Here is a 54,035-nt window from a genome sequence, read left to right on the forward strand (position 1 = left end):
CAGTTTTTTTCAACTATAATCCTCTGTTATTGTGCAGGGGTCCTATTGCTGTGGTGGTGAAGTGTTGGTAAAAGGGAACATTCTATCACATTCTATGGTACTATGATGAGGTCTCAGTCTCTTTTTGGGCCTGGGCCCCTGGGATATGAACATCACAGGTGCTTCTAGCACCCCACTCCGCACCCCATGTATATAACTGGGAGGCTTGAGGGGTCTGGAGTTGGCTAACTGCCCTTCCCCAGTCAGTAGTCCCCCTTGAATGCTGGCCTTTCTTCCAGAGAACTGGAGGAAGAACCGAGTACTCTGGCATATTTCACAGTGGTTACATTTCCTCAGCCCCTGCTGGAAAGCCTGAGGGGATTTTCCTCCAAATTCACCGTGAGAACATGGTAGGGCTCTTAGAGGTAAAGCTCAAGAAAATGTGGGGACTAAAACTGGTCCCTCTGCAGTTTTGCATTCTCAAGCTGGTCCACACACTGCCTCCGGCAGCTGGTCAATTCCAGTGTAAGTGTTCCTACCGACTGGCTCCACCACCATCATCTCCTCTTGGTCTTCTGCTCTTGGTAAACTGACTCTCTGTATCCACCTCTCTCTCCAGTTTTCAGGACAACAGTTGTGACCCAAATTCTCTGGTGGATCTAAGAAGAGTCATTGTTTTTTAGTTTGTCCAGTTGTTTTCTTTTGCTAAGGACGGGAGTGATGCTTCCAAGCTCTTTACATTGCAGAGCGGAAACCAGAGGAGTCAGCTTCCTTTTTACTGTGTCTCAGGTTCCCTCCCATGACTGCCGACAGAGGGACCTAATTCCACTTAAATAACCCATTTCCTTGCATTGACCTTGCTTAGTTTAATGCTATTGGCTCCTCCTCTTGCTTCTCTGAACTACTAATAGCAACTTGTTCAGCAAGAAGGTGACAGTTTTAAACTGTGGCCAGTACCTGGTTCTACAACGACATTGTGAGCTCCCAAATCAGTAGAAGGCAGATGAGAGCTGGGCCTGGTTTGCTTGGGTCACCCTTCTAAATCTAGACTCAGGAGGGACGAAGACTCGGGCCAGCCCCACCCCCACCCATGCTGCTGAGCTCACCTGCTGCTTCTGTTCCAGTCCTAGGGCTCTGTCAGGTCTCTCACTGAGCAGCTCTTCTTCAGGGGCAGTTTGGAGACTATCCCAGGGAGGCAGCAGCAGTGAGAGATACAGTGATGTGGTTCTGGACCTTGGTCTACAAAATCTCCAAATTGTGGCTGGGAAAGAGGAAAACAGTGAGAGTTCTTTGGCCTGGTGTGAATTGTGGCAGCCAGCACACAGCGGTCTGCTGGCTGGAGGAGGAGCCCCCCCAGTCTCATCAGTATGGGGAGGTTTCTGAGCCTTGGCCCCTGTGGGACAGAGTTCCGAGCCAGCACTTTGGAAGCAGGTGCTCACACCAGACAAAATGCTGCCTGGAGCCAGGGTGGAGCTGTCAATGGAGCTTGGGCAGGAAGAAAACAGAGTGGTGGGCGTGGTGCTGGAGGCAGGGCCCAGGGGGATGCTGATACAAACTGGAAATGATGCTGCCCATGATGGAATAAGGCTGGAGGGCACCAGCATTATTAAGTGTGTAATAATTGTTTCAAATTATTTTTGAAAATACTTTTTTAACCTTAAGAATCAGAATAGCTACATTTGGAACACTTTCTATATGAGTCAGTTTTCAGATGTTTGAAACTGATCTGAAGCCTGAGAGGAGGCTTCATTCTGTAAAGTGTATCTTTTATAAGAGGTTCAGTGTGAAAAACATTTTTGGAAACAAATTGTGGTTCACAGGAACACACACTGATGAGCTGGGGCATTTTAGTATCTGATGTGGTCTTCAAGAGGAAGAGCAAGTACTGTTCTTTGAAACATCTGCTGGCTCTCAGCTGCTCTGTGTGCAAATGAACCCAATTTTATGCTTGTATTATTTTGTGTTAAATATCTATTTTGAATTTGCATAATTATGCTTTAATTTTTCATAATTTTTCATTTCATGGAATTGATTTGCATTGACCATAAGCTGTGAATAAAAGAAAGAAATGTGTGAAATAAATAAGGGGCTATGAGAAGGGGCAGATTTCCCTTTAGTGTGGGGGATGGGAAGGAGACTGGAATAGGGTCACCGAGACCTTGGCGGTGGAACATTCATGATGAGGGGCAATTTCCTGGACGTTATGGAGAAGAAGGTGGGGGTACTTGCCATTACCCTAAGCTGACCCATAAGAATCATATGGAACTTTGGAGGATGCCTGCAAGAAGAGGAGCTTGGTATCTTGTTGATAGGATTGTTTATCTGCCCAAAGGAGAAAACTGGCAGACCTGAACCTTGGAGAGAACCCGTCCAATCCCCACTCAGCACAGCACACACACACAAGGCCTGAGTTTCCTGGGAGGCACTGGGGTGCCATGCATTAGCAGATGGAGCAGAGGTTAGGGGATCAGCCAAAGCTGGGGAAAGTGAGGAATGGGGAGGACCTGAACGAGTTTGTGGCTGCATCTCTCCTTGGCTCAGCACTGAGAGAACAGAAAGAGACTGTCAGAGGGAGGAGGAGAAGTGTAGTGCAGGGGATCCTGCCAACTTCGCCATGTGTCATGCGTGGGGGGCCTGCAGGGTCTCTGGTCCCGCTCCCCACACAAGAACGCAGGATATGGTGAGACCAAAAAGGAACACCCACGGAGCCATAGATGGGGGAGTCATATCTCTATACTCTCGCTGGCAGCTGGGTTGGAGAAACAGGAAACAGGAGCCAGACAATTCTCAACCCTCACTGCCCCGCTTGCAGGCTCAGCCACCATCTTCTTGCTAGCCCCCAATTTTTTGCTAGCCTAGCCACGGCTGTTATATTAGTGCCCAATGGCTCACTGGTTACAGCTGACGGCCAACTAGCCACAGCTGATGGCCATTTGATCACAGTTGATGGCCATTTACTACCTGAGCCAGCACCTTTCTATGTGAGGCTGAGAGCCTGGAAACTGCTTTCTGGGGCTCTGTCCCCACAAGGAGGTTTCCAGAGGCAGAACGACCTCCTCCCCACTATAGGCCCCCAACCTGCTGGGGATTAGAATTAAACAGGAGATCAGGGTTTGAAAGCTGGACAGGTCACTTAACAGTTAAGGTTATATGAACACTATGGGCTCTGCCCAAGACGCTATTGAGGGCAAGAAAGAAGGATTCTCCAGTGGCAATCAAAGGCAGGGAGGTGAACACTCTAAAGACATGAAAACTTACTACTGGCAGCTTGTTAATGCCCCCATTTTTATTGAATTACTAGCCTCCTCCTATTTATTCTGGCAGAGTCTGGGAAGTGCAAATCAAATGTGATGTCAAGTAAAAATTCTAACTAAAAGTAAATAAATAAATAAATAAATACTAAATAAATAAATACATAAAAAATGAAAACATTATCATGTCACTACCCAGTGTTGACTTTTCAGATGAATTCAGCTGTACATTTTAAAAAGATTTTCTCGGGGCCGGCCCAGTGGCTCAGGTGTTTGGAGCTCCGTGCTCCCAACACCTAAAGCTAACGGTTTGATTCCCACATGGGCCAGTGGGCTCTCAACCACAAGGTTGCCAGCTCGATTCCTCGACTCCCGCAAGGGATGGTAGGATCTGCCCCCTGCAACTCAGATTGAACACGGCACCTTGAGCTGAGCTGCAACTGAGCTCCCGGATGGCTCAATTGGTTGGAACACGTCCTCTCAACCACAAGGTTGCCGGTTTGACTCCAGCAAGGAATGGTGGGCAGCGCCCCCTGCAACTAGCAATAGCAACTGGACCTGGAGCTGAACTGCGCCCTCCACAACTACGATTGAAAGGCCATCAACTTGGAAAAAATCCTGGAAGTACACATTGTTCCCCAATAAAGTCCTATTCCCCTTCCCCCATAAAATCTTTCAAAAAAAAAAAATGAAGAATTGGAAAATCTAAATAGACCGATCACCAATAACAAAATTGATTCAGTCATCCAAAACCTTCCCAAAAGCAAAAGTCTGGGACCAGATGGCTTCCTTAGTGAATTCTACCGAACCTTCAAAGAAGATCTAATACCAATCCTGCTCAAACTCTTCCAAAAAAAATTGAAGAAGACACAATACTCCCTAACTCATTTTATGAGGCCAACATTACACTGATACCAAAACCTGGTAAGGATAACACAAAACAAAGAAAACTACTGACCAATATCTCTGATGAATACAGATGCAAAAATCTTAAACAAAATTCTAGCAAATCGAATGCAACAATGCATTAAAAGATTATTCATCACGACCAAGTGGGGTTCATCCTAGGGGCACAAGGATGGTTCAACATATGCAAATCCATCAATGTGATACATCACATAAACAAAATAAAGGACAAAAATCATATGATTATATCAATGGATGCAGAAAAAGCATTTGACAAGATACAACATCCATTTATGATTAAAACACTTAATAAAATAGGTATAGAAGGAAAATACCTTAACATGATAAAGGCTATATATGACAAACCCTCAGCTAATCTCATAATTAATGGTGAAAAAGTGAAGCCCTTTGCTCTACGTGCAGGAACATGACAGGGCTGTCCCCTATCACCTCTGCTTTTCAACATAGTGTTGGAAGTCCTCGCCAGAGCAATCAGGCAAGACAAAGAAATAAAAGGCATTCAAATTGGGAATGAAGAAGTTAAATTGTCACTCTTTGCAGATGACATGATGCTATATATAGAAAACCCTAAAGACTCCACCAAAAAGCTATTAGAAACAATCAAAGAATACAGTAAAGTTGCCAGCTACAAAATCAATGTACAAAAGTCCATTGCATGGATGATGTCATAGGAATGGTGGCAGCGGGGCACACTTTCTGAGTTCTCCTCCGGATCTTATTACAAATGGGACCTATAACCCATCAAAGAACTCTTTGCTCATCACACAGAACAGCTAAGAGACTTGTGGAAGTATTACTTGAAGGTGCGCTAATTGGGCAAGCAGGGGAAGGAAGGAAGGGAGCGGAGTGAAAACATGCGGGCGCGCAGCGGAATCCCGGCCTGCAGTAGTGGCAGCAGCGGCAGCGGCGGCGGCGGCGGCGGAGTCCCGGCTGGTGACGGCGCAATCCTGGCCGGTGGCGGTGGCGAAAACCACGGTGGCATCCGCAGTTCCAAACACGCAGGGGATCCCAGGGCGGAACAGAGAACACAAAAACCAGGAGGTGGTCTCTTTCCCTGCGTCCCACAGCTGATCTCTACCTCCGGGAGGGCAGCTAGTGGGCCTAGGGCGGACAAAGAACACAGACTCCATACCTGGACCCCTCCCCCCACTCTTCCAATCCTACCCCCGCCCTTCCAGAGACTTAAACTGGCCCCGGAACTGAAGAGTAGTGTCAGATTACAGAGGAGCCATAGTGCTCAGGCTCTGGGAAGACTGACAGGCAGCTCTGACCCAGGGAAGAGGCTGGGCAGAGTGTGATTTTGGCTGGGCTAGGAGAGAAGAGACTCCTCCAATCCTAGCCACCACCTTTTCTGGCCTGCGGGAAGAGGGTGACGCGCGGCTGGGCTGGGAGAGAGAAGACCCCTCCATCACCAAACCCAACCTTTCTGGCCTGCCTAGGGTGGGGTTAGTGCAACTGCGGAGGCACTCCCAGGGATCAGCAGTAAGCGGCAGACACAGCTCTGGGCTTTCAGCAGCTCAGAAATCTCCCGCCCGCACCACCCCCCCATATACACACACTGAAGAAGTGCCCTAAACTCAGGAGTACTGGACACGGGGCTGGTGGTTCTACTCTCAGTGTGCATATGTGCAGGCAAGGGCAGAAACTGCACTGACTTTGTAAAAATTATCATCCAGACCGCTCAGGCCCACGCATTTAAATCTACAGTCCCAAAACACTCTGGGCACCAGGTGACCGGCTCTGCCTGCGCAATAAGCAGGGGGCTCTTTAGTACAGCAGAGGACAACCTGGACATTACTTGGTGGGCTTAAGCCAAGACTCGCGCTGCTTTTTGTTTTGCTTTGTTTTGTTTTGTTGTGTTTTGTCTTTATATCTTTGATATCTTTACCTGTGTCCAGTGGGGGTTATCGGGTGTTTTTACATGTGAATGTATTTGATATTTTTCTTTGTTGTTGTTGTTGTTGTTGTTGTGCTTGGTGATTTGCTTTGTTCTGAAATTGCCCTACCAGGGCCTAGCTTAAGAGGCACAAGATTCAACATATCCAGAGGCCAACTCCAGACCAAACCAGAGTACCACCGGGTTTGACCTACAAGTCACAACCCAGAGGGAATTCTCTGCAGGCAAAAGAGCCCATAGAGGCCAAACCACATTTAAGTGGTCAACCCTCACGCAGCAGAACGCCCTGCGGTGGGCAGAGCCAGGTCTCACAACGAGTCAGCCTAGGAGTTAACCCCACCTACTCACAACCAAAAAGCAATTAAAGATCTTCTTTAACAGGACAATATACACAACACAAGAGTCACCTTTGGAGCACACGCAGAGGAGAAGAACGAAGTAGTGCAAGTCAAATATAAAGGACACATACTACAGAAGATAACCCAGCAAGAACTAAGAACTCTAGGGGATCTACCTAATACATCAAAGCAAACACAGAGAGTCAGCCAGAATGGGGAAACAAAGATACACGTCCCAAATAAAAGCACAGAAGAAACCTCTACTCTGGAACCAAATGAAGCAGAGGTAACCAACATTTCAGACACAGAGTTCAGAACACTGGTGATAAGAATGTTTAAGTTTAGAGAAGACATAAAGAAGGATGTAGAAATCATAACGAACAACCAGTTAGAACTAAAGAACAAAATTACCGAAATTAGGAACTCACTTGAAGGAATTAACAGCAGGTTAGATGAAGCAGAGGATCGAATCAGCGACTTAGAAGACAAGGTAGCAGAGATCACCCAAAAGGAACAACAGAAAGAAAAAAGAATAAAAAACAATGTGGATGGCTTAAGAGACCTCTGGGATAACATCAAGCGCAACAACATGCGCATCATAGGAATACCAGAAGGTGAAGAGAGGAAGCAAGGGATTGAGAACATATTTGAAGTAATAATGTCAGAAAACTTCCCCAACCTGATGAAGGAAACCAACATACAAGCCCAGAAAGTGCAGAGTGCTCCAACCGGGATAAACCCAAAAAGGTCCACACCAAGACACATTATACTTAAAATGTCAAAGGTTAAAGACAAAGAGAGAATCCTAAAAGCAGCAAGAGAAAGACAGAGGGTTACATACAAGAGAACTCCCATAAGACTATCAAATGACTTTTCTACAGAAACGTTGAAGGCCAGGAGGGAGTGGCAGGAGATACTCAAAGTGATGGAAAACAAAGGCCTACAACCTAGATTGCTTTATCCAGCAAGGCTATCATTTAAAGTTGATGGAGAGATAAAGAGCTTTCCAGAAAAAAATAAGCTAAAGGAATTTATTACCACCAAGCCAGCATTGCAAGAAATACTAAAAGGACTTCTGCAAATAGAAGAAAGATCAAAACAATCTAACTACAAATTTAAAAATGGCAATAACTATGTACCTATCAATAACCACTTTAAATGTAAATGGATTAAATGCTCCAATCAAGAGACATAGGGTGGCTGAGTGGATAAGAAAGCAAGACCCTTGTATATACTGTATACAGGAGACTCACCTCAGGACAAAAGAGACACACAGGCTGAAAGTGAAAGGTTGGAGTAAGATATATCATGCAAATGAAAATGAGACAAAAGCTGGAGTTGCAATACTTATATCTGACAAAATAGACTTTAAAATGAAGAACATATTAAAAGATAAAGATGGGCACTATATAATAATAAAGGGATCATTCCGACAAGAGAACATAACCCTAGTAAACATCTATGCACCCAACATAGGAGCACCTAAATATATAAAACGGGTACTGACTGACATAAAGACAGAGATCAACAGTAACACTATCATAGTAGGGGACTTCAACACACCTCTGACAACAAGGGACAGATCTTCCAGACAGAAAATCAATATGGAAACAACAGCCTTAAATGATACATTGGACCGCTTGGATTTAATCGATATTTTCAGAGCATTTCACACCAATGCTGCAAAATACACCTTTTTCTCAAGCGCACATGGAACATTTTCCAAGATAGACCATATGTTAGGCCACAAAACAAGTCTTGATAAATTTAAGAAAATTGAAATCATACCAATTGTCTTTTCTAACCACAGTGCTATGAAATTATAAATGAACTACAGGAAAAAAACCAGAAGACACACCAATTCATGGAGGCTGAATAACATGTTACTAAATAATGAATGGGTCAAGCAGGAGATCAAGGAAGAAATCAAAAGATGTCTCGAGACAAACGAAAATGAAAACACGATGACCCAAAATCTATGGGATGCCGCGAAAGCAGTCCTAAGAGGGAAATTCATAGCATTGCAAGCCTACCTAAAGAAACAAGAAACATCAATAATCTTCACAGTTAAAAGATCTGGAAAAGAACAGCAAAATAAGCCCAAAGGGAGCACAAGGAAGGAGATAATAAAGATCAGAGTAGAAATAAATGAAATAGAAACCAGAAAAAAAATACAAAAGATCAATGAATTCCAGAGTTGGTTCTTAGAGAAGATAAACAAAATTGACAAATCTTTAGCCAGACTCATTAAAATAAAGAGAAAGAGGACCCAAAATAATAAAATCAGAAATGAAAGAGGAGAACTGACAACAGACACCGCAGAAATACAAAAAATTTTAAGAAATTACTATGAGCAACTATATGCCAACAAATTTGACAATCTGGAAGAAATGGACAATTTTCTAGAGGTGTACAACCTTCCAAGGCTAACTCAAGAAGAAACAGAAAACCTGAATAGACTGATTACCACCAGGGAAATTGAATCAGTAATCAACAATCTCCCAACAAACAAAAGCCCTGGACCAGATTGGCTTTACAGGTGAATTTCACAAAACGTTCAAAAAAGAATTATCACCTATTCTCCTCAAGCTCTTCCAAAAAATCCAGAAGGAGGGAAGACTCCCAAACACTTTTTAGGAAGCCACTATTACCCTGATCCCAAAATCAGACAAAGACACCACAAAAAAAGAAAACTACAGGCCGATATAGCTAATGAACATAGATGCAAAAATCCTCAACAATATATTAGCTAACAGAATTCAGCACTACATTAAAAAGATCATACACCATGATCAAGTGGGATTCATCCCTGGTATGCAAGCGTGGTTCAACATCTGCAAATCAATTAATGTGATACACCACATTAACAAAATGAAAAATAAAAATCACATGATCATATCAATAGATGCAGAAAAAGCGTTTGATAAAATCCAACAGCCATTTATGATAAAAACCCTTAAGAAAGTGGGAATAGAGGGATCTTATCTCAACATAATAAAGGCCATATATGACAAACCCACAGCTAACATCATACTCAATGGGGAAAAGCTAAAACCATTCCCCCTAAGATCAGGAACAAGGAAAGGATGCCCACTATCTCCGCTTCTATTCAACATAGTTCTGGAAGTTCTTGCCACAGCAATCAGACAAGAAAAAGAAATAAAAGGCATCCAGATTGGTAAGGAGGAAGTAAAGTTATCATTGTATGCAGATGATATGATACTATATATAGAGAACCCTAAAGACTCCACCAAGAAGCTATTAGAGCTGATAGATGAATTTAGTAAAGTGGCAGGATACAAAATTAATATTCAGAAATCAGTTGCATTTGTATATACCAATAATAAAACATCAGAAGGAGAAATTAAAAAAACAATCCCATTTACAATCGCTCCAAAGACTATAAAATACCTGGGAATAAATTTAACCAAAGAAGTAAAAGATCTATACTCAGAAAATTATAAGACACTGATGAAAGGAATGAAGGAAGATATAAATAGATGGAAACACATATCATGTTCATGGATAGGAAGAATTAATATAGTTAAAATGTCCATACTGCCTAAGGCAATATACATATTCAATGCAATTCCTATCAAACTGCCAACGTCGTTTTTCACAGAAATAGAACATATAATCCTAAAATTTATATGGGACCATAAAAAACCCCGAATAGCAAAGGCAATCTTGAGAAATAAGAACAAAGTGGGAGGTATAGCAATACCTGACTTCAAATTATACTACAAGGCTACAGTAATCAAAACAGCATGGTACTGGCATAAAAACAGACACATAGATCAATGGAACAGAATAGAGAGTCCAGAAATAAATCCACGCCTATATGGCCATTTAATCTACGACAATGGAAGCAAGAATGTACGATGGAGTAATGACAGTCTATTCAATAAATGGTGCTGGGAAACCTGGACAGACACATGCAAAAAAATGAAGTTGGACCACCTCCTTACACCATATACAAAAATAAATTCAAAATGGCTTAAAGACTTAAATGTAAGGTCTGAAACCATAAAATACCTAGAAGAAAATATAGGAAGAAACTTCTCAGACATTACCCGGAGTAAGATTTTTACTGATATACACCCTCGCGCGAGGGAACTAAGAGAAAAAATAAACATGTGGGATTATATCAAACTAAAAAGTTTTTTCACAGCAAAGGAAACCATCAATAAAACAAGAAGGGATCCTACTGAATGGGAAAAGATATTTGCCAATGATATATCTGATAAGGGATTAATATCACAAATCTATGGAAAACTTACTCAACCCAACTCCAAAAAAACAAACGATCCAATTAAAAAATGGGCAGAGGACTTGAAGAGACATTTTTCTGAAAAGGACATACAGATGGCAAACAGACATATGAAGAAATGCTCAACCTCACTAACCATCAGAGAAATGCAAATAAAAACCACAATGAGATACCACCTCACCCCAGTCAGAATGGCTATCATCAATAAATCAACAAACAACAAGTGCTGGCGCGGATGTGGAGAAAAGGGAACGCTTGTGCACTGTTGGTGGGATTGCAGACTGGTGCAGCCGCTATGGAAAACAGTATGGACGTATCTCAAAATTCTGAAAATGGAACTGCCTTATGATCCAGTAATTCGACTCCTAGGTATCTATCCGGAGAAATCCAGAACTTCAATTCAAAAATCTCTATGCACTCCTATGTTTATTGCAGCACTATACACAATAGCTAAGACATGGAAACAACCAAAATGCCCATCGGTAGATGACTGGATTAAGAAACTGTGGTACATTTATACAATGGAGTATTATGCAGCCATAAAGAAGAAAGAAATCTTACCATTTGCAACAACATGGATGGATCTAGAGAACATTATGTTAAGTGAAATTAGTCAGACAGAGAAAGATAAGTACCATATGATCTCACTTATTTGCGGATTCTAAAGAAAAGAATAAGTGAATGAACTAATCAGAAACAGTTTGGGAGACAATGAGGAAAAACTGAGGGTTGCTAGATTGGTGGGGGGGGGTGGGGGGTGGGGGGGAGGGTGAGGGGATTGGAGGGCAGTCGGTGACCACAGGATGGCCACGGGGTTTGAAAATTAATCTGGGGAACGTAATTTGGTGGTTACCAGAGCGTAAGGGTGTTGGGGGGTGGGGGATGAGGGTGAGGGGGATCAAATGTATGGTGATGGAAGGGGAGCTGACTCTGGGTGGTGAACACACAGTGTGATTTGTGGATGATGTGATACAGAATTGCACAACTGAAATCTATGTAATTCTACTAACAATTGTCACCCCAATAAATTAAAAATAAATTAAAAAAAAAAAAGAAGTAAAAGATCTGTACTCAGAAAATTATAAGACACTGAAGAAAGGAATGAAGGAAGATACAAATAGATGGAAACACATCCCATGTTCATGGATAGGAAGAATTAATATAGTTAAAATGTCCATACTGCCTAAGGCAATATACATATTCGACGCAATTCCTATCAAACTACCAATGACGTTTTTCACTGAAATAGAACATATAATCCTAAAATTTATATGGGACCATAAAAGACCCCGTATAGCCTCAGCAATCTTGAGAAATAAGAACATAGTGGGAGGTATAACAATACCTGACTTCAAATTATACTACAAGGCTATAGTAATCAAAACAGCATGGTACTAGCATAAAAACAGACACATAGATCAATGGAACAGAATAGAGAGTCCAGAAATAAATCCATGCCTATATGGCCATTTACTCTACGACAATGGAAGCAAGAATGTACGATGGGGTAAAGACAGTCTATTCAATAAATGGTGCTGGGAAACCTGGACAGATACATGCAAAAAAATGAAGCTGGACCACCTCCTTACACCATATACAAAAATAAATTCAAATGGCTTAAAGACTTAAATGTAAGATTTGAAACCATAAAATACCTAGAAGAAAATATAGGAAGAAACTTCACAGACATTACCCGGAGTAAGATTTTTACTGATATATCCCCTTGCGCGAGGGAAGTAAGAGAAAAAATAAACATGTGGGATTATATCAAACTAAAAAGTTTTTCACAGCAAAGGAAACCATCAATAAAACAAAAAGGGATCCTACTGAATGGGAAAAGATATTTGCCAATGATATATCTGATAAGGGATTAATATCACAAATCTATAAAAAACTCACTCAACTCAACTCCAAAAAAACAAACGACCCAATTAAAAAATGGGCAGAGGACTTGAAGAGACATTTTTCTAAAAAGGACATACAGAAGACAAACAGACATATGAAGAAATGCTCAACCTCACTAACCATCAGAGAAATGCAAATAAAAACCACAATGAGATACCACCTCACCCCGGTCAAAATGGCTATCATCAATAAATCAACAAACAACAAGTGCTGGCGCGGATATGGAAAAAGGGAACGCTTGTGCATTGTTGGTGGGATTGTAGATTGGTGCAGCCACTATGGAAAACAGTATGGAGGTATCTCAAAAATCTGAAAATGGAATTACCCTATGATCCAGTAATTCCACTCCTAGGTATCTATCCGGAGAAATCCAAAACTCCATTTCAAAAATCTTGATGCACTCCTATGTTTATTGCAGCACTATACACAATAGCCAAGACATGGAAACAACCGAAATGCCCATCGGTAGATGACTGGATTAAGAAAATGTGGTACATTTATACAATGGAATACTACGCAGCATAAAGAAGAAAGAAACTTACCATTTGCAACAACATGGATGGACCTAGAGAACATAATGTTAAGTGAAATAAGTCAGACAGAGAAAGATAAGTGACATATGATGTCACTTATATGCGGAATCTAAAGAAAAGAATAAGTGAATGAACTAATCAGAAACAGTTTTGGAGACAAAGAGGAAAAACTGAGGGTTGCTAGAGGGGCGGGGAGGTGGGGGTAAGGGGGAAGATGAGGGGATTAGAAAACAGTCAGTAACCACAAGATGGCCACAGCGTTTTGAAAATTAATCTGGGGAACGTAATCAATAATGTTGTAAAGATTTTGTAGGGTATCCGATAGACACATGTCCCATTTGGGAGACCATCTCAGGGAAGATGTAGATGCCTGATCACTGCACTGTATACCTGAAGCTGAACAATAATGAATGCCAACTATAATATTATATATATATATATATATATATATATATATATATATATATATATATATGTATATATATATATATACAGGGATGTATACATTTACAAGAGGCAGAGTACAGCAGTACAGCATTGGAGTGGAGATAGTGGAAATGGGATGGCTCGGTGCGATGTTAGAGAGTGGATGGGGGCAGGGGGTCCACAGTGTGAGGGATATACATGATAAACGTCTAAGTAAAAAAAAAAAAAAAAACTCATAGACACAGACAATAGTTTAGTGGTTACCAGAGAGTAAGGTGGGTGGGGGTGGGAGATGAGGGTAAGGGGGATCAAATATATGGTGATGGAAGGAGAACTGACTCTGGGTGGTGAACACACAATGTAATTTATAGATGATGTGATACAGAATTGTACACCTGAAATCTATGTAATTTTACTAACAATTTTACTAACAATAAATTAAAAAAAAAAAGTAGTAACAGACATTATAAAGCCCAGGGAACACGGGTGGCACATTTCCTTTCATGGAAGCTAAACCACAAGGGAATGCAGATCCTGGCACAGCATTTAAAGTTTTAATACATTATTTGTTCTCCTTGTGAAAAACAAAAAAGTGAATTCCCTTTTCACCTTCCTATCCATCCTACCCCCACTAAAAACAATCACTGTTAGTATTTGGTGTATATTGCTCCAGATTATTAATAAAAATGGAATCATACTGGAAAAAAAAGTCCATTGCATTCCTATGTAGTAACAATGAAAACTCAGAAAAAGAAGTTTAAAAAAGCCAATTCCTTTTGCAATTGCAGCAAAAAGAATAAAATACCTAAGAATAAACTTAACCAAGGATGTGAAAGACCTATATGCTAAAAACTATAAGACATTTTTAAAAGAAATTGAAGAAGACAAAAAGAAATGGAAAGACATTCCGTGCTCATGGATTGGAAGAATCAACATAGTTAAAATCGCCATATTACCCAAGACAATATACAGATTTAACACAATCCCCATCAAAATCCCAATGGCATTTTTTAAAGAAATAGAACAAAAAATCATCAGATTTGTAGAACTTCAAAAGATCCCAAATAGCTAAAGCAATCTTAAGAAAAAAGAACACTGGAGGTATCACACTCCCTGACCCTAGCTTGTACTACAGGGCTACAATAATCAAAACAGCATAGTATTGGCAGAAAAACAGACACATAGATCAATGGAATGGAATTGGGAACCCAGAAATAAAACCACATAAATATGGACAGATAATTTTTGACAAAGAAGCAAAAAACACACAATGGAGGAAAGACAGCCTCTTCAATAAATGGTGCTGGCAGAATTGGAAAGCCACGTGCAAAAGAATGAAACTGGACTGCTATCTGTCACCATGTACCAAAATTAATTCAAAATGGATCAAAGACTTAAGCATGAGACCTGACACAATAAACTGCATAGAAGAAAACATAGGTACTAAACTTATGGACCTTGGGTTCAAAGAGCGTTTTACGAATTTGACTCCAAAGGCAAGGGAAGTAAAAGCTAAAATATACGAATGGGACTACATCAAACTTAAAAGCTTCTGCACAGCAGAAGAAACCATCAACAAAATAAAGAGGCAACCAACTGAATGGCAGAAGATTTTTGCAAACAGTGCCTCGGATAAGGGGCTAATATCTAAAATATACAAGGAACTCATGCAACTCGACAACTAACAAACAAAGAAATCAATTGAAAAATGGGCAGAGGACCTGAAGAGACATTTCTCCAAAGAGGACATACAAATGGCCAATAGACATGAAAAAATGCTCAACATCACTAATCATCAGAGAAATGCAAATGAAAACCATAATGAGATATCACCTCACCCCAGTCAGAATGGCTATCATCAACAAGACAAGTAGTAACAAGTGTTGGAGAGGCTGTGGAGAAAGTGGAACCCTCATACACTGTTGGTGGGAATGCAGATTGGTGCAGCAGCTATGGAAGGCAGTGTGGAGGTTCCTTAAAAAATTACGAATAGAATTACCATATAACCCAGCAATCCCTCTCCTGAGTATCTATCCAAAAAGTCTGAAAATACTTATCCATAAAGACAAGTGTTCTCCAATGTTCATTGCAGCTTTATTTACGGTGGCCAACACATGGAAACAACGAAAATGTCCTTCCATAGATGAATGGATAAAGAAGTTGTTGTATATATACACAATGGAATACTATTCAGCGTAAGAAAAGATGAAACAGGACCATTTGTGACAACATGGATGGATCTTGAAATTATAATGCTAAGTGAAATAAGTCAGACAGAAAAAGTAGAGAACCATAGGATTTCACTGACATGTGGTATATAAACCAAAAACCAGAGGTAAGGGGGAAGAGGGGTGGGAGATGAGGGTAAAGGGGCTGAAATATGTGGTGAGGAAGGAGAGCTGACTCTGGGTGGTGAACACACAATGGGATTTATAGATGATGTAATACAGAATTGTATAACTGAAATCGATGTAACTTTACTAACAATTGTCACCCCAATCAACTTTAATTTAAAAAATCCTATTAAAAAAGTTTCCATAGTAGAGAACCACTTATGCATCTTGCTCTTTTGCTCTTAACAGCATCCTGGAAATCACTCCACACCAGTTCACAGAGCTGCTCCACCTGTTTTCAGCTGCATAGTATGGACCGCTGCATCCTGTGATGGAGCATACTCAGCATCTGAGCTTTAGATCATTTCTGCTGATTTGCAATTACAAATAATGCTACAAATATTAGACTTATACATGTGTGTTTTTCATAATTAGCTGTGGAAGGTGTATCGTCAGGGTAAACTCTTAGATTTGAGATTGCTGCTCAAAAAGTAGATGCACAGACAGTCTTCTTAACTATTGCCAAATTCACAGGCACTGGAGCATTGCGAATTTGATCTCTGTCAACATGGTACAGGGCAGAGGACCTGCTTCCCACCGCTCCAACAAGAGTGTGTGGTCAAAGTTTTGCCAATCTGAGAGGTAAAAAACTGCATGCCCCTGTAGCTTTAATTTGCCTTTCGTTCATTATGAGTCTAAGTGACCATCCTTCCATATGTTAAAGTGCCCTTTGTGTGTCTTTTTTGGTAAACAGTTCTTTTATTCGTTTTCTAATGGAACTTTCTCTGTGATTTTTTTTTCCAAGTAAGCTGGTCTCCATTTCTCTGTGCATTCCTACCTGTTCTTGAGCACAGCATCTCTACCCCAATGGACACTTTCCTCAGTCTCCCCTGCTGGTGCTCGGCCAGGTCACCCACCTGCTACCTCCAGCTCCCAGACAGCTTCTCCAGAGAAGTTGCTAGAGAGGAAGAGGCACCCGTAAGGGCCCTCATCGGCCGGGACCACGCGGTGGAGATGTACGATCACGCTTCCATAGGCGATCTCGTCCTTGACGAGTTTGGTCCTGTTCCGGAACTGCGCCATCTGCCGCCCGTGGAGCTCCTGTCGCCCCTGGTACAGGTGCACCACCTCAGAGGCCTGGCTGCGGAACCAGCGGATCTCCATGTGCTCGGCGTCCAGGTATGGCGACAGGTGGCACGGGAAGTCCACCTCTTCCCCGACGATCGCCAGGATGGAATCCCCAGGGCCAACCACCTTGACCTCCTCTAGGACGAGAAGCCAGAACGATGGCCACATCAGCCCGGCTCAAATATAGGTCTTTACCACCTACCTCCCTTTGCAGCTCAGAAATCTACAGTCAACCATTCAAACAAGGACGGGGAGACACTGTCAGGTTTCTTGAACAAATAAATGTCATGGAAAAGTGAATCGCTAACTTCTGCATGATGAAAATAAATATTTTCTGATTTTTACTTTGTCTTATTTTCTAATTTTTTATAGTGTACATGTACAGCTTCTGTAACAACACAGAGTATTAAAATTATCTATGGGGCTCCTTGCTGGGTGTCTTTTTGCTCTTTTTTAAATAAGACCAAATCCTGCCTTGGAGATTCTGTTCACCAGGACCTTTCGTTTGATGATCCTCTTCAATGGTGCCTCCCTCTGGCCGCTCTACTCCCGCCAAGCTAGTCTGTTTTCTGCAGTTTCCATGACAGTTGTATTCCTGCTGCAGTTGTTCTGCCCGTGCTGTCCCCTACCACTGCCATGTCGTGATTCTTCCCTCTGGTTCTGTGCACCTCTTTTCCTTCCTTCAAAGGTCAGCTAAAAGCCAAGTTCACCCCAAAGCTAGAAAACAACTTCAGCTGAAGCTGAAATAAAATCCCATCACCAAATATTCCATTCATGGATCCGTCCTCCCGTCCTTCACGTCGACAATGGAGCACACCAAAGCGACGCTTTCCTTTGTTCACTGTATTAGAGAGCTCTGTGGCCACTGAGTGAAGTCCCCACACCCTTCTGACAGCTTTTCTCCCCCACACCTGATACCTGACCCTCTCCCTTAGTGCACCCTGCCTCAGTTTACCCTCTATCTGTCATCTTCCTGGAGGATATGTATCTTGCAAGCCTCTGCTCAAACAATTCCTCCTATCTATGGTTCTTGGCTTTCTAGAAAAAACAAATTGCTCTCTTACCTGTGCTCCCAACTCTTTGGGTATATTTCTCTTGCAGCCTGACCACACAGCCAGACAGGTGGATTTAAAAATACTCTCCAAGTGGTTCAGCCCAAGCACAGACCAATAAGAGTTTCTTGGCCCTGTCCTCCTCTGCCCCTGCCTATGAGCTGAGGGGTGGTGGGGAGTGTGTAAGGGATACTGGGGGGCTGGAATGATGGTGGAGCAGCACTGTGGGGCTGGGTGCTGCTGGCGGCCGGTGGCTCTTCAACCACTGGGATGGAAATGTTCTTAAATACTAGCACCTGGCAAGATCTCAGCCCTGGGAGCACCTGGAGGAGGGGTGGGCGGGAGCTGATGTGGTCACGTGCTAGCTGGCTGGACTGCAGGTCGGATACGCTACCTGAGTTTGGCTCCCCAGGCGGGAAGCAGAGGAAGAGAAGGAAGAAGAGACTGCTGGGCTGAGGTAGGAGCTGGAAGGAGTCCAGGAAGACTGGGCAATCTACCATCTCAGCAGTGGGGCCACCTAAAGAGGGAAAGAGATGCTGGAGTGAGGTGAGAGAGCTGGACCCCGGTCCATCAGGCCAGAGTTCTGTTAGTGCCTCAATGATCTTTTGTCTGGTTTTAGCAGCCCCAGTGACTGGCTTCTTTTAAATCGTAGCCAGATGTGAGAGCTGCTTCTAATTTTACCAGGCAGCACTGCTAATAGCATCACTAGCCTTGCTCGGACTTGCAGAGTCACATGTGGACAGGGCTGAAGGGTCCCAGAGGAAGCGCCTTCTGAGGTTTCATTGTTTTAGAGCCACAGAAATAGAGTCACACAGTGTGTTGGGGCTCAGCTAGGATTTGGTGACTTTCTCTAAACAAAGGGAAATCTATAAAAACTCTCCTATGCGTTTTCATTCTCCCTGCCTGGCCTTGCTCCCACTTCCCTTTGGCCTGGAACATCAGGCCCATAAAACAAAGGAATAAACACAGAGTTCTGACCTTTCAGAGTGGGACGCATGCCTGGAAGCTGCCTGCCAACTTCCACCACACCTGGGACAGCTTCCTCCTGTCCTAGAACCCAAGTATGGCCTCCAGGAGATCAGCTGGGGACTGTTCCTGAGTCTACAGCATCTTTGAGGCCACAGTGAAGCGATGGTTTATCTAATTCCACTCCACCCTCCTCCCGAGTCTGTGGTCCAGGACACCCAGTCCCAGCCCAGGGGAGCGCCATCCTCTGGCTCCTGACACCCCCATGGGGCCTGCAGAATGTCTCACAGTCTGATAGCCATGAGTATGAGCAGCGAGTGCATCTTAGAATATACTATCCTGTCCACAGGTGTCCTCTGTTACTTGTGGGAATTTAGGTAGATTTTGTAACTGGCTGAACCTCAATTTCTTTGCTTCCATGATGGAAGAAACCAGAGCCAATTCAGAGGTCATTAAGCCTCCCGTGAGTGGCTGGGTGCTCTAAATAAATGTCAGCACCTCCTCCCTCTGCCTCCACCTCCCAAATACTTGCTCTCTGCTCTCCACCTTCTTCCAGAGCTCTTATCCCTGTCCTTTCACTCCATCACAGCACCGGGAGGGGCGGGGGCCCCCTTACAATTTCTACTCTCAGCATCCTCATCCTCCCTTCTCTCCCCTTCTGCCACCACACCACACTCCACTGTTTGGTTTTCCTTTTCCCACAGACCACATAACATGGCACATGCCCCTGGGGTCCTAAGCCACAGAGCCCCAGCTGTGCCGTTAGCATAGGAGTGACAGGGTTTAGATAAGAGAATTGCCAACTGCTGGTCATGCAGCAGGAAATTGGTCACAGCATGTGTGCGGGTGACTTAGTGGTGGGCAGAGTCCCAGGTCACCCCTGAGCTGGAAGGACCTGGGCAGGTGAGAGTACAATGGAAAGGGTTGATGACCTGTGAGATGTGTGAGGGCCTGCCCTCCTGAAGCTCACATACACGTGGGAAGGCAGGGGTGGGGGGCTAGTCGGAGCAGCTTCATTTGGGCTTCAGTAGGAGCCTCTGTGGGGTGAGGAGGTCGGAGTCCCTTCTGGAGGGGACCTGGCTGTTTTCATGGCCAGCAGCTGTTGGAATAGCTATTCCCACAATAACCAGAACAACAGCTGCCTTGGGCCGGGGTCCAGGCTCTGGCCAGACCGTCCAGCCTCACATCCTTTTGGCTGATGGCAGGAACATGTGTGTGTCAGGCCTGGAAACCAGTAGTGAAGAACCCAGAGCAGGGGCTGCACACCGGCTCTGTGTTTTCTCTCCCTCTCCCTGTTCCCTTCTCTTCTCTTTTGGGCTTCAGTCTTTTCTTCTGGACTCTCACATCGACCCCCAGAAGGACGAAGCCATGAGGCTCTATCAGCACCAGCGAATGCCTTCCAAACAAGAGGGGCTCTGAGACGGCTTATGGATCCATTTGGATTGGCCGGGTTCTGAGGAACTGGTCAGGACTTGTGTAGGTGGTAACTTGGCTTGTCCCCGTGGCAGCCATGGGACATTAGGCCCACAGCTGGGGTGGGGACACTTCACAGGAGGAGCAGTTGCTCCAATGTCCCTGGGCAGGGGAGGCTGCCAACTGCGGGGGAGGGGCAGTCAGTGTGTCCCTGACTCTGGAAATACTGCAAGACCGCAGTTGTCTGTTGTGATACACCCATGTGATTTCCGTCACTGAGGCTCCAAGGGCAGGAGGTGGCACACACGCACGTAAGCGTGCACGCATGTGCCCACAGTAATAAAAGTGAGCAGAGGCTGAGAGCTTAGTATCTACCCAGCATTTTCCTATACCAGAAGTATTAGTATTATTATTGCCATAGGTCCAAATCACAGACAAGGAAACTGAGGCACAGGGAGGCTAGGTGACCTGCTCACACACAGTTAGGAGGTGGTAGAGTAGGGGCTCACCCCAAGCTCTGGGCTTCTCCGAATACAAATTCCTATCAGCTGTGCCAGGAGTCAGGCTGGGTACACTCTCGGTCCCCTTTTTCCCAGACCACGGCCCCTGTTAGGGACCCCTTGGCCACAGGCCTCAGTGCTTGCCCTGAGAGCAACTCACATGCACTGAAGAAGCAGCTTGAGTCCCCAGGTGTGAGCCCCAAGTCCGACCGAGCAATCAACCAACCAGCCAACCAGCCAACCAGCCAACCACCTAACCAACCGACAACAAATGAATAAAAATCTAAAACCCCACAGCTGATAAAATAACTCAAAACCAGAGTATCCCTCAGAGCTTCTCAGGAGCATCTTCTTGGACAGGAGGGACATACCCTGTGGTCGCTTTGCTCCCAACACACAAGGACATGCCTTGAAAGCCCTTAATCAGAGGGAGACAGTCTAGTCTGGTGATTTCCTGAAGGGACTTCGGAGGGACTGAACACCCCATTGTGCCCCAAAAGACACCTCTGTCCTACCTGCTGCCTGAAGCTGCCTTTTCTGACTTCGTTCTGCACTTTAAAGGCTCTGTTCCTCACTGGAGCAAGGGCCCTGGGAGGGGGACACTCTCTGCTCTCACCTATTTGCACCACAGTGTAAATGGATTTTAGATTCTCGTTCGAGTGAAGAGGTTTTGCTGGGGAAAGATGAGGTTCTGGATGCGCTGGATAGATATTTGGGGAAGATGGAGCAGCCAGTGAGAGGAAGGACGGCCAGAAAGAGGGTCTGGGGCTAAAGCTAAGCTTTGCTGGTGGGTACATTCTCCCTGCTCCCTGGAGAGCCTCTGGGACGTCCCATCCTGAAGACATAGGGAGGAGCAAGTGTCATGCACACTGGAGCCAAAGAAATACCGCCACCCTCAACCCAGGGGAAGCCCATTCCCCCTTTTCTCTTTCCTTCTCCTTTTCTCCCTGGCCCCACTCCAGCCACATTCCAGTTTTCTTTTATTTTCTTGTTTTCTGTTTATTTTTTGGCAGAAACTTCTGAAAAATATATTGATATAAAACTCATACAGCAATGCGAGTTTTACATTGGTACAATACATATGGTATGTGATATGACACTGAATACGAAAGCCTAAAATGTCTAGAATTGTGCTGTCCAATACTGTCGCCACTAGGCACACATGGCTATTTAAATTTAAGTTTAGTAAAATGGCACTAGCGACATTGTAAGTGTTTAGTATGGTCCTGCACCTCCAATCACTAAACAACACAGAACGGCCTCTTGATTTTTCTTTAAAGCTGTTGAGTATCTCTGTAAAGGTTGTCTTTTTACTTTTGCTACTTTCTTGAGCTTGGAGCGTGCAGCATCCTTACTCCATTCCCCATGTCCTAGTTGAAAGCCCCAGGCGTAGGGTGTTTGCACTCTTGCACCCTCTCCCCTTCCAGCACCCGCTCAATGCTTGGCTCTCCACAGGCTGTCAACTGATGCTCACTGGCTTGCTTTGGTTTGATCTCAATAGGCCCACAAGAGGGTTTCTACTGCTGGTCTCTACGGGAGATGAACTGCTCTAAGAAGCGACATGACCCTCAGTGAAATGGGATTCGTCAGAATCCTGCCTCCTCAGGTGGAACTGCACAAAAGGGCGTCTCCCCATGGCCACCCTGCACCCAGCCCTGCTGACAGGCTCAGCTGATAAGATGGGGCCAAGTAATCTGCGCCCTGCCTCCAAAAGCCATCATTTTCTGCTATCCATTTCTTAAAGGTGTGGTCCAGACAGGCGCTAAGAATGAGCCATGTACCTGGCAGGTTGCAGCAAAGGGTCCGAAATGGCAATGAGCCCTGGCAATCCCAACTCCACTGCAAAGCAGATGATTGTTGTAAAGAGTCTTGGTCCCAGTTGAGGGGGCCAGCTCATGTGTGACAGAATTACCCACCTACCTTCCACCTTAAGACACAATGCGCTTGCTCTGTCCATTGCTATAAAAATCAAGATAGATAGAACAAAAGGAGGAAGTCACTGTCACATCCTGTCTCTGTGAGAAGCATGAATTGAATTTCCATAGAAAATGTCCCTCCATGGTCTTAAAAGGAGGGGAAAGGTATTGGGAGTTTTGTGGACTGCAAACTGCAGAAACTCAAAGCAGGACACAGTGCTCCAGCTGGCTGCCCGGGGCCTGGGCTCCAGGGAGCCGGGGTGGCCATCCCTAGCCAGCCCCTCACTCCTCACCGTCACAGCAAAGGATACAGAGACTGGACTGAAATACCACTAACTAAGGGTTAGGAAAGATGTGGTGCCTGACTCTTAACCAGCTGTAGCCTCCTCTGCAGGTCAAGGGCAGTAAGCTAGACTGGGACCATTGCCATAAGTAAACCCTGCAAGAGCTGGTCACATACACCTTGGAAATGAAGTGGGGCACTGTATCGGGATTTCTCTAATGCAGTGGAGCTCAAAAACGAAGAAGCAGCCATCACCCCACTACACCGTGTTGTGCCAGAGGCCACCGTGCAACTTTGGTATTAGTGGGAGAGAAGAGTGGTGGGTCAAGGTGCCAGCCACCTGGCTGCACCCCACACTGGCATCCTCCCTGGGGGATAGGTCAGGGCTGTGGCACAGGGCAGACCAGCTTCTGCAGGACCTCCCCCCACAACGGGGACTCCCCGAAATGCCTAGTGTTGGGGAGGGGCCTGTGCAGGAGCTAGGCTCTGGGTGAGCAGGTGGAGGAGGTGACCCTTCATGCCCAGGTGGCTGGTGCCTGCATCTCAGGCTTATGCATGCATAAAGATGTCCTAGGACAGCAAAGGGGGCTGAGTGGTGAACTCACATGGTGGGTGCTGGTCCCTGGGACTGGGAGACAAGGAGGGCTCAGGGACAGATTAAACTGAAAGTGGCCACTAAACAAAGAGCAGGATCAGGGAAGTGATGGGGGTGCAAGGAGGGGACAGACATTCAGAGTGGAGAGAGGTGTTTAGCACGTGTGGGGTAGGAGAGGCTATGCGCCTGCCAGGAGCGTTTGTGAAAATCACCAGTGGGAGCAAAGCCTGGAGAAGAACAGATGGGACCAAGTTGCAAAGGACTTTTCAAGCCACACAGAGAAGAAGTAAGTTGTTTTACAGGCAGTCAAGTGCTCTTCGCAAGTTCAAAGGATCTGAAGTGATTCAGGCTAGAGAAGAAAAAAGGCATTGGTATGGAGGGGCCATTTGGAAATGTTAATCCTGGTCTGCCCTGTACCACAGCCCTGACCTATCCCCCAGGGAGGATGCCAGTGTGGGGTGCAGCCAGGTGGCTGGCACCTTGACCCACCACGCTTCTCTCCCACTAATACCAAAGTTGCACGGTGGCCTCTGGCACAACACGGTGTAGTGGGGTGATGGCTGCTTCTTCGTTTTTGAGCTCCACTGCATTAGAGAAATCCCGATACAGTGCCCCACTTCATTTCCAAGGTGTATGTGACCAGCTCTTGCAGGGTTTACTTATGGCAATGGTCCCAGTCTAGCTTACTGCCCTTGACCTGCAGAGGAGGCTACAGCTGGTTAAGAGTCAGGCACCACATCTTTCCTAACCCTTAGTTAGTGGTATTTCAGTCCAGTCTCTGTATCCTTTGCTGTGACGGTGAGGAGTGAGGGGCTGGCTAGGGATGGCCACCCCGGCTCCCTGGAGCCCAGGCCCCGGGCAGCCAGCTGGAGCACTGTGTCCTGCTTTGAGTTTCTGCAGTTTGCAGTCCACAAAACTCCCAATACCTTTCCCCTCCTTTTAAGACCATGGAGGGACATTTTCTATGGAAACCCAATTCATGCTTCTCCTCACAGAGACAGGATGTGACAGTGACTTCCTCCTTTTGTTCTATCTATCTTGATTTTTATAGCAAAGGGCAGAGCAAGCAGCATATGTCTTAAGTGGAAGGTAGGTGGGTAATTCTGTCACACATGAGCTGGCCCCCTCAACTGGGACCAAGACTCTTTACAACAATCATCTGCTTTGCAGTGGAGTTGGGATTGCCAGGGCTCATTGCCATTTCGGACCCTTTGCTGCAACCTGCCAGGTACGTAGCTCATTCTTAGCGCCTGTCTGGACCGCCACCTGTAAGAACAGAAAGCAGAAAACGATGGCTTTTGGAGACAGGGCGCAGATGTTTAGCCCCATTTTATCAGCTGAGCCTGGCTGCAGGGTCGGGTGCAGGGTGGCCATGGGGAGACGCCCTTTTGTGCAGTTCCACCTGAGGAGGCAGGATTCTGACGAATCCCATTTCACTGAGGGTCATGTCGCTTCTTAGAGCAGTTCATCTCCCGTAGAGACCAGCAGTAGAAACCCTCTTGTGGGCCTATTGAGATCAAACCAAAGCAAGCCAGTGAGCATCAGTTGACAGCCTGTGGAGAGCCAAGCATTGAGCGGGTGCTGGAAGGGGAGAGGGTGCAAGAGTGCAAACACCCTACGCCTGGGGCTTTCAACTAGGACATGGGGAATGGAGTAAGGATGCTGCACGCTCCAAGCTCAAGAAAGTAGCAAAAGTAAAAAGACAACCTTTACAGAGATACTCAACAGCTTTAAAGAAAAATCAAGAGGCCGTTCTGTGTTGTTTAGTGATTGGAGGTGCAGGACCACACTAAACACTTACAATGTAGCTAGTGCCATTTTACTAAACTTAAATTTAAATAGCCATGTGTGCCTAGTGGCGACAGTATTGGACAGCACAATTCTAGACATTTTAGGCTTTCGTATTCAGTGTCATATCACATACCATATGTATTGTACCAATGTAAAACTCGCATTGCTGTATGAGTTTTATATCAATATATTTTTCAGAAGTTTCTGCCAAAAAATAAACAGAAAACAAGAAAATAAAAGAAAACTGGAATGTGGCTGGAGTGGGGCCAGGGAGAAAAGGAGAAGGAAAGAGAAAAGGGGGGAATGGGCTTCCCCTGGGTTGAGGGTGGCGGTATTTCTTTGGCTCCAGTGTGCATGACACTTGCTCCTCCCTATGTCTTCAGGATGGGACGTCCCAGAGGCTCTCCAGGGAGCAGGGAGAATGTACCCACCAGCAAAGCTTAGCTTTAGCCCCAGACCCTCTTTCTGGCCATCCTTCCTCTCACTGGCTGCTCCATCTTCTTCAAATATCTACCCAGCGCATCCAGAACCTCATCTTTCCCCAGCAAAACCTCTTCACTCGAACAAGAATCTAAAATGCATTTATGCTGTGGTGCAAATAGGTGAGAGCAGAGAGTGTCCCCCTTCCCAGGGCCCTTGCCCCCCAGTGAGGAACAGTGCCTTTAAAGTGCAGAACGAAGTCAGAAAAGGCAGCTTCAGGCAGCAGGTAGGACGGAGGTGTCTTTTGGGGCACGATGGGGTGTTCAGCCCCTCCGAAGTCCCTTCAGGAAATCACCAGACTAGACTGTCTCCCTCTGATTAAGGGCTTTCAAGGCATGTCCTTGTGTTTGGGGAGCAAAGCGACCACAGGGTATGTCCCTCCTGTCCAAGAAGATGCTCCTGAGAAGCTCTGAGGGATACTCCGGTTTTGAGTTATTTTATCAGCTGTGGGGTTTTAGATTTTTATTCATTTGTTGTCGGTTGGTTCGGTGGTTGGCTGGTTGGCTGGTTGGCTGGTTGGTTGATTGCTCGGTCGGTCTTGGGGCTCACACCTGGGGACTCAAGCTGCTTCTTCAGTGCATGTGAGTTGCTCTCAGGGCAAGCACTAAGGCCTGTGGCCAAGGGGTCCCTAACAGGGGCCATGGTCTGGGAAAAAGGGGACTGAGAGTGCACCCAGCCTGACTCCTGGCACAGCTGATAGGAATTTGTATTCGGAGAAGCCCAGAGCTTGGGGTGAGCCCCTACTCTACCACCTCCTAACTGTGTGTGAGCAGGTCACCTAGCCTCCCTGTGCCTCAGTTTCCTTGTCTGTGATTTAGACCTATGGCAATAATAATACTAATACTTCTGGTATAGGAAAATGCTGGGCAGATACTAAGCTCTCAGTCTCTGCTCACTTTTATTACTGTGGGCACATGCGTGCACGCTTACGTGCGTGTGTGCCACCTCCTGCCCTTGGAGCCTCAGTGATGGAAATCACATGGGTGTATCACAACAGACAACTGCGGTCTTGCAGTAATTCCAGAGTCTGGAACACACTGACTGCCACACCCCGCAGGTGGCAGCCTCCCCTGCCCAGGGACATTGGAGCAACTGCTCCTCCTGTGAAGTGTCCCCACCCCAGCTGTGGGCCTAATGTCCCATGGCTGCCACGGGGACAAGCCAAGTTACCACCTACACAAGTCCTGACCAGTTCCTCAGAACCCGGCCAATCCAAATGGATCCATAAGCCGTCTCAGAGCCCCTCTTGTTTGGAAGGCATTCGCTGGTGCTGATAGAGCCTCATGGCTTCGTCCTTCTGGGGGTCGATGTGAGAGTCCAGAAGAAAAGACTGAAGCCCAAAAGAGAAGAGAAGGGAACAGGGAGAGGGAGAGAAAACACAGAGCCGGTGTGTAGCCCCTGCTCTGGGTTCTTCACTACTGGTTTCCAGGCCTGACACACACATGTTCCTGCCATCAGCCAAAAGGATGTGAGGCTGGACGGTCTGGCCAGAGCCTGGACCCCGGCCCAAGGCAGCTGTTGTTCTGGTTATTGTGGGAATAGCTATTCCAACAGCTGCTGGCCATGAAAACAGCCAGGTCCCCTCCAGAAGGGACTCCGACCTCCTCACCCCACAGAGGCTCCTACTGAAGCCCAAATGAAGCTGCTCCGACTAGCCCCCCACCCCTGCCTTCCCACGTGTATGTGAGCTTCAGGAGGGCAGGCCCTCACACATCTCACAGGTCATCAACCCTTTCCATTGTACTCTCACCTGCCCAGGTCCTTCCAGCTCAGGGGTGACCTGGGACTCTGCCCACCACTAAGTCACTCGCACACATGCTGTGACCAATTTCCTGCTGCATGGCCAGCAGTTGGCAATTCTCTTATCTAAACCCTGTCACTCCTGTGCTTACGGCACAGCTGGGGCTCTGTGGCTTAGGACCCCAGGGGCATGTGCCATGTTTTGGGGTCTGTGGGAAAAGGAAAACCAAACAGTGGAGTGTGGTGTGGTGGCAGAAGGGGAGAGAAGGGAGGATGAGGATGCTGAGAGTAGAAATTGTAAGGGGGCCCCCGCTCCTCCCGGTGCTGTGATGGAGTGAAAAGACAGGGATAAGAGCTCTGGAAGAAGGTGGAGAGCAGAGAGCAAGTATTTGGGAGGTGGAGGCAGAGGGAGGAGGTGCTGACATTTATTTAGAGCACCCAGCCACTCACGGGAGGCTTAATGACCTCTGAATTGGCTCTGGTTTCTTCCATCATGGAAGCAAAGAAATTGAGGTTCAGCCAGTTACAAAATCTACCTAAATTCCCACAAGTAACAGAGGACACCTGTGGACAGGATAGTATATTCTAAGATGCACTCGCTGCTCATACTCATGGCTATCAGACTGTGAGACATTCTGCAGGCCCCATGGGGGTGTCAGGAGCCAGAGGATGGCGCTCCCCTGGGCTGGGACTGGGTGTCCTGGACCACAGACTCGGGAGGAGGGTGGAGTGGAATTAGATAAACCATCGCTTCACTGTGGCCTCAAAGATGCTGTAGACTCAGGAACAGTCCCCAGCTGATCTCCTGGAGGCCATACTTGGGTTCTAGGACAGGAGGAAGCTGTCCCAGGTGCGGTTGAAGTTGGCAGGCAGCTTCCAGGCATGCGTCCCACTCTGAAAGGTCAGAACTCTGTGTTTATTCCTTTGTTTTATGGGCCTGATGTTCCAGGCCAAAGGGAAGTGGGAGCAAGGCCAGGCAGGGAGAATGAAAACGCATAGGAGAGTTTTTATAGATTTCCCTTTGTTTAGAGAAAGTCACCAAATCCTAGCTGAGCCCCAACACACTGTGTGACTCTATTTCTGTGGCTCTACAACAATGAAATCTCAGAAGGCGCTTCCTCTGGGACCCTTCAGCCCTGTCCACATGTGACTCTGCGAGTCCGAGCAAGGCTAGCGATGCTATTAGCAGTGCTGCCTGGTAAAATTAGAAGCAGCTCTCACATCTGGCTACGATTTAAAAGAAGCCAGTCACTGGGGCTGCTAAGAACCAGACAAAAGATCATTGAGGCACTAACAGAACTCTGGCCTGATGGACCGGGGTCCAGCTCTCTCACCTCACTCCAGCATCTCTTTCCCTCTTTAGGTGGCCCCACTGCTGAGATGGTAGATTGCCCAGTCTTCCTGGACTCCTTCCAGCTCCTACCTCAGCCCAGCAGTCTCTTCTTCCTTCTCTTCCTCTGCTTCCCGCCTGGGGAGCCAAACTCAGGTAGCGTATCCGACCTGCAGTCCAGCCAGCTAGCACGTGACCACATCAGCTCCCGCCCACCCCTCCTCCAGGTGCTCCCAGGGCTGAGATCTTGCCAGGTGCTAGTATTTAAGAACATTTCCATCCCAGTGGTTAAAGAGCCACCGGCCGCCAGCAGCACCCAACCCCACAGTGCTGCTCCACCATCATTCCAGCCCCCCAGTATCCCTTACACACTCCCCACCACCCCTCAGCTCATAGGCAGGGACAGAGGAGGACAGGGCCAAGAAACTCTTATTGGTCTGTGCTTGTGCTGAACCACTTGGAGAGTATTTTTAAATCCACCTGTCTGGCTGTGTGGTCAGGCTGCAAGAGAAATATACCCAAAGAGTTGGGAGCACAGGTAAGAGAGCAATTTGTTTTTTCTAGAAAGCCAAGAACCATAGATAGGAGGAATTGTTTGAGCAGAGGCTTGCAAGATACATATCCTCCAGGAAGATGACAGATAGAGGGTAAACTGAGGCAGGGTACACTCAGGGAGAGGGTCAGGCATCAGGTGTGGGGGAGAAAAGCTGTCAGAAGGGTGTGGGGACTTCACTCAGTGGCCACAGAGCTCTCTAATACAGTGAACAAAGGAAAGCGTCGCCTTGGTGTGCTCCATTGTCGACGTGAAGGACGGGAGGACGGATTCATGAATGGAATATTTGGTGATGGGTTTTATTTGAGCTTTAGCTGAAGTTGAACTTAGCTTTTAGCTGACCTTTGAAGGAAGGAAAAGAGGTGCACAGAACCAAAGGGAAGAATCACGACATGGCAGTGGTAGGGGACAGCACGGGCAGAACAACTGCAGCAGGAATACAACTGTCATGGAAACTGCAGAAAACAGACTAGCTTGGCGGGAGTAGAGCGGCCAGAGGGAGGCACCATTGAAGAGGATCATCAAACGAAAGGTCCTGGTGAACAGAATCTCCAAGGAAGGATTTGGTCTTATTAAAAAAAGAGCAAAAAGACACCCAGCAAGGAGCCCCATAGATAATTTTAATACTCTGTGTTGCTACAGAAGCTGTACATGTACACTATAAAAAACTAGAAAATAAGACAAAGTAAAAATCAGAAAATATCTATTTTCATCATGCAGAAGTTAGCAATTCACTTTTCCATGACATTTATTTGTTCAAGAAACCTGACAGTGTCTCCCCGTCCTAGTTTGAATGGTTGACTGTAGATTTCTGAGCTGCAAAGGGAGGTAGGTGGTAAAGACCTATATTTGAGCCGGGCTGATGTGGCCATCGTTCTGGCTTCTCGTCCTAGAGGAGGTCAAGGTGGTTGGCCCTGGGGATTCCATCCTGGCGATCGTCGGGGAAGAGGTGGACTTCCCGTGCCACCTGTCGCCATACCTGGACGCCGAGCACATGGAGATCCGCTGGTTCCGCAGCCAGGCCTCTGAGGTGGTGCACCTGTACCAGGGGCGACAGGAGCTCCAAGGGCGGCAGATGGCGCAGTTCCGGAACAGGACCAAACTCGTCAAGGACGAGATCGCCTATGGAAGCGTGATCGTACAGCTCCACCGCGTGGTCCCGGCCGATGAGGGCCCTTACGGGTGCCTCTTCCTCTCTAGCAACTTCTCTGGAGAAGCTGTCTGGGAGCTGGAGGTAGCAGGTGGGTGACCTGGCCGAGCACCAGCAGGGGAGACTGAGGAAAGGGTCCATTGGGGTAGAGATGCTGTGCTCAAGAACAGGTAGGAATGCACAGAGAAATGGAGACCAGCTTACTTGGGGAAAAAAAATCACAGAGAAAGTTCCATTAGAAAACGAATAAAAGAACTGTTTACAAAAAAAGACACACACAAAGGGCACTTTAACATATGGAAGGATGGTCACTTAGACTCATAATGAACGAAAGGCAAATTAAAGCTACAGGGGCATGCAGTTTTTTACCTCTCAGATTGGCAAAACTTTGACCACACACTCTTGTTGGAGCGGTGGGAAGCAGGTCCTCTGCTCTGTACCATGTTGACAGAGATCTAAGTCGCAATGCTCCAGTGCCTGTGAATTTGGCAATAGTTAAGAAGACTGTCTGTGCATCTACTTTTTGAGCAGCAATCTCAAATCTAAGAGTTTACCCTGACGATACACCTTCCACAGCTAATTATGAAAAACACACATGTATAAGTATAATATTTGTAGCATTATTTGTAATTGCAAATCAGCAGAAATGATCTAAAGCTCAGATGCTGAGTATGCTCCATCACAGGATGCAGCGGTCCATACTATGCAGCTGAAAACAGGTGGAGCAGCTCTGTGAACTGGTGTGGAGTGATTTCCAGGATGCTGTTAAGAGCAAAAGAGCAAGATGCATAAGTGGTTCTCTACTATGGAAACTTTTTTAATAGGATTTTTTAAATTAAAGTTGATTGGGGTGACAATTGTTAGTAAAGTTACATCGATTTCAGTTATACAATTCTGTATTACATCATCTATAAATCCCATTGTGTGTTCACCACCCAGAGTCAGCTCTCCTTCCATCACCACATATTTCAGCCCCTTTACCCTCATCTACCACCCCTCTTCCCCCTTACCTCTGGTTTTTGGTTTATATACCACATGTCAGTGAAATCCTATGGTTCTCTACTTTTTCTGTCTGACTTATTTCACTTAGCATTATAATCTCAAGATCCATCCATGTTGTCACAAATGGTCCTATTTCATCTTTTCTTACGCTGAATAGTATTCCATTGTGTATATATACAACAACTTCTTTATCCATTCATCTATGGAAGGACATTTTCGTTGTTTCCATGTGTTGGCCACCGTAAATAAAGCTGCAATGAACATTGGAGAACACTTGTCTTTATGGATAAGTATTTTCAGACTTTTTGGATAGATACTCAGGAGAGGGATTGCTGGGTTATATGGTAATTCTATTCGTAATTTTTTAAGGAACCTCCACACTGCCTTCCATAGCGGCTGCACCAATCTGCATTCCCAATCTGCAACTTGTCTTGTTGATGACAGCCATTCTAACTGGGGTGAGGTGATATCTCATTATGGTTTTCATTTGCATTTCTCTGATGATTAGTGATGTTGAGCATTTTTTCATGTCTATTGGCCATTTGTATGTCCTCTTTGGAGAAATGTCTCTTCAGGTCCTCTGCCCATTTTTCAATTGATTTCTTTGTTTGTTAGTTGTTGAGTTGCATGAGTTCCCTGTATATTTTAGATATTAGCCCCTTATCCGAGGCACTGTTTGCAAAAATCTTCTGCCATTCAGTTGGTTGCCTCTTTATTTTGTTGATGGTTTCTTCTGCTGTGCTTTTAAGTTTGATGTAGTCCCATTCGTATATTTTAGCTTTTACTTCCCTTGCCTTTGGAGTCAAATTCGTAAAATGCTCTTTGAACCCAAGGTCCATAAGTTTAGTACCTATGTTTTCTTCTATGCAGTTTATTGTGTCAGGTCTCATGCTTAAGTCTTTGATCCATTTTGAATTAATTTTGGTACATGGTGACAGATAGCAGTCCAGTTTCATTCTTTTGCACGTGGCTTTCCAATTCTGCCAGCACCATTTATTGAAGAGGCTGTCTTTCCTCCATTGTGTGTTTTTTGCTTCTTTGTCAAAAATTATCTGTCCATATTTATGTGGTTTTATTTCTGGGTTCTCAATTCTATTCCATTGGTCTATGTATCTGTTTTTCTGCCAATACTATGCTGTTTTGATTATTGTAGCCCTGTAGTAGAAGCTAGGGTCAGGGAGTGTGATACCTCCAGTGTTGTTAGCTATTTGGGATCTTTTGAAGTTCTAACACATCTGATGATTTTTTGTTCTATCTCTTTAAAAAATGCCATTGGGATTTTGATGGGGATTGCATTAAATACGTATATTGCTTTGTGTAATATGGCCATTTGAACTATGTTGATTCTTCCAATCCATGAGCACGGAATGTCGTTCCATTTCTTTGTGTCTTCTTCAATTTCTTTTAAAAATGTCTTATAGTTTTTAGCATATATGTCTTTCACATCCTTGGTTAAGTTTATTCCTAGGGTTTTATTCTTTTGTTGCAATTGCAAAAGGAAATGACTTTTTTTAACTTTTTTTTCTGGGTTACTACATAGGAATGCAGTGGACTTTTGTACATTGATTTTGTAGCTGGCAACTTTACTGTATTCTTTGATTGTTTCTAATAGCTTTTTGGTGTAGTCTTCAGGGTTTTCTATGTATAGCATCATGTCATCTGCAAAGAGTGACTATTTAACTTCTTTGTTCCCAATTTGGATGCCTTTTATTTCTTTGTCTTGCCTGATTGTTCTGGCGAGGACTTCTAATGTTGCCGAAAAGCAGAGGTGATAAGGGACAGCCCTGTCGTGTTCCTGAACATAGAGCAAAGGGCTTCTATTTTTCACCATTAATTATGATATTAGCTCAGTGTTTGTCATATATGGCCTTTATTATGTTAAGGTATTTTCCTTCTATACCTGTTTGATTAAGTGTTTTAATCATAAATGGGTATGTATCTTGTCAAATGCTTTTTCCGCATCAACTGATATAATCATAAGATTTTTGTCTTTTATTTTGTTTATGTGATGTATCACATTGATGGATTTGTGTATGTTGAACCATCCTTGTGCCCCTAGGATGAACCCCACTTGGTCGTGATGAATAATCTCTTTAATTCATTGTTGCATTCGATTTGCTAAAATTTTGTTTAGGATTTTTGCATCTGTATTCATCAGAGATATTGGTCGGTAGTTTTCTTCTGTTGTGTAGTCCTTACAAGGTTTTGGTATCAGGGTAATGTTGGCCTCATAAAATGCATTAGGAAGTATTGTCTCTTCTTCAAATGGAAGAGTTTGAGTAGGACAGGTATTAGATCCTCTTTGAAGGTTTGTTAGAATTCACTGATGAAGCCATCTGGTCCCAGACTTTTGCTTTTGGGAAGGTTTTGGATGACTGATTCAATTTCGTTACTAGTGATCGGTCTATTTAGATTTTCCAGTTCTTCATGATTCAGCCTAGGAAGGCTATATGTTTCTAAGAACTTGTCTATTTCTTCTCGGTTATTGAATTTGGTGGCATATAGTCCTTCATAGTATTCTTGGATGATCCTTTGTATTTCTGTGGCATCCATAATAACTTCCCTTTTTATTTTCTGAAAATATTAGTGTCTTCTCTCTTTTTGTCTTAGTGAGTCTAGCCGAGGGTTTTTTCAATTTTCTTAATCTCTTCAAAGAACCAGCTCTTTGTCACATTAATTTTTTCTATTGTCTTTTTGTTCTCTATTTCATTTAGTTCTGCTCTGATTTTCATTATTTCCTTTCTTCTGCTGACCTTGGGTTTCATTTGTTCTTCTTTTTCTAGTTCTTTAAGGTGTAACATGAGGTTATTTATTTGGGACTTTTCTTGTTTCTTGAAATAGGCCTGTAATGATATAAATTTTCCTCTTAAAACTGCTTTTGCTGCATCCCCAAAATTTTGGTAGGATGTATTTTCATTGTCATTTGTTTCTATGTATCTTTTGATCTCTCCTCTAATTTCTTCTTTGACCCAGTCGTTCTTTAAAAGTATGTTGTTTAATCTCCACGTATTTGTGGTGTTTTCTGCTTTGTTTTTGCAGTTGATATCCAATTTCAAAGCCTTGTGATCAGAGAATATGCTTGGTATGATTTCAATCTTTTTACATTTGCTGAGGCTGATTTTATGTCCCAATATATGGTCTATCCTTGAGAGTGTTCCATGTACACGAGAAAAGAATGTATAGTCTGATGTTTTAGGATGAAGTGCTCTATATATGTCAATTATGTCCATTTCACCTAATGTGTCATTTGGGGCTGCTATTTCTTTCTTTATTTTCTGTTTGGATGATTTATCCATAGTGGTCAATAATGTATTTAGGTCCCGTAGTATAATTGTGTTTTGGTCAATTTCTCCCTTTGGTTCTGTTAATAGTTACTTGGTATTTTTCGATGCTCCCTGATTGGGGGCATAAATATTGATGACTGTTATGTCTTCTTGTTGTATAGTCCCTTTATCATTATTAAATGTCCATCTTTGACTCCTATTACCTTTTTTATCCTGAAGTCTGTTTCATCTGATATCAGTATGGCTACACCTGATTTTCTCTGGATACCATTTGCTTGGAGTGTCAGTTTCCACACTTTCACTTTGAGTCTATGTTTGTCCTCGTAGCTGAGATGTGTCTCTTGGAGGCAGCATATGGTTGAGTTTAGTTTTTTGATCCAGTCTGCTACTCTGTGCTTTTTTTTTATTGGTGAGTTCAGTCCATTTACATTTAGGGTGATTATTGATATGTGAGGATTTCCTGTCATTCTGTCTTTAGTTTTCTGGTAAGACTGTGTCTCCATTGTTTCTTTGCCTTTTGTTGTTGTGTATTATTTCTGTGTGGTGGTATTCTATGATTTTTCCCTCTATTTCTTCTTTTATTATAGTATATATTTAAGTGCTGGAATTTTTTTTTTTGAGTGGTTACCATTAAGTTTATGTAATGAAAGTTTGATATTTAGAGTATTTCATTTTCTTCAGCATGCTTACTTTCTCCATTCCCATATTCTGGTTCAAGCCTTTACTCTCCCCACTTTTTGGTTGCCACAGATTATTTCTATTGATGCTGGTCAAATAGCCTTTTTCAGTATTTCTTGTAGTGTAGGTAGTGTGTTACAAAATTCCCTCAGCTTCTGTATGTCTGGAAAGGTCTTTATTCCTCCTTCATATCTAAAGGATATCTTTTCTGGATACATTATTCTTGGTTCATAATTTCTCTCTTTCAATAGTGTGAATATTTGATTCCACTCCCTCCTGGCTTGCAAAGTATCTGCTGAAAAATGTGATGATAGTAATGGGCATTCCGTTGTAAGTTACCGTCTTTTTTTCCCTGGCTGCCTTGAGGATTCTTTCTTTGTCATTGATTTTTGACAGCTTCAATACAATGTGCCTTGGAGTAGGTCCATTGGGGTTGAGGTAATTAGGTGTTCTATTTGCTTCTTGGATTCGAGGATCCAGTTCTTTCCACAAGTTTGGGAAGTTCTCATCAACAATTTGTTTGAATATATTCTCTGTTCCCTTCTCTCTTTCTTCTACTTTTGGTATGCCCATTATTCTTCTATTGCTCTTTCTCATGGAGTCAGAAAGTTCTTGTAGAGTTCTTTCATTTCTTTTAAGTCTCCAGTCACTTTCTTCTTCCATCCGTGTCATTTCCAGATTTCTATCTTCAATGTCACTGATTCTTTCCTCCATCCGGTCAACTTTACTATCTTAGCTGGCTATTTCATTCTTCATTTCTTCTATGGAGTTCTTAATCTCCAGAAATTCTATTTGGTTCTTTTTTAAAATTTCAATCTCTTTGGTAAAATGTTCATTTTGCTCTTTGATTGTGTTTCTGAGTTCATTAAACTGCCTGTCTGTGTTTTCTTGCATCTCGTTGAGTTTTTTAAGAACTGCAATCTTGAATTCTTTGTCATTGAAGTCACATATTTCCATACCTTTAAGTTCATTTACTGGAGACTTTTCATTTTCTTCCGAGCTGTCTTGTTGTCTTGGGTATTCATGGCAATTAACGATTTATTATTTCTCTTCCTAAACATCAACAGGAGTGAGTTCTGCAACACGTTGATAGAAAGAGGTTTTTGTTTTGTTTTCCAGTAGGTGTTGGTAGAAGGTTTTATTTTCTCTCCGACTGCAGCCTTTTATTCTCTCTCACACTGTGGTGTTGTTTTCTCTACACTATTCTGGCTTTTCACACAATGGGGGGGTTCCCTGGAAGGTGGGCTTCTCCTCTGTGAACAGTTGGCCTTGGTTATACGGCACCACTTCTGCTGGGGGATGTGGAGAGCTTCTGAAGTTCCAAAGCTCTTCCTGCACTACATTCAGAGCCCATATGTTTCAGCAGTTCTGTTTACTCTTGAAGGGATCTGCCCAGATAGGTGGGGACAGGGGCTGGGTGGGTTGTGAGAGGTGGCCCACAACAATGGCGGGGACCACCACCACAGCCAGTCCTGCTTCCACGGCTCCCTCCCCTTTGCTGTAACTAATTGGGCTGTGAGTCCATGTCCGTGGACCACAGTTCTCAGAACTACAAATATTCTGTTCTTTTGATCTGACATCGCTACTGTTCAACTTCTAGCACTGGGCAGGTGGGGGCAGGGTGAGCTCTGGGAGGGTAAGGAGGGGGTGGTTAGTCTCAGTGCCTAAGGCTTCTGTTCTCTGCTCAGCTGTGAGGGCTTAAACCACCATCTTCAGCCTTCTTCCCTCAGTCTTTGCTCCGAGGTCTCTGCCATGAGCGTTGGGTTCAGCCATGTTATAGCCTGTCCCCTCAGCCCTGTGAGCCCTAGCAGTCCAAGTTCTTCCTTCTCCTGCAGCTGTGGTAGTTCTGGGATGCAGCGAGCTCAGAGCACTGAGCTAAGTCTGCGTCCTGCACCCTTGTGTCCCTGTCTCCGCACTTCTCCCTTCCCTCTTCCCCCACTCGTGCAATTTGCCCACCTTTAGTTGATTTCAGTAGTGCGCCTCTTAGTCTTGCCTGTCTCTGCACAGGGAGTCCTTTGTGGAATTATAATTGTTCAATTTGTTGTAAATTCCAGGGGTGAGTTCAAAAGGCTCACCTCATGCCGCCATTTTATCACAGATCCTCTATGTAAACTTTTGTATAAGAAAGAAGGAGGTATACTGTACAAAAGTAACACGGGAAGGGTCAACTAGAAACTCATGAAATTACTTACTCAAAGGAGGGGGTGAAGGGATGGAGAGGATGAAGTTCTGGGGCTTTCCTGACATACATGTTTTTACAGTGTTGGCATTTCAACCATATTAATGTTTTGCATATTCAAAATATAACGCTTGCTCCACAAGTGTGGGGTGATAAAGGGGTGCATATATCACAGCCACTTGTGCTCTGATGGGATTCAAAACAGACAGAAGACAATCTATTGAAATTTGGGGAGAGACTATTCTTTACCCAAGGGCATTGTCCCTTGCATCACATGACTAAATGCCAGTAGCCCTTCCTGGTTGAATGGTCCCCACTCCATATTTCCAAATGTTCCTCAGGGGTAGTACTGTCCCACGTGCCACCACTGAATCGGACTCTCATTTAGAGTCCACAGGTGAAAGGCTAGGAGCCCACATGTGGTTTAAGAGCAGTCACAGTCCACAATACCTAATGGGGACTATAAATGATGAATGGTGGCTTGAACTTCACCCACAGCTTCTGAGAAGGAGCCTAATTTTTCTGACTCCTCCTGCCACTTCCAGGGATGGGCTCAGACCCTCACATCTCGCTTGAGGGCTTCAAGGAAGGAGGCATTCAGCTGAGGTGTACCTCCAGCGGCTGGTACCCCAAACCCCATGCACAATGGAGAGACCATCAGGGGCAGTGCCTGCCTCCGGTGTTCGAAGCCATCGTCCAGGATTCCCAGGGCCTGTTCAGTCTTGAAACATCTGTGGTCGTCCAAGGGGGTGCCCACCGCAATGTGTCCTGCTCCATCCAGAACCCCCTCCTCATCCAGAAGAAAGAATTTGTGATCCAAATAGCAGGTTAGTGGGTACCGGCTCACCCTCATTTTTCTAGTCATCACATCCTCCATGTCCATTGTCCCAAAGGCCACCTATAGGACATAATGGTATGGGGGCCTGGCTGTGTATTGGGTAAGATGATGTTGACATCTGAAAAGTCAGCATTTTGGATATCAGAAAATTTCTACTATGTTTCTCCAAAAATAAGACTGGTTCTTATATAAATTTTTGCTCCAAAATACTCATCAGGCCTTATGTTCAGGGGATATCATCCTGAAAAATCATGCTGGGGCTTATTTTCCGTTTAGGTCTTATTTTCGGGGAAACATGGTAAGAATACAACTGGCAACCCACACAGTAAGCGGGGAAGGCCCCAGAAAGCCAACATTACAAAACCATGAGCTCAACCCCAGAAACTACTCACTGAAGGTCATCATGAGAGCCCAAGTGTTCCTAAGGTCATCCCTGAAACAATATTTACTGAGTACCCAGAATGGGCCCCAAACCACTGCCCTCAGATTCACATTCCAGTGGGGGAAACGGATGAACGAAAGGTGAATTACATTGTACGAGTACATTAGAAGGTGTTAGGTGCTATAGAGAATAAGGAAGCAAGGAAGAGTGCTCAGGCACCTTAGCAGGGTGGGGTGTGAATGTGGATTTAAAGGGGGTGGATTAGGGAAGTCAGTTAGGCAATTTAGCTTTCAAAAGGTTTCACAGACATCTCAAAATGATAAAGAAAAGAGTTACACATTTTCTAAGGGAAATGTACTAAGAAGGGAACAGGGGAAGTCTCTTTGCCTTTTTGCACCAGCAAAATTCCCACTTTTTTCCTCTTTAGATTTGTGTTTATCCTTTCCATAGTGCGTGAGTCACATGGATATCTGTTAAGTGGGCACTCAGGTAGTGGGAACAGCACATACAAAGGTCCTGAGATGGGACCCTGTGTGGCTATTGGAGGAGCAGAAGGAGGTGGATGAGGCTGGAACAGGGATAAGGCCAAGGGTAGCAGGTCAGGGCGGCATCAGATGCTGAGCCCTTGCTCTTAACCCCTAGGTCAGTGCTTAGCAAACCATCTGTGGTGCAGGACCTATCCATCGTGGCCCAATATTTTTATACAAGACAATAAAAATGCACTGCTAGAAAACTGGGGGAGGGGGAGAACATTTTGCTAAGTGAAATAAGCCAGACACAACAGGACAAATATTGTATGGTTTCACTTATATGAGGTACCAGAGTGGTCAATTTATGGACACAGAAATTAGAATAGAGGTTCCCATGGGCTGGGGGAGCGGGAACAGGGAGTTCGAGTTTAATGGGGACAGATTTCATTGTGGGGAGATGAAACAGTGCTGGTGGTGATGTTGCACAACGACTGCAGGCACTTGATGCCACCGAACGGTAAGCTTAAAAGGGTTAAGATGGTCAATTTTATGTTGTGTATTTACCATAATAAAAAGTATGTATTTTTAAAAGACTACTGAGATTAAAAAAACATCATTTTTTAAAATAATTATCGCCGACAAAATTATCCAGTTGACACAGTTTCTAAAGGGCTACTCTCCATTTTTGCCCCTATATGTCTACTCTCTGGCCACTGTACGCTCCGTAAGGAATGTGGGAAGGAAAGAGGGGACTGTCAGTCAGCCCTCACGCGCTTTTCTATCAACTTTTTCCAAAGGTGTATTGAGAAGTACAAGCCAAGTGTTTGCAAGAAGCGGGGAGACGGACTGTGAATTGGATAGTGCGGGTGGAGAGCAATAATTCACTGGGGTTGACCTTGGATTCTCGTGTCCTTCAGGTGCGGGGCAAAAGTGAGAAGTAGGCGGAGCTCAGGGACTGGTCACAGGAGTTCTAAGCTGAGGGCGTCGGTGGGGCCCATCAGCTCTCCTCCTTTCGCATCCTTCGCAGCACTTTCCCTTTCTGCTGAGCAAGTCCAAGTCCGCCGCTGTGCCTCGGTTTCCCACATTCGCCTGAGCGCCGCGCAGCCGCAGTCACGCCCATTTTACAGTGACTGTGGAGGGGCCCAGGAGGCTTAATGCGCCAGCCGGTCACTCGGGATGGTTTTCCAGCACATGGCGTCCAGAAGAGTCTGTAACTTAGTGTTTAATGGAGCCTAAATCGAGACAACACCCCGTGGGTATTTTCCAGACATATTTTTACCCGGACCCTCCCCGTGGAAGAGAGCTTTCCTCGGGACTCTGGTGGGACTGCCGCTCCTCCTGGCACTCCTCACCGCGGTGGCGCTGAGCTTCTTTCACAAGCGACAGCGGACCCAAGGTACCCGCAGGCGGGGCCGCACTCCGACGCGGGCTCCGCCCCCAAGAAGGTGGTGGGGGCGGGGCTGGGAGCTGGCGCGGGACCCGCAGGGAGCACACACGCAGCCCCGCTCTCCGCCCTTCTTGCTTTCAGAAAAGCTGAAGGAGCAGGCGGAGAAGGACAAAGGTAAGCGAGGGGAGTGGCGCGCTCTGCGCCCCCATCTCCTCCTAGCAGAAGCGGGGCGCTGGGGTCAGCAGGAGAGTGGGTCAGACCCCGGGGCCTTGGGAGCTCTGCAGAGAGAGATGCCGCTGAGGATTGCGCTTCTGCCCCCGGATCTCGGAGCCGGTTCCCTTGCCCAGCCATCCCTGTCTGGTCCCCAGAACGCAGGGGGAACCAATCTGTGCACTTTAGGGAAGTGAGGCCTCAGTGTTCATCCATCGAGATTACCCTCTTTTCTTCGTTTCTCCTCCAGGGAAACTCACAGAAGAGCTGGGTAAGTTCTGGGGGCGACGCCCACAGTGCTGGCTGTGGGCTAGTGGGGTTACCAGGGGGGTACGGTGCGAGGAGGGCTTCAGTGACTTTACCCTCCCTTTGGAGAGCCATGCATGGCAACTACCTAATTCTAAATCCATCCCTCTGTGCCTCCCACCTCTCCACTCCCACCAGCACTCTGAGTGAAGTTGCCAAGGAGGTCTGACCTCAGACCCTCTGGACAGACCCTGCCAACCCCTTCCCTGCCAATTATGAGATTTTGTTACAATTCCACTATTAAATGTTTACTCCCACTGGTTCACCTTCCTACTATAGCTTTCTCTTTTTAATTCAAATACCACTGGACAGTGTGGCACCTATAAGTTGCACCTAAGTGAACATAGCATAAATATAGTGTAGTTACAATTAGTGTTCAGTGTAGCCTTCCCCAGGAGCATTTACTTTTAAAAGAAGGCACAGACATAGGGAAGAGAAATCAAAGAAATGCATTTCTAGTGGCAAATCATCAATCTTGGCATCTGGCCAGGGGAAGTAATTGAGTGTGAGGACCTCCCAGTCCTTTAAATAATGCCCACAGTAAGTGACCCTGAGGCTCAGGAGGCTGTGCTCAGAGCCTGGGCTTCTGCAGGACCTCCGCCCCCCGGAAAGCTGGTGATTTCCGGGCAGATGAGCAGTAGCCCCTTCAAACCAGACCTGAGCCCTGAGAAGAGGCTCCGCAGTGCCAAGACACTGCACGCTCCCCAACACTCACACATTGGACGGGATTGGGATGAGCGGTGGTTTAAGACTAAGGAACATCTTCCCAGTGGCCTGACGGCCTTAGGAAGGTGGTTCCACTGAGCTGAAAGCTGATGTTTTCTCCCTGTGTTCTGCTACAGGGAAGCTGCAGACAGAGCTTGGTAAGTGACCCCTCTTGGAACTATTTCTTCTTGTCCCCCTTTTAGCATCTGGTTACCCATGTATGTTCTTCTCACCTCCCAGCCAGGTATGATGCCCAGGCTGGACCCCGGCTGGCTGTGTGGGTGGCAGAGAAAACGACCAGGGGACAGGGGTGGGTGTAAATGCGACATGTGATCAGGGAGGCAGCAGGAGCCTGGTGTTCTAATTCTGTTTCTCCTTGACCGCTTCAGACTGGAGAAGGGCTGAAGGCCAAGCTGGTGAGTGAAGCCTGTTTCCCCCACATGGTCCACTTTACATCTCAGCATCCCAGTCACTGCCCCTGACTAACCAACCACACTTCATTTTGGTTCATTTCACAGCTTCACTCGGCATGAATTAATCTGTGTCACTGGTAGAGGCTGTATTTGACTTTTGCTTTTGTATTGTCCTGAGCTATAAGCGTACAACCATTGGTGCCAAATGCTGGCTGCACATAAGAATCCCCTAGGCTCCTGGTGCCCACACTCAATGACTCTGACTTGTAGGTCTGGGGTGGGCATGATACCCTCCCTATATGTAAACATTTCTCCCTGTAATCCCTCCATTCCCCCCATAAAGCAACCAGTCTAACATCTGTCTTTATATAGTGTATATGTTTTTGCAAAATGTGAATTTTTGTTTTGTGCACATGCATTTTAGTTTATGTAAGTGATTCCTACCGTCTTGTGCTATTCCTGTTTTTTCTCACTCCTCACTGTGTTTTAACATCCATCCCACCTGCATGTGTATCTGGTCTGTTTCTCATTCCTGCTGCGGAGCACTCCATCTTAGAGCGCCACCCTCCTGGAGAGACAGCCAGCCTGCCTCTAAGTCCACACCACCACAAACCACAACACAAACACCTTCTGGCCGTGTGTGGAGATTTCTCTGGGATGTATACCCAGGAGGGGAATTGCTGGTTCATGGGGGTATGTCACTAAGTGAGTTAGAGGGATCCCCGAAGGCAGTGCCAGCATCCTGCCCTTGGCAGGGCATGGACGCTCCACGTGCCCACATCCCATGTGCACCAGCCTTCTAAGTGTGTCAGTCTGTGGGGATGACTGATCCTCGTTGTGCTTTCAAGTCTGCACTTTGAACATTGAGGAGTTTGGGGATCTCTTATATGCTAGTTGGCTTTGGGGGCTTCCTTTTCTGAACATTGCCTGTTCATGTCCTTTGCCTATTTTTCATGTGGGGCTATTATCTTGCTCTTATTGAATCACAGGAGTTCTTTATATATATCAGATATTAATCCCTCATTAGTATTAAATATTATGAATACCTTTTTCTGTTCTGTCGTCTGCTATTCGCTTTGTCCATGATGCCTCTTATTGAAAAGAAGTCATTAATTTTGATAAAAATCTATTTCATTACATTTTTACCTTATAGCCTGTGTTTTTCAAGTTTTCTTGAAGTAGGCTTTCCTCACACTTAGGTCTCAAAGACTGTCTTACACTTTCTTCTATTCACTTTATTTGTGTAGGACTTTAGTTCATCTGAAATTCGCCACTGTATGTGGTGTTAAGAGAGAATCTAGTGAATTTTTTTTCCATATAGAGTTGACTTTCCCAATGCCATCTATTACACCATCTGTGATTCCCACTGATGTGGGTGTCACCTTTAGTGCATATTCAGTTCCCACATCTACATGGGTCTGTCTGGTGGCCACCTATTATGTCACTGTTTCTAAAAATTGTGGCTTCTATAGTACCTAAGTACAAGTTCTCCATTTCCACATCCTTTTTAAAGTTAATGGAACTTTTTAAAATATAAATTTTGGGATAAATTTATGAAGTTCCTTTTAAAAATCCAAAAAGATTTGCATAGGATTGCTTCGAATTTATAGCTAAATTTAGAAAGAATCAACATCTTTATGGAACTGAGGTATTCTATGCAAGAATTATATGTTTTTAAAATTCTACTCGTTATTATCATGCAAAACTAGGGTTCAAAAGCCTTGTTGCAAATTTATGGAGCTCTCTTGTACTGCTTTTGGTATGCTGTGACTTACTAACTAATCTCTGTTATAAACAGAACAAGATGAAATGAAGCAGAAATCCACTCAGAATGGCTCACGTTAAGAATGAAGGGAGGACAGGGTGTCCAGAGGAAGTGTTAGGACAGGCGCCAGCCTCAGCTGGGCCTCCTGGGTCCAAGCTGCCAGTCAGAGATTGAGGCTTTCTCTCCACCCTTCAGGGCACCCACGCTGCTTGTACTGGTTCTCTCGGTCCACATGCTCTGTTCTCCTGCAGTTCCCAGCACAACCTCAGCCTGCATGCAGCTTTGGTGTAACCCAGCACTGACACCAGCCCCCTACCAAATCCCAGATCCCTGGGAATCTGCCGTGGTGGACCCAGATCAGTCTGGTCCCAAACCAGCTGTCACGGTTGGAACAGGGTCATTCCATTTGACCATGTCCTTCGCACATCTTGAGCCTCCCTCAAGGTTCCAGAGTTACTGACTCAGCTCTCTGAGCCTCTTTTTCTTCTGTTTGGTTTCAGAGTGGAGAGCAGCCCAACGGTATGCAGGTAACTGGAGCCAAGAAACTCAGCCTTGTGTTGACTGGATGTTAAACAGAGGGAGGTGGAGAGATCTGTGATTAGAGGAAGGGTCAGTCCAGAAGCCAAGTATGAATCTGCACACACAGACACACAAGCCCACTTGCAGGCATATGACATGACAGACAGGTCTGCATATGCACACATGCACACATACATGCTTGAGTGCACACATGTGATTGACTCGCACATACACACATCTGTGTGCACACACACATGCACCCACAAGCACATAGCTTTCTGGGTTTTACTAGGTCTTTCCATCTGGCAGGAAGACTCTTTGCAGAAGTGAATACACAGTTTGTACAGAACCTCTTAGATAGTCTGACAGGAGGGACCCTCTGGGTTTCCATCCATCAAATGTGTGTTTTGGGGGCTAGAGTGATGGAGTACTAGGCACTGGACTAGATGATCTCAGCGGTCCCCTTCAGATTTAAAATCCTAAAACTGCTGTAAACCCGAAGCCCAGAGCTCTCGTGATGCTCTCTAGGTCAGACCTGTGGTGAGACCAGCGGGTACTACCACCAGCCCAGGGCTCGTTCCCCTTTGCTGGGGCTTGAGAGCAGTGAGCCGGCCTCCAGCCCCAGGAGCCTACCTGTTTGCTGTCTGCTCTCCATGGCACCTGGTATAGCAGGAACCTTCCAGTTCAGAAAGGAAATAAGATTCCTCTAATCACATTCAAATGCTGGGGAATGATTTGCAAGCCACTTGAGTCCAGGGGTGTTACGGGGTGAGGCTGGGGTGAATATTCCACGGATTGCTCCACCTGAGGAACTAGAGGTTTTCCTATGGGGGAGGGTACAGGCAGGGCCCAAAACCATCCTCGCGGGCACTAACCCAGTGCTTCTGTGCAGTGGACGTGACTCTGGATCCGGCCTCTGCGCACCCCAGCCTGGAGGTCTCCCAGGATGGCAAGAGGGTGTCCTCCCGAGGGGTGGCGGCGGTTCCGGTGTCCCCCGGCGACCCGCAGCGGTTCACGGAGCAGACATGCGTGCTGAGCCACGAGCACTTCCAGGCCGGCCGACACTACTGGGAGGTGGACGTGGGCCGGCGCAGCCGCTGGTTCCTGGGCGCCTGCCTGGCGGCGGTGGCGCGCGCGGGGCCTGTGCGCTTGAGCCCGGCCGCCGGCTACTGGGTGATGGGGCTGTGGAACGGCTGCGAGTATTTCGTGCTGCAGCCGGAGCGCGTGGCGCTCACCCTGCGCGTGCCGCCCCGGCGCGTGGGCGTTTTCCTGGACTACGAGGCCGGAAAGCTGGCCTTCTTCAACGTGTCCGACGGCTCCCACATCTTCTCCTTCACCGATACTTTCTCGGGGCCGCTCTGTGCGTACTTCAGGCCCCGAGCCCCCGATGGCAGCGAACACTCGGATCCGCTCACCATCTGCCCGTTGCGGATTAGAGGGACATGTATCTCTGAAGAGAATGACGGTGACACCTGGGTACAGCCCTATGAGTCCTCGGACCCCGCCCTGGGCCTGTGGTGAGGCGCTCTCCTGGCCACAGGGCTGGGTCCGGGAAGCTTCCTCTAGGGTGGAGGAAGCACCCCCAAAATGTCTGCAGAGGACAGACTCAGCACAACAGAAAGGGGACAGAGAGAGGGACTTGGTCTGTGTAGATGTGTATGTGTACATGTATGGACATGATTTTCTTTAAGAAAAAGAGGCAATTCCATAGCTCTTCTGTGTGTATGATAGAATTTAGCAAATGAGTAAAAACACATTGATGTCCCCGTGAGCCTGGGTGTTCACTGTGGACCAGGAAACTGGAATGGGGAAAAGAAGGGAGAATCATGATTGGATTAAAGGTATCAGCTGATTTGCATGTTTATACATATACACACACGTATATAATATGTTTTCTAGTTCTAAAAAGATCTAGAAACAATGTCACCTTATAAGCAATGAGTTCACCTAGGGCTCATATCCCAGTTTTAAATGCCAATTCCCGCTAACATGAACTTGGGAAACTGGCTGATTCCAGAGCTGGGGCAGAAAAAGCACAAGGTGAGTCTGGACCATCTTACGCCATAAAGTACAAATGTGCTCAAAAACTGATGGGGACACAGCAGAAGGACATAGGAGCTAGGTTGACAAGGCTGTACCTACCTACTGTGGGACAATTTGAACATTAAAATGAATACTGACATTACAAAAATATACAGAACACAAAAAGTATAGAAAGGGGAAAGGAGAGAGTGAAAGACTGACTCTGTGAACTCATGGGTTTTACTATGTGTAGCTAGATGGAAGATGGAACACACACGTGATGGATGGGTGGGTGGATGCATGGATGCATATGTGCACATACATGTAGTTCCTAGCTCTGTCTGCTTTGACAATAACACCCCCAGTACCACTGAGCACAGCTAGCACCCTGCATTGTTTTTCATACTATTTTCCACTAAATTGAACCAAGCTTCCTTGGAGAAATGATCAACTCTGGGGCTGGGGCAGGGAAAACAAGACAGGTGTGATATTGTGATATATAGACATAGATATAGATATAGATAGATAGCTAGATAGAGATATATAGATATATATACATATACACACTCAGGGTGCCAACAAAATGCATACACATGACTTGTATTCATCTCGTTATCCGTATATAGTAGTACAATTTCAATACAGTTTTTTTCCTTTCTTACAGTGTGTATACATTGCTTTGGCACCTTCTGTATATATTTGGTCTTTGATCTAGATTCAGGCACAGAGATCCCAGACTCTTGGAATTTCCTAATGAGAGTAATAAGGTTGTCTTTGATGTTCATAACAAGCCCCTTTCAAAGACACCTGAGTTCATGTTAATGCCATGACTTTTGAAAGCCCCTGGCAATGGGGACTGGTTGCTTGGGGAACCAACTAGTCATTAGAATTGTGATTTCATTCCACCCCCATCCCAACCTCAGGGAGGGCCTGGAGATTGAGCTATCTCACCAGTGGCCAACGATTTAATCAGTCATGCAAATGTATTAAAGCCTGCATAAAAATCCAAAAGAACTGGGTTGAGAGCTTCCAGGTTGGTGAACACTTGCAGATTCAGGGAGAGTGTCACTCAGAGAGACTAAGGAAGCTCTGGGCCCCTCCCACACACCTTGCGCTTTGCATCTTTTCCATCTGGCTGTTCCTGAGTTATATACTTTTATAATAAATTGGTAATCTAGTAAGCAAACCGTTTTTCCTGAGTTCTGTGAGATTAATCAAAACCGTGTAGGGTGTTATGGGAACCTCTGATTTATAGCAGTTTGGGCAGAAGCACAGGTAACAACTTGGACTTGCAATTGGCGTGTGAAGTGGGGGGCAGTCTGGTGGGACTGAGCCCCTAACCTGGGGGATCTGATACTATCTCTCTGGGTAAATAGGGTCAGAAGTGAGGTAGTAGGTTGGTGGCTTGGAAAAAACACGTACTGAATGAGTCTACTTCACCTTGTACCAGAAAGTAAGGAAGTGCTCAAAGAATGATGGGGAGATGTCAGTAGGACAGAAGAGTGAACTTAGACTCCTGCTGGCCAAATTTGAACATCAAAGTAAGAATGGCAATTACAGATTAAGTAAAATGAGAATCCAAGAGTATGTATATCTACATGAATATACGAGGTCTGACAATTAGGTTTGCAAACTCATCCTAGAAAAAGTGTGACATATCGCATTGCTGAATATCACTATGGTCATCTTCTAAGTACTCCCCTTGAGAAGCTATGCACCAATGCCAGCGCCTAGTCCACCCTTCAAAGCGATTTTGGAACTCTTTTTCTGGAATGTCCATCAGAGCTGTTGGCGTATAATCCTTGATGCCTTGAATGTCATCAAAATGCCTGCCTTTCAATATTTCCTTTATATTCAGATAAAGGAAGAAGTCATTGGGGACCAGATCAGGTGAATAGGGAGGGTGTTCCAATACAGTTATTTGTTTACTGATTAAAAACTCCGTCACAGATAGTGTCATATGAGCTGGTGTGTAGTCATGATGCAAGAGCCATTAAGTGTTGGCGAAAAGTTCAGGTCATCTAACTTTTTCATGCAGCCTGTCCGCACTTCTAAATAGTAAACTTGCTTAACTGTTTGTCGGGTTGGTACAAATTCATAATAAATTATCCTTCTATATCAAAAAAAGGTTAGTATCATCGTTGGAACAAGTTCGTGAACTTAACTGTCACACCTCATATGTATATGAATGAATGTATGATAAATGGAGAAGAGAAAGCTATACTCTACTATTGAAGTCTCAAAGTATCTCCCTCTCAAAATACTGATTACTTATTAGTTTAGAAGTACAAAACATTTATCAATCAACTTCATAGTGGAGGAACCTGGCAGACACCATCTTAACCAAGTACCAAAGTTAACATCACCAGATATTACATAAATTTACACCATGTGTGTCTCCTGATACAATGCAGTGAAAAAAACATAGCAGCATCACTTTTCAGATGTTCCTGCCCCAAAAATTCACAAATCATGAGGAAACCTCAGGCAAACTGGCTGATATTCTTCAAAAATGTCAAGGTCATGAAAGACAAGCTGAGATTAAGGATTGGACAGGCTCTCTCCAAGGGTCACGTCTCCCAGTTTTCTCCTCCTCTGGGCAGATCAACAAGCTTATCAAACGATACCAAGCTGCTCTTCTTGCAGGCATCCCCCAAAGTTCCATGTGATTCTTATAGGGTCGGCTTAGGGTAATGGCAAGTACCCATACCTTCCTCTCAATGGAGTCCAGGAAATTGCCCCTCATCATGAATGTTCCACCACGAAGGTCTCAGTGACCCTGACTCCAGTCTCCTTCCCATCCCCCATTCCTAAAAGGAAATCAGCCCCTTCTCGTAGACACTTTTTTATTTCACACATTTATTTCTTTTATTTACAGCTTATGGTCAATGCAAATCAATTCCGTGAAATGAAAAGTTATGAAAAATTAAAGTACAATTATGCAAATCCAAAATATTCAACACAAAAAACAAACATAAAAGCAGGTTCATTTGCACACACAACAGCATGAGAGCCCGCAGATGTTTCAAAGGGGAACAGTATGTTTCAAAGGGGAACAGTATGTTTCAAAGGAGAACAGTACTTGCTTTTCCTCTTGAAGACCACATCAGATATTAAAATGCCCCAGCTCATCAGTGTGTGTTCCTGTGAACAAAATTTTTTTCTAAAAATGTTTTTTACATTGAACCTCTTATAAAAGATACACTTTCCAGAATGAAGCCTCCTCTCAGGCTTCATACCAGTTTCTAAGATCTGTAAACTCACTGAAACAGCGGAGTTCAAAATGTAGCTATTCTGATTCTTAAAGAAAGTATTTTCCAAAAAAATTTAAAACAATTACTGCACACTTAATAATGCTGGTGCCCTCCCAGCCATGCTCCAGCCTGGGAGGCATCATTTCCGATTCTGTATCCGCAACCCTGGGCCCCGCCTTCAGCACCACGCCCACCACCCTGCTTGCTTCCTCTCCAGGCTCCATTGACAGCTCCACCCTGGCTCCAGGCAGCATTTTGTCTGGTGTCGGCACCTACTTCCAAAGTCCTGGCTCAAGGCTCAGAAACCTCCCCATACTGATGAGACTGGGGGGCGGGGAGGAGGGCTCCTCCTCCAGCCAGCGGACCCCTGTGTACTGGCTGCCAAAGTTCACATCAGGCCGAGGAACTCTCACCGTTTTCGTCTTTCCCAGCCACAATTTGGAGATTTTGTAGACAAAGGTCCAGAACCACATCACTGTATGTGTCACTGCTGCTCCCTCCCTGGGATAGTCTCCAAACCACCCCCAGAGAAGAGCTGCTTAGTGAGAGACCTGGCAGAGCCCTAGGACTGGAAATAGAGAAGCAGCAGGTGAGTCAGCAGCATGGGTGGGGGTGGGGCTGGCCCAAGTCTTTGTCCCTCCTGAGGCTAGTTTTGGAAGGATCAGTAGAAGGCAGATGAGTGCTGGGCCCAAGCAAACCGGGCCCAGCTCTCATCTGCCTTCTACTGATCTGGGAGCTCACAATGTCGTTGTAGAACCAGGTACTGGCCACATTTTTTAACTGTCACCTTCTTGCTGAACAAGTTGCTATTAGTAGTTCAGAGAAGCAAGAGAAGGAGACAATAACATTAAACTAAGCAAGGTCAATGCAAGGAAATGGATTATTTAAGTGGAATTAGGTCCCTCTGTCGGCAGTCATGGGAGGGAACCTGAGACACAGTAAAAAGGAAGCTGACTCCTCTGGTTTCCGCTCTGCAATGTAAAGAGCTTGGAAGCATCACTCCCGTCCTTAGCAAAAGAAAACAACTGGACAAACTAAAAAACAATGACTCTTCTTAGATCCACCAGAGAATTCGGGTCACAACTGTTGCCCTGAAAACTGGAGAGATAGGTGGATACAGAGAGTCAGTTTATCAAGAGCAGAAGACCAAGAGGAGATGCCAGTGGTGGAACTAAGTAGGTAGGAACACTTACACTGGAATTGACCAGCTGCTGGAGGCAGAATGTGGACCAGCTTAAGAATGCAAAACTCGGGGCCGGCCCCATGTCTCAGGCGGTTGGAGATCTGTGCTCCTAACTCCGAAGGCTGCCGGTTCAATTCCCACATGGGCCAGTGGGCTCTCAACCACAAGGTTGCTGGTTCAACTCCTCGAGTCCCACAAGGGATGGTGGGCTGCGCCCCCTGCAACTAGCAACAGCAACTGGACCTGGAGCTGAGCTGCGCCTTCCACAACTAAGACTAAAAGGACAACTTGAAGCTGAACGGCACCCTCCACAACTAAGATTGAGGGGACAACTTGACTTGGGGAAATAAAAAAGGTCCTGGAAGGTACACACTGTTCCCCAATAAAGTCCTGTTCCCCTTCCCCAATAAAAAAATCTTTAAAAAAAATACAAAACTCCAGAGGGGTCCAGTTTTAGGGGTCCCCACACTTTCTTGAGTTTCACCTCCAAGAGCCCCATCAAGTTCTTGCTGTGAAGATTGAAGGAAAATCCTCTCAGGCTTTCCAGCAGGAGTTGAGGAAAAGCAACCACTGTGAAATATGCCAGAGCACTCGGTTCTTCCTCCAGTTCTCTGATACAAAGGCCAGCACTCAAGGGGGACTACTGACTGGGGAAGGGCTGTTAGCCAACTCCAGACCCCTCAAGCCTCCCAGTTATATACATGGGGTGTGGAGTGGGGTGCTGAGAAGCACATGTGATGGTCATATCCCAGATGCCCAGGCCCAAAAAGAGACTGAGACCTCATCATAGAACCATAGAATGGTCCCCTTCGCCAAAACTTCACCACCACAGCAACAGGACTCCGGCACAATAACAGAGGATTATAATTGAAAAAAACTGCAAGGCTCAGGCACTATTTAAGAACAACTTTCTAGGGGAGACAAAAACAGGGATACGAGAGGAAACTGAAGTTTCAAACGACTACAGCTGTGGTAACAGTAAAGGTGGGGTCACTCCTGACCAGATCAGCACAAACCATCACACTAAAGCCAGCTCACCTCACTGCCTGCTACCCAGTGCCTCACACCTGGTTTTCAACAGAAATTACAAGGCTTGCTAAAAGGCGAGATGAAACAGTTTGAAAAGGAAAAAAAGCAACAGAACCAAACTCAGACTTAACAGTGATTTTGGAATGATCAGACCAGGATTTAAACAACAGTGATTAATATGCTAAGGATTGTGATAGAAAAAGTGGACAACATTGTAAGAACAATGGATAATGTAAGCAGAGAGATTGAAACTATAAGAAAGAATCAAAAAGAAATGCTAGAAATCAAAGACACTATAACAGAAATGCAAGATGCCTTCGATAGGCTCACCAGTCGTCTGGAGAGGGCTGAGGAAAGAGTCTCTGAATTGAGGCTATGGCAATAGAAACGTCCCAAACTGAAATATAAATAGGAAAAAGTGAAGGAAAAAAAACAACAGAAAGAATATTCAAGAACCATAGGACAGGGCGGCCGGTTGGCTTGGTGTTCATAACACCAAGGTTGCAGGTTCGATTCACAAATAGACCAGTGAGCTTCACCCTCCACAACTAAAGGGGGAAAAATGACTTGACTTGGAGTTGATGATTCCTGGAAAAACACACTGTTCCCCGATTAAAACACACACACACACACACACACACACCCACCCAAAGCTATGATCAAAAAAAAAAAAAAATAAGACTGTAGGACAATTACAAAAGATATAACATGCATATAAGAATACCAAAAGGAGTATTACGGTAAATGAAATAAGTCAGACAGAGAAAGGCAAATACTGATAAACCTAAAAGTCTATTACCCATCTGACACTGTACATAGTTATTACAGTATTATTGGCTATATTCCCTATGCTGTACTTTATATTCATGTGACCTTTTTTTTTACTGTTGACATTCAATATTATTTTATATTAGTTTCAGATATACAGATCTATGCCTCTTTATGCTTAATTCTGAGAGTGCCTTGGTACTAGCTTTCAATTTACCAATTTCCTGTTAACCCAGCCCCATCTAGAGTTTATCCCAACTACTGCATTATTAAAATTTTGATGCAGTATTTATCCCACGTATTTTTCATTGGTTGTTTTTCACTGTCACCATTCATAGTTCATTTCTGACTACTTTTCTTTACTATTTTGTATTCTATTTTGGTAAAAGATACTTTCACTTGTCCCTTCATACACAGAATTAAAAACATACCATTTTAAATCCTTTGTCTAATTCTTCTATAATATGAATTTAATAATGAGTGAATTTCAGTGTTGATTTAGCTCATGTTTTGGTTTTTTGTTTGTTTGTTTTCAGGCTCCTTTTGAAGGGCTGATATAATTTTTTAAATTTTATTATTATCATTTTTTGTCTCTCTTATGCATGTCCCCATGCAAAACCATAAGCCCAACCTCCCTGCCTGGCTCAGTGGTTGGTGATCACTTCTTTCCAGGCTTCTGGATGCCGCATCTTGAAGCAAGTTTTAAGATCAGCACTCGCTGTTCTGCTAAGTGATGTTGGTACAATGGCAGAGCTAAGTGGTCTCTGGGCTCCATCTGTGCCTCCCAGGCCTGCATCTTCCCACAAATAGGGCCCCAGGGGTCACTTGATCACAGGTTTTACAGTTTCTTTTGAGGGTTCAGATATGGAGCCCTAACCCAGCCCA

The 54,035-nt window shown here is 45.2% G+C and overlaps 2 protein-coding genes across 4 annotated transcripts; one reads left to right on the forward strand and one right to left on the reverse strand.

Annotated features, from left to right (window-relative positions):
- Window positions 1-260: 260 nt before the first annotated feature.
- On the reverse strand, window positions 261-22,790 carry LOC117016853 (butyrophilin-like protein 9). The gene is made up of 4 exons (XM_033096607.1): window positions 22,700-22,790; window positions 18,434-18,556; window positions 16,777-17,124; window positions 261-1,240 (listed from the first exon to the last, which is right to left on the reverse strand). The coding sequence occupies exons 2-4, from the start codon at window positions 18,537-18,539 to the stop codon at window positions 969-971; spliced, it is 726 nt and encodes a 241-aa protein (XP_032952498.1). The 5' UTR covers window positions 18,540-18,556; window positions 22,700-22,790; the 3' UTR covers window positions 261-968.
- Window positions 22,791-24,795: 2,005 nt separating this feature from the next.
- On the forward strand, window positions 24,796-47,439 carry BTNL9 (butyrophilin like 9). Of its 3 annotated transcripts, XM_033096827.1 has the most exons (11): window positions 24,796-24,940; window positions 29,087-29,209; window positions 30,500-30,847; window positions 38,445-38,726; window positions 40,857-40,985; window positions 41,118-41,150; window positions 41,437-41,457; window positions 42,335-42,355; window positions 42,587-42,613; window positions 44,876-44,902; window positions 45,787-47,439. In XM_033096827.1, the coding sequence occupies exons 2-11, from the start codon at window positions 29,104-29,106 to the stop codon at window positions 46,413-46,415; spliced, it is 1,623 nt and encodes a 540-aa protein (XP_032952718.1). In that variant the 5' UTR covers window positions 24,796-24,940; window positions 29,087-29,103; the 3' UTR covers window positions 46,416-47,439. The 3 variants fall into 3 exon arrangements, with proteins under 3 accessions (XP_032952718.1, XP_032952720.1, XP_032952721.1); XM_033096829.1 differs by lacking the exon at window positions 29,087-29,209; XM_033096830.1 differs by lacking the exon at window positions 24,796-24,940 and having other exon boundaries at window positions 29,085-29,209; window positions 30,502-30,847.
- The last annotated feature ends 6,596 nt before the right edge of the window (window positions 47,440-54,035 follow it).

This window comes from Rhinolophus ferrumequinum, chromosome 24 (genome assembly GCF_004115265.2).
Source record: "Rhinolophus ferrumequinum isolate MPI-CBG mRhiFer1 chromosome 24, mRhiFer1_v1.p, whole genome shotgun sequence".
Lineage (NCBI taxonomy): Eukaryota > Metazoa > Chordata > Mammalia > Chiroptera > Rhinolophidae > Rhinolophus > Rhinolophus ferrumequinum.

Bases quoted from the DNA above. Each gene is read 5' to 3' on its own strand.
- BTNL9 (XM_033096827.1), top strand. From the start codon at position 29,104: ATGGTAGATTGCCCAGTCTTCCTGGACTCCTTCCAGCTCCTACCTCAG. The intron at 38,727-40,856 runs GTTAGTGGGTAC...GGTATTTTCCAG, and splicing joins ATTTGTGATCCAAATAGCAG to ACATATTTTTACCCGGACCC. The intron at 42,356-42,586 runs GTAAGTGACCCC...TGACCGCTTCAG, and splicing joins GAAGCTGCAGACAGAGCTTG to ACTGGAGAAGGGCTGAAGGC.
- LOC117016853 (XM_033096607.1), bottom strand. From the start codon at position 18,539: ATGGTAGATTGCCCAGTCTTCCTGGACTCCTTCCAGCTCCTACCTCAG. The intron at 17,125-18,433 runs GTAGCGTATCCG...TTCTCGTCCTAG, and splicing joins GCCTGGGGAGCCAAACTCAG to AGGAGGTCAAGGTGGTTGGC. The intron at 1,241-16,776 runs GTGGGTGACCTG...CCTCTTTCCCAG, and splicing joins CTGGGAGCTGGAGGTAGCAG to CCACAATTTGGAGATTTTGT.